This window comes from Schistocerca gregaria, chromosome 5, assembly GCF_023897955.1.
Source record: "Schistocerca gregaria isolate iqSchGreg1 chromosome 5, iqSchGreg1.2, whole genome shotgun sequence".
Lineage (NCBI taxonomy): Eukaryota > Metazoa > Arthropoda > Insecta > Orthoptera > Acrididae > Schistocerca > Schistocerca gregaria.
The window spans coordinates 426,915,164-426,987,252 of NC_064924.1; the positions used below are offsets into that span (position 1 = coordinate 426,915,164).

Genomic DNA, 72,089 nt, shown 5'->3' on the forward strand with positions numbered 1-72,089 from the left:
GCCTAGGGAAGGAATTCTCTAACCTAAAAAAACCACATGTGCACTCCACACGTACTCCACTACCCTTGCAGCCGCTTCCGGCGTGTAGTGCACCCCTCTCCTATTCAGGGGGACCCTGCATTTCTCCACCCGATAGCGGAGGTCGAGAAATTTGCACCACAGATCTCCGCAGAATTGTCTGTGCCTCTGGTTTAAGCCTTCTACGGTTTTTTCAATGGTTTACTCAATGTGAAACAACTTACTGAAGAGCGTAGCATACAAACATTTTCGAAAGAATGTACATCTTTCGATTACTGTTATTTCTTGTACAAATTAAGCAATAAATAAGTACCTACGGTTAACTATTCTAAATTTCAGTCTCCATTTTCCTCTTCTTCCTCCGATTCTGAATCAGGTCCCAAACTACTTTAAAACCTGATGCAATACTTCTTTTTACCCCTTTCAGTCATCAGTCTTCTTGTTTGTTGCGGCTAGGCCGAATTCTTCTGCTGTGTCAATCAATTCATATCAGAGTAGCTCTTGTAGCCTATGATCTCAATATCCAATCTCTGTCTTCTTCTACAATTTTTACCCTCAACAACTCCTTCTAGTATTATTCCCATATGTCTCAACACATGTTCTGTTATCATGTTCCTTCTACCTATCTGCTGTTATCCTGTTCCTTCTACCTGTCTGTGTTTTCAATAAGTTCCTTTCTTCTCCGAGTCTGAGTAGAGCGTTCTCGTTAATTACCTAAATTGTTACACAACAAATTAAAAAAATGGTTCAAATGGCTCTGAGCACTATGGTACTTAACTTCTTTCGTCATCAGTCCCTTAGAACTTAGAACTACTTAAACCTAACTAACCTAAGGACATTACTCATATACCGTAGCGATCGCGCGGTTCCAGGCTGTAGCGCCTAGAACCGCACGGCCACTCCGGCCGGCAACAAATAAAAACTTTTTACCGATAGTCTAGGGAATTGGCAGGCTAGTACTGGAACTGAAAATGAGAAGAGCAGTTATGTGATATTGCCATTTTGGTGGGAGTGTTGCAACTGCTACAATACCGTCTGGAAAGAGCTGCAGGTGCTCCGCGAGTCATCCTACCAGAGCAACAGACGGTTTACGTGCAGCTACTTCTCTGTACACCTGGACATTGTAACATAAAACTGACCCCCGCGTCGCTCACGTTAGGTAAAAAAAAACAGTAAGACGTAGCGTTAACACTTTCGCAGTTAATAGCTGAAACGTGCTAGCTTTGCAGTCGTAATTTACTGTGGTCGTAACGGCCACCGGAAGGTGTTTAATGGCAAACGCGAAAGCCAGTTGCACGAAAAGACTGGACTGCCGTATTCTCGCAATTAACTTCGGAGCAGGGGGGAGGGGGGGAGGTAGAGACCTGAGGAAGAGGCGATGTCCTGTCGCAGATGGAACTCACGCCATTATTACCCTCTGTACCTCACATCTCCATAATTCTTCTCCATTTGCCTCACAGTATCACAGGCTATATTAGCCCCTGAGCACGGAAGAAATAGTGCAAGTAGCGCGGTAAGTCGCCCTTTACAATTCCAGAGCTAATCTGAAAAAACAGGGATCCGATAGAGACGTGTACACATCGCACCAAACGGATTAACTTAGCCGTCGGTTGCTAGGTCGCCGCCGTTTACGACGTCGTCCATCAGGCGTCCCACGAGGTACTCCTACATATGAGATACTTGGCCTTGCAAAAAAGCCAGCAAGCAGCCTCTAGCCAGATGGACGGGAGCGATATAAAAGAGATAAATTTTCGCTGGAAGTTGCTGATAAAATTGTTTCCATTCACTTTGATTTGAAATCTCTCATTAGTTCTATGAACAAATACAAGGTTTCGCAGTGCGTAACCCATAACCTCACTTGTATCTAAATTTTTTTGTGGATCAATTTGGGCGACATAGCCTTAGCGCCAACACAGTGTAATCATTTGGGGTGTATACACCGAGTTGAAAGATGTCGCAGGACGGCGATATGCACGTATACAGAGTACGAAAGGTACAAAATGGCAGTGCATTATAAAATAGCAGTGCATTGGTAGGGCTTTCATTTATACGCAGGTGATTCATGTGAGAATGTTTCAGTGATGAATATGGCCGCATGACGGGAATTAACAGACTTTGAACGCGGAATGCTAGTTGGAGCTAGACGCATGGGACACTCCCTTACGTAAATCGTCCGGGTATTCAATATTCCGAGACCCACAATGTCAAGAGTGCCGTGCCGAGAATACCAAATTTCAGGCAGTAACTCTCACCACGGACAACGGCCTTTACTTAATGATTGAGAAGAGGGGCGTTTACGTAGAGTTGTCAGTGCTACAAGACAAACAACACTGCGTTAAATATCGGCAAAAATCAGTGTGCGACGTAACGACTAACGTATCCGTTAGAGCAGTGCGCCGAAATGTGGGGCTAACATACGCTAGTGCATATAGCGCAACATCGCCTGCAGCTCCTCTCCTGGGCTCGTGATCAAATCGGTTGTACCCTAGGTGACTGGAATACCGTCAGCTGGTCGGATGAATCTTGTTTTTAGTTGGTAAGAGCTGATGATAGGGCACTAGTGTGCAGCAGAACCCATGAAGCCATGGACCCAGGTTATCCACAAGGCACTGTGCAAGGCAAGGCACTGTGCAGGGGTCAGAACGAGATTTTCATTCTGCAGCGGAGTGTGCACTTATATGAAACTTCCTGGCAGATTAAAAACCGTGTGCCGGACCGAGACTCAAACTTGGGACCTTTGCCTTTCGCGGGAAAGTGCTCTACCAGTTGCCCGCGAAAGGCAAAGGTCCCGAGTTCGAGTCTCGGTACGGCATAAGGTTTTAATCTGGTTGAGGCTCCATAATTGTGTGGGCTGTGTTTACATGGAATGGACTGCATCCTGTTAGCTGGAAATGGTTATGTTCGACGACTTGTAGATTATTTGCAGCCATTAATGAGTTTCATTTTATGGATGACACAATGCGTTTTGTCACTGGGCCACAACTGTTCGCGACTGGTTTGAATAACATTCTGGACAATTCGAGCGAATGATCTGGCCACCCAGATCGCCCGACATGAATCCCATCGAAAATTTATGGGACATAATAAAGATTCCACTTTGTGCACTAAATCCTGCAGTGGAAACCCTTTCCCAATCATGCAGGGCTACAGATTCAAAAATGGTTCAAATGGCTCTGAGCACTATGGGACTTAACATCTGAGGTCATCAGTTCCCTAGAACTTAGAACAACTTAAATCTAACTAACCGAAGGACATCACACACATCCATGCCCGAGACAGGTTTCGAACCTGCGACCGTAGCGGTCGCGCGGTTCAAGACTGAAGAGCGTAGAACCGCTCGGCCACAGTGACCGGCTGGGCTATATAGGCAGCATGGCTCAGCAGTTCAGCAGCGGACTTCTAACGACTTCTTGAGTCCATGCCACGTCGAAGTGTTGTACTACATGCCAGGTGAAAGGAGGTTAGACACTATATTAGGCGGTATCACATGACTTCTGTTGCCTCAGTGTATAACATGCTGCAATGTGGAGTCTGCTGCATTTTTACGTTATTGAATTTTTAAATATTCCTAAAATGCAACCTCATTGCAATGAAATTTTAGTGGGAGAATCAGAAATATGCAAAATGTAATATTGATCATCAGAATTCCCGAGTCTTTACCTTGAACCAGTGTTATGAGGAACTCGCCAGTTTCGATAAGTTTTCTGGTACACATGCGTATAATATGCTCTCTGTTTCTTACGAGGTGCTTCGACGTTTTATTGACGCTGATTCGCAGATAAATTTTTAAATAAAATTAGAAACCTAAAATTTTCCCCTTCCGGTAATAACTCATTACTTCCTCTTTGTTTAACGGTGCCAACGATTACCACACAATAATACCACTGATCACAGCACATTTTTCTTTATGTACAACAGCCCCCACATTGTCCTTAGAGACGGGGTGAAACGTCCGAGAGTGTCATCAGCGTTAAAGGTTGTTAAGAACAGCTTCCCATTGCTTATTGCAAGGGAAAGTGTTCCTTTTGACCGCGAAATGTATCTCACTCAGCGCCCCATGGAAAGTGGTGGTTTCATTTACTGCCTTAATGCCATCCCATACGGTCTTCTCGTGTCGATTGTGATAGGTGGTGTGGCTGAGATGTTTTCCTCGTCCACACATAATAAAGCCGCGTGATTTTAACGCCGGATGTCGCGGTTCTGACCTCCATTGCAGAGACGTCAAAAGGTGCGGTGAAAGGTGGGTAAGAGGATATGTGGCAAACCTTGTCATCGTGTGGCACGTCCACTGCGGCGTAGCGCAGAATTATGGTGAAATTTGGTGCCAATGTCACAGTATAGCTCATATTAACGTGATCATTTAATACTATTGTACTGCGTACTGCTGCTGTACTATCCTACAGGATACACTGAAGCGCCAAAGAAACTGGTATAGGCATGCGCGTTCAAATACAAAGATACGTAAACGGGAAGAGTATGAGACTGCTGTTGGCAACGCCTATAAAAGACAACAAATGTCTCGCGCAGTTGTTTGATCGGTTAGTGCTTCTACAATGGCAGGTTATCAAGAGTTATGTGAGTCTCAACTTGGTGTTATAGTCAGCGTGCGAGCAATGGGACAGAGCATCGCCGAGGTAGCGATGAAGTGAAGATTTTCCCGGACGACCATTTCACGAATGTACAGTGAATATCAGGAATCCGGTAAAACATCAAATCTCTGACATCGCTGTGGCCGGAAAAAGATTCTACAAGAACGAGACCAAATACAACTGAAGAGAATCGTTCAACGTGGCAGAAGTGCAACCCTTCCGCTAACTGCTGCAGATTTCAGTGCTGTGGCATCAACAATTGTCATTCAGCGAAACATAAGCGATATGGGCTTTCGGAGCCGAAGGCCCAGTCGTGTACCCTTGATGACTGCACGACACAGAGTTTGGGCCCGTTAACACCGGCATTGGACTGGTGATGACTGGAAACGTGTTCCCTGGTCGGACGAGTCTCGTTTCAAATTGTGTCGACCAGATGGACGTTTACGGGTGTAGAGTCAACCTCACGAATCCAGGAACCCTGCATGTCAGCTGAGGTCTGTTCAAGCTGGTGGGGGCTCTGTAATGGTGTGGCTATCCAAATTTAGGTTTCCCTTTATTTCACTAAATCGCTGGAGGAAAATGCCCGGAAAGTTACTTCGAAATGGCACGGCCGATTTCCTTCCCCGTCCTTGACACAATCCGAGGTCGTGCTCCATCTCTAATAACTTCGATGTCGGCTGGACGTTAAACCCAATCTTCCTTCCTTTCTTCCTTCCGGATACATCCTACTATTATGTCGGATCTCCTTTTTACCGGCTTAGTGCAGCAACTCGACGTGGCATGGACTCAACTAGCCGCTAGAATTCCCCTGCGGAATTACTGGGCAAAGCTGCCTCAAAGGCCACCCACAACTGCGAAATTCTTCCGGGCAGGGTTTTGAGCATAAGCTGATCTCTCCATTATGCCTCATAAACGTTCGATGTGTGGCAAAATCATTCGCCCAAATTGTCCAGAATTTTTTTCAAACCAATAGCGAACAACTGTGGGCCGGTGACATGGTTCATTGTCATGCTTAGAAGTTTGGGAACATGAAATCCATGCATGGCTGCAAATGGCCTCCGCCAGTCAATGATCGGGTCAGTTGACCAGAGGATCCACTCCAAACCACGTAAACACAGCCCATATTATTATGGAGCCAACACGAGAGGCACGGTGCCTTCTTGGCAACTTCGGTTGATGGCTTCGTGGGGTCTGCACCACACTCGAACCCCATCATCAGCTCTTACCAAATGAAATGGGGACTCATCTGAACAAGCCACGGTTTTCCAGTCATACAGCGTCCAACCGATACGATCACGAACCCAAGAATGTCACTGCAGGCGATTTCGGCCTGTTAGCAAAGGCACGCGCGTCGATCGTCTACTGTCATATCCACTGATGCCAAATTTCGCCGCACTATCCAAACGGGTACGTTCGTCGTACGACCCACATTGGCTTCTACGCTTATTCACGCGGTGTTGCTTGCCCAGTAACACTGCCTACTTTACGCAAACGCCGCTGCTCTCGGTCGTTAAGTGAAAGCCGTCGCCCACTGCGTTGTCCATAGTGGGAGGTAATGCAACCGTTTCCACACGGCTACAAACATATGTTGCTGGTCTGACGAACTTAAGGCATATCTATTTCAACAGTATCAGTTACAATGTGTTGATCTTTCTTGGTAATAAAACTGCTGTGGAGGCTCCCGTCTTACAATAAGACAAGAACCTTTCCCAAACGGCTGCACGCATAAGTTGCTGATTTGACGAACTCTCAGGCACCATACTGCACTGGTACTAGAACTCCCAGTCTTAATCCCGTAGAAAATATCTAGGTCTCTTTCTAATAATGAGTGAATCTTAGCTGACTTCCTTCCTCGTCTACTACCTCTTTTGTTATTATGATCGTTAAAGCATCGTTTATTAGTGATTGCATACTAATGCATTCCTATATAAGTAGCATGTATTACTATATAAGTAGTCAGCTTTGAGAGATGAAGTAGTTAAGGCAGCAGACGACCAAGTAGGTAAAAAGACGAGGGCTAGTAGAAATCCTTGGGCAACAGAAGAAATATTGAATTTAATTGATGAAAGGAGAAAATATAAATATGCAGTAAATGAAGCAGGCACAAAGGAATACAAAAGTCTCAAAAGTGAGATTGACAGGAAGTGCAAAATGGCTAAGCAGGGATGGCTAGACAAAAAATGTAAGGATGAAGAGGCTTATCTCACTAGGGGTAAGATACATACTGCCTACAGGAAAATTAAAGAGACCTTTGTAGAAAAGAAAACCATTTGTATGAATATCAAGAGCTCATATGGAAATGCAGTTCTAAGCAAAGAAGGGAAAGCAGAAAGGTGAAAGGAGTATATAGAGGGTCTATACAAGGGTGATGTACTTGAGTACAACGTTTTGAAATGGAAGAGGATGTAGATGAAGATGAAATGGGAGATGCGATACTGCGTGAAGAGTTTGACAGAGCACTGACGGACCTGAGTGGAAACAAGGCCTCGGGAATAGACATCATTCCATTAGAACTACTGACGGCCTTGACAGAACCAGTCCTGACGAAAATCTACCATCTGGTGAGCAAGATGTATGAGACAGGCGAAATACCCCCAGACTTCAAGAAGAAAATAATAATTCCAATCCCAAAGAAAGCAGGTGCTGACAAATGTGAAAATTACCGAACTATCAGTTTAATAAGTCACGGATACAAAATACTAACGCGAATTCTTTACAGACGAATGGGAAAACTGGTAGAAGCCGACCTCGGGGAAGATCAGTTTGGATTCCGTAGAAATGTTGGAACACGTGAGGCATACTGACCCCACGACTTGTTTTAGAAGCTAGATTAAGGAAAGGCAAACCTACGTAGACTTAGGGAAAGCTTTTGACAATGTTGACTGGAAAACTCTCTTTCAAATTCTGAAGGTGGCAGGGGTAAAATAAAGGGAGCGAAAGACTATTTACAGTTTGTACAGAAACCAGATGGCAGTTATAAGAGTCGAGGGACATGAAAGGAAAGCAGTGGTTGGGAAGGGAGTGAGACAGGGTTGTAGCCTCTCCCCGATGTTATTCAATCTGTATATTGAGCAAGCAGTGAAGGAAACAAAAGGAAAATTCGGAGTATTTATTAAAATCCATGGAGAAGAAATAAAAACTTTGAGGTTCGCCGATGACATTGTAATTCTTTCAGAGACAGAAAAGGACTTAGAAGAGCAGTTGAACGGAATGGACAGTGTCATGAAAAGAGGATATAAGATGAACATCCACAAAATCAAAACGAGGATAATGGAATGTAGTCGAATTAAGTCGTGTGATGCTGAGGGAATCAGATTCGGAAATGAGGCACTTACAGTAGTAAAGGAGTTTTGCTATTTGGGGAGCAAAATAACTGATGATGGTCGAAATAGAGAGGATATAAAATGCAGACTAGTAATGGGAAGGAAAGCGTTTCTGGAGAAGAGAAATTTGTTAACATCAAGTATAGATTTAAATGTCAAAAAGTCGTTTCAGAAAGTATTTGTGTGGAGTGTAGCCATGTATGGAAGTGAAACATGGACGATAACTAGTTTGGACGAGAAGAGAATAGAAGCTTTCGAAATGTTTTGCTACAGAAGAATGCTGAAGATTAGATGGGTAGATCGTATAACTAACGAGGAGGTAATGAATAGGATTGGGGAGAAGAGAAGTTTGTGGCACAACTTGACTAGAAGAAGGGATCGGTTGGTAGGACATGTTCTGAGGCATCAAAGGATCACCACTTTAGTATTGGAGGGCAGCGTGGAGGATAAAAATCGTAGAGGGAGACCAATAGATGAATATACTAAACAGATTTAGAAGGATATAGGTTGCAGTAGGTACTGGGAGATGAAGAACCTTGCGCAGGATAGAGTAGCATGGAGAGCTGCATCAAACCTGTCTCAGGACTGAAGACCACAACAACATATAAGTAGCCATGATAGACACAAACGCACGATCATCAGGGCAGGGTTAAGACGAAAGGGAAAGCTGTGTGGTAGCATTTTGCACAGAGTATAATTTAATCATTGCAGAGACATGGATGAAGAATCAGAGAGTACGTGGCAATGGCCTGGACACACTAGCAAGCTTTCAAAACGAGTATAGGAGGGGCGTTCAATAAGTAATGCAACACATATTTTCCTCGGCCAGCTTTCGTTGAATAAAATGCGGAATTTGTTGAAGGACATAGAGGAACATTTCAGCCCGTATAGTTTATGGAGTATCGATGTGTGGTCACTATATGTAGACCTCAAAATGGTGTTCCAACCAGAGGGCTGTCATTGAGTTTCTTTCCTTTTCAGAAAACAAAGATATTCATAAGGGCTCACAGAATGTCTTCGGACACCTGGTAGTCAATAAAAACACGATGAGTCGTTGGGCGAGGAGCCTGTCATCATCGCAGCAACGTCGCGCAAACCTTTCCGATTCCCACGTGCTGGCAGGCTGGAAAGTGTGTAGAGTGTCAAAGAGAGCATTAGGCAAAGACTAAATGAACTGGGTCCATGAAATGGACCTGAGCATTGGAGAGAGGGGTGGACAAGTAACATTAATTTTGTGGAAGGGGAGGGATGGAGGAAATGAATCAAAATTCCTCATAAAATAATAAAATCGCGTTTTCAAGGTACAACCACATTGGGAGCCATTAGAACCCATAGTCATCTACCACTTTCAGATACAAGAAGAGCAGCAGCGAACGATAAAATAGTTTCTAGATTTGACGACAAAACACTCTTGGTGCTCTTGTATATGTTAAATATTCTGGATTTCTTCAGACGATAGTGAAATGAATGGCCTCTACTGTAAACAACGGTAATAGAAATGTTGATCATTTTGAGAAATATCGCAGTAAAGTTTCAATAAAATCTGATAAATAAGATATTGAAAGTACAACCATTGTGACTTTTTTTATCGAAATAAGTGATTATTTTCAAGTATTTCTAGAATAATGACTATTTTTTAAAATGGTGAATTCCATACAAAATCTGGCTGTTAAAAATACGTCAATGGGTAATTAAGATTGTTTAGTTGCAAACGGAGTGCATTTAAAACGAGTTGACATTAACGTACCACCGTTTACTTGCTGGACGAGTTTCTACATCTACATCTACATCAGTGCTGCAACCTCCCAACAGATAAATTCTTTCCGTAACCTCGCCATAAAATGGGTGACTAACCTCTCAATAAAAATGTGACTCACATATAAACTTTCAATAATTAACTGACTATGAATCTTAACTGGAAAATCTAGACGTCACCAATGCTGCGTCATGGCCCTGGAAAGTCATTCTGAATAAACTGAAGATTCTTACCTCAATTAGGTCGCCGGATAACGCGTACATATCTGCTCCTGTAAGAAATTTTCCTGGTACAGGCCAGTGCAATGCTGGCCACTAGATTTTGTTATGTATGAAAAACAACTGATTTTATTTACGATGATTGGCATGACTGTGGATAGGAGAAATTAGTAAAAGACTTTACATGCAGATGAATGACTTTCAAAAGTTATCTTTATAAGAAAAATTATTGAATTTTTTTTATATGTGACTTGGACATAACAATAGAACAAAATGAGTTGTTGCAAATTACATATGCTCACAGCAACAAATATTAATAATAATTTTTGCTTTTTCCTTATACTACATTTCTCAGGCACCGCCATCATTCTCCACGACTGGCATTGGTAATTTCATACAGGACACAAGTGCTCTCTGTTAGCTATACAACCCGACAACTGCTTTCTAAGAGCGACCTGACCCAACGGCCCTACTGTGAGCTACTACTTCTACTACTACTGGCGACATTGCTCTCTGGTCTGCGATTCTATTGTAGCTTACATATCGCAGGCAGCGCGTGAGCAATCCACCAAAGTTACATCTGCTCGAGTGCGCTAGCAATAAATTCCTTAGTCATGGCCTTCTCACACTGCTCCACAAATCACCTTATGGTGTGTGGTGGAGGGTACGCCTGGTGTTACTAATTGTTCCTCCCTTCCCTCTTCCAACCGCGAAAGACAAAAAAAATGGTTCAAATGGCTCTGAGCACTATGGGACTCAACTGCTGTGGTCATTAGTCCCCTAGAACTTAGAACTACTTAAACCTAACTAACCTAAGGACAACACACACATCCATGCCCGAGGCAGGATTCGAACCTGCGACCGTAGCAGTCGCACGGTTCCGGACTGCGCGCCTAGAACCGCGAGACCACCGCGGCCGGCCGCGAAAGACAGGCGGAATGAATGATTGTCGATAATCCTCTGGATTAACTCTAATTTCTCTAATTTTCACCTAACTGAAAGAAGGGTTCGATTGATAAGACGCACCTTGAGACTTGAAGGATAATTTAATTTGGTGATGGAGAGAGGCGTGAGGAGTAAAACCTATGGACGGAGAACAACGCTTCACTTTAGTAAGCGGGTTCTAAAGGAAGCAGGCTGCAACAGATACGCAGATAAGAAGTTGCTTGATCAGGACAGACAGTCTAGAGAGCTACAGCAAACCAGTCTTTGGACTGAAGACTTAAACAATGGTAAATTGTGTTGACGTACTACCTGTCTCGAAATAACTGGAGATGATCTGAATGTAGACAGGTATCGTGCAGCACCTTCACCAAATATATATTTTGAGGATACAGCATTGTTTTATTGCTGTGTACATTTCGTCGATTTATTATCCGCCTCCAGATTCGATTACCGGCAGGGTCGGAAATTTCCTCCCCTGACGGACTGGGTGCTGTGTTACCATCATCCTCACTTCATCCTCGCAGACATGCAAGTCACCAAAGTGGTGTCAACTAAATAGACTTCCACCAGGTGACCAGTCTACCCGACCGGAGGCCCTAGCCACATGTACATTTCATTCCGTCGCTTTATTATTTCATTATACACGTATTAGAAAAGGGGCACTTAATTTAGTCTGCTTCCTGGAATTTGAATGCGGTGGTAAAATCCCAGTAAGCGATATATATGCCTGTGACTGCGTCGCTCTTTTGTTCCGCAGCTACGTTTGCCCGGAATGGCGAGTACTGATCGACTGGTTTGGTATTCGGGCGGCGCGTGGGAAACGCCGCGATTCACCCGGAGTGGTGGTGCCTAAGTGAATTACTTTGTCACTTGGCAGTTGGCACCCTGAATGGTCTGCCAGACCTCCTCCTGGACTGCTGGAACGTTGCCCTGGCAACCGCTTCGTTGCTCACAGCGATAGAACACTCTGACCTTTCTATACTCTCACCACTTCATCAGACCTGAAGCAATCAAGCAACCACTCCTATAAGGGCGATCAAAAAGTTTCCGTTCGAAGGCAGAATAGGTATGCCAGTCGGCACTGAGGCAATTATAATAATAGGTTAAAGCTAATAGTTCGAAATAATTATTGCTTTAACATTACAGTAATCTCCATTTTCATACATTTTCATACATTCGATGCAAGGTCGCAACTCCTTTGCTTCTAATGCCAAACTAAAATAAGTTCAAATTCAGTATTCAGTTGAGGTTTTTGGCTCTGATGCTAGCTGTACAGTCAGCTTAACGAAGTATTATGAGATTCACGAACGTAAATGGAAGTCTCATCCGAGATCGACCGACGCCTTATGTAGAACGGAGAAAAGCACGAAATTTGATGCACCATTCTTCTCTTCTCATAGATGCTGATAACATTAGCACGATAGCACGCCAACAACCGACTAGCTTGGCCGCTTCTCAGATGCCCATTCCCAAGGGCAGGACCATAACAGTCCGCCCTGTGTCATTGTCACTTATGTCAGTGGAGTTCCTAATTTGTGGCCCATATTGCCCCTAGAATTAATTCCCAACCGTCTCAGCTTGGGTGATACACTTTCCTTGCTTCATCACGAGCCTACGAAGCCCTCAGGTGGCGTTCCATCTCGTGGTGGGCGCTGACCGTTACGTTTAGGACCATCAGTGTAGGTTTAAAAATAGAGAAAGATAATGTCATGTCATACGATCAACCATCAAACATGGCCACACAATCCCATTAGTGATATCACGTACGACTACCTATACAGTACGCATTTTGTTTGAGCCGCAGTGACGAGTGCTACGTTTGTTCACTATAATGCAAAACTGAAAAGTGTGTTCGTCGGATAAAACTACATACTTCGGGAAAGCGACACTTTGATTTAAGCGCCCACGAGATTGTCCATCAAATATCAAACGTTGTGACTTTTCATTACGTTCCATTGCTTCCAACAGTTGAAAGAAAAGTTTGATACAGCTTTATAATTTTGAAGAATTCGGTGTACTGTCACCCATGGGATATTGAGCTCCTCTAAGGTCACCCGAAGAAACTTGCTGAAAACTTTAAACCTGAACCTTCTGCTGACAAGGGTTAAAGCCTTTAAACGAGTATTGGAGTTTCAATAGAACCATTAGTAATTCGTTACAAATGTCGATTTCCTACTTATTCTTTCTTGCTGCAATCAGTTTCAGTTTTAGTACAAGTGAAATCATCAACTTCTGTAGATGACAGATCACATACACGAGACATGTTTTACAGTAACTACTATTTTTACACGTGACCCCTGCAGTGGAGCTGTCGGCTATCCCTTCATGCGTGCAGAGTACGTAGAACTATTTGCTCCCCACAAACGACGAAACTAAATTATTAGTTCGCGTTTTCGTTTGTTGCTGCTCATTATAATGTCTCAATTTATTTAAAATCCTACCAAGCATGAAATAACGTGAAGTTATTCATTGTCTACTTATAACAAATGTAATAGCTTCTTTAATTCCATCTTGTGCAAATTGAATGAGACTGCAGCTGGTCGAAGGCTTGAAGAAAATAGATACCAATAGCCATAATTTCATTTTATAATTTGGTTACCAGTTTCGGTGCCTTATTGACACCATCTTCAGGCCCTTATACATGTAGCTACATAAGACATCTCATCTTTTGTACTATTATAGGGACGACTATATGCGAATGGTTTCCGTAGATCTCTTCGTAGTAGTCGTGGACCTTTCACACGTGAGTTGTCGTTAAAGGTGTGAAGGGTCCGCGTCTACCGATAACAAGTCGACGCAAACCAGTTGGATATAGTGGCCCCTATAACAGCACAAAATATTAAATGACTAACCTACTTACATATATAGTATAGGCTTGAAGATGGTACCAACGGGACACCGAAACTGATAACTAAACAAAATTATTGAATAAAATTATGGCTGTTGGTAATATTTTTAAAATAGCATATAAGTGGACGAATTTCATCCGAAAATTAATGAAACTGAGAGAAAAAAGGCAATGAGTGATGAAACGGTAAAAAAAATAGGTAAGAGTGCTTAGTAATGTTCAATATAAAGTGGGCAATGCCCTATCATTATCGCAAACTTGGTGCAGAAAGTTGATGGCAAATTTCAAGAAAACAGGCGCATTACGATTACGTAATTATCTGATGGGTTTTCTCAATTTCCAAGAAATGTTCTTTATGAAACTGTTATAGAAACCTTAAAGTAACGAAAGTTGTTCTAACTTTGGGTTAACAAATAAGGCGGCCCATTTTTGTGAGAATGTAACTCAGAAATTAAATGTTCGTTATTAGTAACACGTTAGTATTATTTTGAAAAGTAGATTTAAATCACATAATTTCATGTAATAATAAAATTATTATGAAAATGAACTTATGATAGTTTTACGTAAAAACGACACTTACTTGTAGCTCTTCGTTAGTAGCGGCCCCTGCCCAACAATATTGGGCCATCTCCGAGATACAATTTTTGTTTATGCTTAAATTAAGCCAAATTATATATGGAGGCAGGGGTAGCCTTGCACGGAGTGATGCGATACAGTGAACTGTGTCTAGCTACATTACTCCTACTTGCCTAACAAAACACATTAAAAATGTACTGCAAACATTTACTGTCGAAAGCAGATTTTTGAGTCCACACATGGTTTTGATTGGTCCTTGTGCGAAAAGCATGTAATTACTATTATCTTATCGATGGTACATGTTCTCTGAACAAGTTGTTTTGTCCTCAAAGTCGCTTTTGCTCATTAATGTGCAGAAATAAGCAACACATGACTTTTACATGTATAAGGGGGCAGACAAATGAAAACTAGACATATGGAAAAAGGAGGCAAATTCTACTGTTTCTAAGAAATCTCCGTAACTGTTAATACATTTATCCCACTGTCAGACAAGACGGTCAATCTCTTCATGCAAGAATGTTTGCAGTTGCCTACGGAACCATAATTGTACCATCCTCATTCAAAGCAAATCGATGGCCATGAGTGTCTTTTCTCAGGGCTCCAAAAACATGGAAATTGCATAGGGAGGGACCGGGACTGTATGGAGAATGTGTAAAGGCTTCCCAAAGAAAGTTCTCAATTGAAGTGGAAACAACAGGCAAAGTAGCTCCAGGAGAGTCATAATAGTTGTAGGGAGTTGCGGTTACAACTCCACTTTTGATATCAAATTGATATTGATATTGATTAAATTTATCATTTAATCACCCCCGCCCACCTACGCCCACCCCCGCCTACGACTACACACATTTCTACTTATAACAAATGTAATAGCTTCTGTAATTCCATCAGGAATGAAAACTTCGACTATTTTGATGTGAGAACTACCGACGCCACGTGTTTTTCTCAGTCTGCACGTGTGCCCAACACCTTCCCCGCAGCCAACCAGCCCTATTTTGTCACAAATTTAGAATTTTGGCCGGAATTTAGAATTTTGGAGGGAATTTAGAATTTTTGTGGGAATTTTTTTGTCCTAGGGTTGTGCTGACGTCTCATCCCACACTCCACCCGACTATTGATGGGGAATTAAAATTGGTAGTACCCTTTCCGGGACACGACCCTGGTCCTCCTGGCAGGAAGCCAAATTGCACCCCCGTATCACAATTAAACCACCAGAGTCACTTGGAATTGACGGTAAATTAAAAATGGCAATGACCTTTCTGAGACTCGAAGCCTGATTCTACTGGATGGAAAGCCCAAGTGCACGCCCTAACACACAGGAACTGTCCAGATGCGGGAAGGGAAAGTTAGGTTAGTGAACTTTATTTGTTCTGGTCGGGAAACTGACGCAAAGATCGGTCCTAGTTATATAATTAATCAAAAGATCGGGCATAATTACATAACTATATGAATGACGCTACACAATGACGACATAAAATCGTAACACAGCTCAAAAACTGACGATACCGTACAACTGGTGTCATCATTCTGGGAAAAAATTTCGCAATACCCATACCTACAAGCTAGCAGGGAAAAGACAGAGCTGTAAGGTACTATCCATATTCTTTTTGGTGGGAAATACGTTCAACAGACGAGATGCTGTTGTTGGATAGAGAAAAGTTACATGAAAGCATACGGTATCTATTGCTGTTTGACAGCAGAATTCATTACGGATGCCTGCTCAAAAACCATCCTACAGCCCAGGTAATCGAGTCCAACACACGATACCACAAATGATAGAAAAAATGCGACACAGCTCTAATTACACTTCGAAATTGTTGCGAAAAAACCCGCACTCTTAAAGAAATCGTTCTAATGCAGCACATGTACTGGGGGAAATCGTCGTCCTAAATGACTGCAAAGCGGTCAGTAGTTGAACGTGCGTTCTCGTCAATAAGCGTCCACAAACAGCTGAAAATCGATGCCGTCTTCCTCCCGCCCTCCACCTCTCCCTCCCTCCACCTCTCTCTCCCTCCATCCACCTATGGGAGAGGTACAGGCTTCTCGAAATGGTCAGCTGCTCCGCCGAGTGTTTCAGTTTCTCGGCTCACTTGCTGCCCACCCTTTGCTGCCATCCTCTGCGGTCGCTGGCCGCACTCGTCTTTCCACCATCTGGCCGGCACCTTAGGGTGACGCTCCTATGCCAACACAATAAAGTGCAACTTGTTCGCCTAAAATATAGCGACACAGCCCCCACGCACACCCTCTAGGCAACGAGCGGCTGTGTCCGGCGAACACTCACAGGGACGAGCCTTTGCTGTTTTTCTGTCGACCCGCGTACGGCTGCAGGTCCCACCAAGCCCTCCACGGCATGCTTTCAGGTGGCAGCCCTAGACAACACAAAAGGGAAATTAAGTAGCATAACTCCGCCAATCCGCAAAACGCTCCAGATGGCTCTTTCAAAAGTTGGCTACATGCGAAACACGAAGCCCCTGCCGCCTAAAGCGAGCGCATCCTCACTGCGGCAGCTCTCTGAACCGTGATAAATGAATGCTATCCCGACTGATAGAGAGCCGCGGCCTGTTAGGGAATTCGCCCGCAGCAGCCTCTCGTTCTGCCATAGAAAACACTTTCATTTGATGTCAATGCATCTATAATCAAGCATGTATTTTTTTTTAAAGGAAAAAAGAAACATTTGCGACCATAATAGATGTCCTCCTTACGCGATAATAGGCACAGTCCATTTCCTTTCAGTTTTATGAGCAAAATCGGTATAGTTTTTACTTTCGACTGCAGTCGCATCTCATCATTTTGTGACGTCCAGCGAACTCTTCCACCACCGACTACAAATGAGCAGCAGAGACATACCCATCCTGCTTAAAATCAGGAAAAAACTTCGACTATTTTGATGTAAGAACTACCAATCACCGCAGAATGACCTCGTTATTCTGAAACTCTCATCATAGTAAAGAAAAAGCGAGAATTTAAACTCCAAAGAACAAAATCTGTATTATGCTGTTTCTTCCAGCTTGTTGAACAAATTAAACGACCTGAGAGAATCTCTTGCTCTCATTGTATGCAAATAAACTCTCATGCACTTGTGTATTACAAACATTTTGGACAATCTTTCACGCCATTGGCACACATGTCTGAAAAAATAAAACACATTAATTTAATGTTTGACAACAAGAAGCTATAATTCAAGAGAATGTATCTGTTTTGTACACTGTGACAGCTCCCCTTTTGCCATTGTGAAGCTATATCATACTAGCATTTACGAAACAAATCGTGAGAGCGTCTCTCACCCTGTGTATTTGAGAGATTGAAATTTCGTTAAAAGATATCGCCGCAACGAAAAAAAAGAAACGTTCGTCAAGAATCATTCCATGCTGCCCTAGCCTTCTCTTGCACTTGCCAGGTGGCACGTCGTTGATACCAATTTGATAGTCTAATTAATTAAATTGGTCATGAGAGTCAATGTATGGCTAGTAATTTTTTTTTTTTTTTTCAGCAGTCGGATTACACTCGCCAAGTAGGAAAACTGGGAATACAAGGAGGGAACGTGCTTTTCAAGGTGCGTTCCTTTTCTTCCTTCACAATATTCGTATTGACATTGTTCCAGTTGTTAAAGTCCAAATTAGCAGTGCGCCGGTAAAAAATGCTGCTACTCATTTAATTACGTTTGTGCAGCGCTCCACCTGAAACCCCTTTTATTTGCAACAGCAGTATTCCAGCAGAGCAAAAACTCCTCGTTTCTCTCTTGATAAGTAACCAGAAAGTCTTTACAGAGGGCAAATAATTTACGGTATAATTACCTGAAATAAGCAGTAAGTTATTTCTTCTATCAGACATATTGCTGCTGTTAGTAATAGCGTATTTCAATCATCACAAGAAAGGTAAAGCTATCATCAACTTGAAGGCTGGTTTGAGACCATAGTGCTTTGGTATGCGAGGCCCTATTGGACGCAGACTGCTTTTGCCTTCCTTCGATCTTTGAACTCGTATGACCTGCCAGTTACAGGGGAAACCACCAAAATTCTTATCAAGGGTTCGTAGTCTGGTACTACTCCACAGAGTCACCCAGACATAAGCAGCATGTCAGTCTACTGAGTAATTTACAAACCTCTAACGTTAGCCATGACGCTTTGAGATATGTACCCCAAACCATGTCAAAATATATTAGTGCTCGGCTGTAGAACTACTCAGTCAGCAGGCAGTCAAAATTTGGGACTGGGAAAGTACCGTAGGTCTATCTACATCGAAGTTTGTGAAAACTGCAACCACAAAAAGAATGGTCAAAACAATCAAAATCCAAATTCCGAACGACGTCTATCAGTGGTAAGAGAATGAACACAATTCAGAAAGAAGGGGATTTAAACCCCTCTCTGGCCATCCAGATTCAGTTTATGCAACGCTTCTCCATATTCGATTACAGTGAATGCCAGAATGCTTCATTTGAAAGGGACTCGACTGATGCACTTCCTCACCTCTGTCTAGTCTGAGCGCATGCTCCATCTTTAACGTCCTCCCACCAACAGCGCGTTAATCCCTAGTGATTCTTTTTCCCTTCCTTGGGAGGATTTGCAGTGAGCCAACAATAATTAACTCACGTTTCAAAGGGACAGCCTCGGCAACATCCAATCCTTCGTGATCGGAAAGTTGGTACCGGGTAACTTCGCAGGTATGTGATTGGTTCGATGAATGTGTGGCAAAGAGAAACCAGTACGCTATACCGGACGGCGAATGTTCCACAAAAATGATAGTAACACCAGATGTGTCCCCAGCAAACATAATAGGATCCCTGTGTCCTCAGTAGAGATAAACGATTTCGCAGATAGGACCAGCAACTATGTAATATTGTTCACTGACGATGCTGTTGTTCACAGAGAAGTATCTTCATTGGGTGGTCTTGAGAAAATGCTTGGACAAACTTTCCACATTGAGTAATGAATGGCAGTAAAATTTACAATGATAAGTATTGAACTGTATAAAAAACCGTGAATTACTTACAAGCTACAGCGTGCGCACACATTATTCAACATGTAAACTTCACTGCAGATATTTGGATCTAGGTCATGTGGCGCAGACGAATAGCGAAATGCTGCGTGACCCGCTAAAGTGTCGGAACTTCGAGGCTGTCGACGAATTCCAGAATGACTGTTTTCAGCTCACTTATGGTTTTGGGGTTATTGCTGTTCACTTTTTTTTAATATAGCCCCACAAAAAAAGAGTCGCATGTGTTCCGATCAGGAGAATATGGTGACCAATCGAGGCCCATGCCAGTGGTCTCTGGGTACCCCAGAGCCAGGATGTTGTCCCCAAAGTGTTTTCCTGGACATCGAACCTCTCCTGCTTTGATGGAGTCGATCTCCGCCTCGCATAGACCACATCTAGCTGATATCAGGGTCACTTTGGATAATGTTGATGAAATCATCTTCCAGAATTTTTATGTACCGCTCGGTACTCACCATGCCATCAAGGAATATCGCACCAATTACTCCGTGACTGAACGTTGCACACCACACAGTCACTCGTTGCGGGTGAAGAGATTTATCGATCGCGAAATGCGGATTCTATATTCCACAAAAGTGCCAATTTTGCTTACTAACGAATCTATCAAAATAAAAGTGAGCTTCGTGGCTAAACCAAACCACAGTGTGCATTCTAATTCCCATCATGCCCTGTGGCCACTTGTGCAGTTTGAACGTCCTAATGCAAACCGTTCAGAAATTATGAAGATTTTATTTCATATAATCGAATATTTGTCACGCTATAAGTGTGGATATTTGCCTGTAAGAAAGAGGAAGAATATGACAATATGCAATTACAAGAATAGTGGTGAAGTTCTTGAGAATGTCACATAGTATATTTACAGATAATACTAAGCAACGACATGAAACGACAGGGAATGCGACGATGACGTGAAATCAGTATTAAGGAAGGCGAATGGAAGACTAAAAGTTCTTTGAAAGAGAACACGGTAAATACAATGTAACTGTAGAGATAATCGCATACAAGGAGCTAATCTAACTTTATATTTCTCCAGAGTTTCGATCCTTTCGAACGAATTCAGAGCTGCGCTTGTACGATTGTAACAGGTAGGCAGCGGCCACATGAAAGATGAGAGAAATGCCTGGGAGACTTAACTACGAATCGTTGGAAGGAAGCTGACGTAGTTCGATAAAGATAATCCGTAGTCGAAGAAGACAGCACAAGGTTCACGTTGGCGCTGTCACTATCCTATATCTCATGTAGGGATCATGGACGAGAAATTAGAGCAACTCCAGTAGGCAACTACTGTAGACAGTAATTTTTCCCTCGTTCAGTATGCGAATGTCATTGCACGGAAAACAGCTAATGTTGGTAGGAATTAGTCTCCATCCCAGAGTGTACTGCGTCTTGTCCGCAGCTCGTGGTCATGCGGTAGCGTTCTCGCTTCCCGCGCCCGGGTTCCCGGGTTCGATTCCCGGCGGGGTCAGGGATTTTCTCTGCCTCGTGATGACTGGGTGTTGTGTGATGCACGTAGGTAGTTCTAAGTTCTAAGGGACTGATGACCATAGATGTTAAGTCCCATAGTGCTCAGAGCCATTTGAACCGTTTGTGCTGCGTCTTCAAGACTGTGGTAGAGGTAAATGTACGAGGAACGTTCAATAAATAATGCAGCACTTTTTTTTCTGAAAGCAGGTAGGTTTTATTCAGGATTCCAACACACGATATTATCACCCACTCTTTTCATTACAAACGCCTAACTTTCAAAACAATATCCGACAATTCCATGGCCTTATGCCACCTTACTGCGAGAATCTGTATGCCTGCATGGTACGACTATACTGGTCTACGTCGGAGCCAACGCCTTGCTGCATCAGTAACCTTTCCATCATCCTTGTGCCGCTTCCCCGCTTCATCATTCATTGAGCCAAACAGATGGAAGCTAGAGGGTGCGAGATCCGGGTTGTAGGGTAGGTGAGGAAGAACAGTCCAATGAAGGTTTGTGAGTTCCTCTTGAATGCGCAGACTTGTGTGAGGCCTCGCTTTGTAATGGAGGAGGAGGAGTTCGTTTGCACTTTTGTGATTACGAACACGCTGAGGTCGTTTCATTAATTTCCTGACGGTAGCACGGTAAACTTCAAAGCTGATTGTTGCTCCATGAGGGAGGGTGTCAAACAGAATAACCTCCCCTCATCCCCTCCCCCTCTAGAGTCCCAGTAGACCGTCGCCATAGCTTTACCGGCTGTTGGTGCGGCTTTGAACTTTTCTGCGTAAGAGAGGTTGTGTAGCGCTAATCCGTGGATCGAATTCATATTTCATCGCCCGCGATGACATTCCACAAAAAAACTGTCACGATCAGCCCAGTAACGCGCAGGCAATTCCGCACAGACGTTCCCTCTAGGCCCTTCAGTCCGGAAGCGCGATGCTGCTACGGTCGCAGGTTCGAATCCTGCCTCCGGCATGGATGAGTGTAATGTCCTTAGGTTAGTTAGGTTTAAGTACACTGCTGGCCATTAAAATTGCTGCATAAAGAAGAAATGCAGATGATAAACGGGTATTCATTGGACAAATATATTATACTAGAACTAACATGTGATTACATTTTCACGCAATTTGGGTGCATAGATCCTGAGAAATCAGTACGCCCTCTGGCCGTAATAACGGTCTTGATACGCCTGGGCATTGTGTCAAACAGAGCTTGGATGGCGTGTACAGATACAGCTGCCCATGCAGCTTCAACACGATACCACAGTTCATCAAGAGTAGTGACTGGCGTATTGTGACGAACCAGTTGCTCGGCCACCATTGACCAAACGTTTTCAAATGGTGAGAGATCTGGAGAATGTGCTGGCCAGGGCAGCAGTCGAACATTTTCCGTATCCAGAAAGGCCGGTACAGGACCTGAAAAATGCGGACGTGCATTATCCAAATCAAATTTAGGATTTCGCAGGGATCGACTGAAGGGTAGAGCCACGGGTCGTAACACATCTGAAATGTAACGTCCACTGTTCAAAGTGCCGTCAATGTGAACAAGAGGTGACCGAGACGTGTAACCAATGGCACCCCATACCATCACGCCGGGTGATACGCCAGTATGGCGATGACGAAAACACGCTTCCAATGTGCGTTCACCGCGATGTCGCCAAACAAGATACGACCATCATGATGCTGTAAACAGAACCTGGATTCATCAGAAAAAATGACGTTTTGCCATTCGTGCACCCAGCTTCCTCGTTGAGTACAACATCGCAGGCGCCGCTGTCTGTGATGCAGAGTCAAGGGTAACCGCAGCTATGGTCTCCGAGCTAATAGTCCATGCTGCTGCAAACGTCGTCGAACTGTTCGTGCAGATGGTTGTTGTCTTGCAAACGTTCCCATGTGTTGACGCAGGGATCGAGACGTGGCTGCACTATCAGTTACAGCCATGCAGATAAGATGCCTGTCATCTCTACTGCTAGTGATACAAGGCCTTTGGGATCCAGCACGGTGTTCCGTATTGAGCTCCTGAACCCACCGATTCCATATTCTGCTAATAGTCATCGGATCTCGACCTACGCGAGCAGCAATGTCGCGATACGATAAACCGCAATCACGATAGGCTACAATCCGACCTTTATCAAAGTCGGAAACGTGATGGTACACATTTCGCCTCCTCACACGAGGCATCACAACAACGTTCCACCAGGCAACGCTGGTCAACTGCTGTTTTTGCGGCCCGCCACGAATTCCTTTCCTGTGCTAACCTCTTCATCTCAGAGTAGCACTTGCAACCTACGTCCTCAATTATTTGCTTGACGTATTCCAATCTCTGTCTTCCTCTACAGTTTTTGCCCTCTACAGCTCCCTCTAGTACCATGGAAGTCATTCCCACATGTCTTAGCAGATGTCCTATCATCCTGTCCCTTCTCATTATCAGTGTTTTCCACATATTCCTTTCCTCTCCGATTCTGCGTAGAACCTCCTCATTCCTTACCTTATCACTCCACCTAATTTTCAACATTCGTCTATAGCACCACATCTCAAATGCTTCGATTCTCTTCTGTTCCGGTTTTCCCACATTCCATGTTTCACTACCATACAATGCTGTACTCCAGACGTACATCCTCAGAAATTTCTTCCTCAAATTAAGGCCGGTATTTGATATTAGTAGACTTCTCTTGGCCAGAAATGCCTTTTTTGCCATAGCGAGTCTGCTTTTGATGTCCTCCTTGCTCCGTCCGTCATTGGTTATTGTACTGCCTAGGTAGCAGAATTCCTTAACTTCATTGACTTCGTGACCATCATTCCTGATGTTAAGTTTCTCGCTGTTCTCATTTCTATTACTTCTCATTACCTTCGTCTTTCTCCGATTTACTCTCAAACCATACTGTGTACTCATTAGACTGTTCATTCCGTTCAGCACATCATTTAATTCTTCTTCACTTTCACTCAGTATAGCAATGTCATCAGCGAATCGTATCATTGATATCCTTTCACCTTGTATTTTAATTCCACTCCTGAACCTTTCTTTTATTTCCATCATTGCTTCCTCGATGTACAGATTGAAGAGTAGGGGCGAAAGGCTACAGCCCTGTCTTACACCCTTCTTAATACTAGAACTTCGTTCTTGATCGTCCACTCTTATTATTCCCTCTTGGTTGTTGTAGATATTGTATATGACCCGTCTCTCCCTGTAGCTTACCCCAAATTTTTTCAGAATCTCGAACACAACTTGCACCATTTTATATTGTCGAACGCTTTTTCCAGGTCGACAAATCCTATGAACGTGTCTTGATTTTTCTTTAGCCTTGCTTCCATTATTAGCCGTAACGTCAGAATTGCCTCTCTCGTGCCTTTACTTTTTCTAAAGCCAAACTGATCGTCACCTAGCGCATTCTCAATTTTCTTATCCATTCTTCTGTATATTATTCTTGTAAGCAGCTTCGATGCATGAGCTGTTAAGCTGATTGTGCGATAATTCTCGCACTTGTCAGCTCTTGCCGTCTTCGGAATTGTGCGGATTTTGCTTTTCCGAAAGTCAAATGGTATGTCGCCAGACTCATATATTCTACACACCAATGTGAATAGTCGTTTTGTTGCCACTTCCCCTAATGATTTTAGAAATTCTGATGGAATGTTATCTATCCCTTCTGCCTTATTTGACCGTAAGTCCTCCAAAGCTCTTTTAAATTCCGATTCTAATACTGGATCCCCTATCTCTTCTAAATCGACTGCTGTTTCTTCTTCTATCACATCAGACAAATCTTCACCCTCATAGAGGCTTTCAATGTATTCTTTCCACCTATCTGCTCTCTCCTCTGCATTTAACAGTGGAATTCCCGTTGCACTCTAAATGTTAGCACCGTTGCTTTTAATGTCACCAAAGGTTGGTTTGACTTTCCTGTAAGCTGAGTCTGTCCTTCCGAGAATCATATCTTTTTCGATGTCTTCACATTTTTCCTGCAGCCATTTCGTCTTAGCTTCCCTGCACTTCCTATTTATTATTAACTGCTGTTTATGTATGAGAAATCGGTTGGAAACTTTCCTCAAGTAGGTGTCGCCACCGGCTCCAACCTTGTGTGAATGCTCTGAAAAGCTAATCTTTTGCATATCACAGCATCTCCTTCCTGTCGGTTAAATTTCACGTCTGTAGCACGTCATCTTCGTGGTGTAGAATTTTAATGGCCAGTAGTGTAGTTCTAAGTCTAGAGGACTGATGGCCACAGATGTTAAGTCCCATAGTGCTTAAAGCCATTTGAACCATCTGAAGACGGTTCTTCGTTGCTCTTTGTGGTCTTCTGTTACAACGGCGAGAAAACCAGCAGGCAAACACATCTTTGAGTGGGACTGGTGGACGAGTGTCAGCACAGTTAACAGAGATGTTCAGATGATCAGCAAGGTGTTTAATTGCAGTCCTTCGACCACGTCGAATGGGAGTGTCTGTACGTTCTACATTGCAGGAGTCGCAGCTGTCTACGGCCGGCCGGCACGCGGGAAACTGGACAAGTTTGCGCCACACTGTTGCGCTGATGACAGACGCTTCTTCCAAAGGCTCACTGCCATGCCTCCATAGACATTCTGCAAGTGTCTGTGAATATTTTCTGTGCTCTGGTTTTCAGCCAAAACAAACTCTAAGACAGCTGTATGCTTGGAACCTATCTTTGTTACATATGCCATTTTGAAGGCTACGTGTTGCGCCGCCACTCATCGGAACTTCCAGAACTTATAGGGGCTGAAGTGGAAATATTCCACGGTGTCCCACAACAAATTACGCATATTTCCAACAGATATTGGCTGAGAAAATAAATGTATTGCACTACTTACTGAACAACCCTAGTTAAAATTGTATAGACCTCAATAAATTTAGAGCCATTAAAAGGTATCGAAACATGAAACCAAATAAATGATGACTAACTGAAACCCTCAGCTGCCGACAGGTGTTGTTGATATACCCAGCCATTGACCTCCGTCTGTGCGAATGCGCACAGGTTGCCCAAACTCTTACGGGAATCGCCAAAGCGTGCACGAGTAATGAGTGAATGGGCAAATGTCTATAAGGTACAGTACATAGGTAGAATTGTGGACAGTTGGGAATGTGGGTCTCACGGAAAGCGTGCAAGGGGTAAGTTCCTGCAGTCGCGCTATTTATCTGTGTCCTCGGTAGCTCAGATGGATAGAGCGTCTGCCACGTAAGCAGGAGATCCCGGGTTCGAGTCCCGGTCGGGGCACACATTTTCAGCTGTCTTCATCGAGGTATATCAACAACACCTATCGGCAGCTGAGGGTTTCACTTAGTCATCATTTATTCCAGGGAAAAGCTGCACGTTTATCTACAGTATCTGTTCTTTCTAGAACAATTACTGTCTTCATATATATATGAAACCAAATGTCGCATTGCTTCTTCCGCGTCAAATGGCGTGATATCAACAAATGAATGTCAGCCCCTGGTAGCTGAGTGGTCAGCGTGACGGAATGTCATACCTAACGGCCCGGGTTTGATTCCCGTCTGGATCGGAGATTTTCTCCGCTCAGAACCGGGTGCTGTATTGTCCTTACCATCATCACCTTCTCATCGACACGCAAGTCGCCGAAGTAGTGTCAGCTCGAAAGACTTGCACCAGACGAACAGTCTACCCGACGGAAGGCCCTAGCCATATGGCATTTCCATTTCCAACAAATGAATATACAACATTGTAGAGTCTATGTCTTAAAGAAGTACGATGCAATACGAAGGAACAGACAATGCGGTGACTACAGCCGCTATCAAAGAAATGAACAGTATTCGCAGTTGTGAATATGATCCACCTCTAGCTGTATGATCGAATGAAGACAATGTAAATGTCATGTTTGATATCTGAATATGTTTGTTTATTTGCATTACGAATAAACTGATCCGCTAAGTGGCAGAGCTTTGTTAGCAGAGCCAGACTTAGGCAACCTTTCTGGGTGGGTCATTTTCAGCACCTATTCCCTCACTAGCTCACGGTATTAACTAAGAGTTTCTTGTCAGTTATGGAGAGCTGGAAATGTCGGCTAGCGGAATCCTGCCTACAGATATTTCTATTACATTTACATTCATATTACCTACTTCAGCAGTTCACATGTCTTTGTTGCATGGTGGACACTATTAGGACCAGAGGAACCGAACAACGATAATGTGACTCGACACTACATAATCCAACCGTCCGCACCACCACACACTCGCTAGTATTTCCTTTTATAACTATGGCGACTTTTTATTTTTCGTTAATTCCGCTCGGAAACCGCCTACGACTTCTTACAATTGAAGCTTCATATATTCTTCAAAGTTATATGCAGCTCAGCAATTGCATTTTATAATCAGGTCACTTTCTTCTCCAGTTTTTTCAGCCCGAAGTGAAGCTGATACCTAGAAAATTGCCTCTTTATTTCTTCTTTTGTACTTTTATGTTTTGAGATGTTAAGAATTTTCTCTTCCTCTTCTCTGAATTCCTTGTATCGCACTAGTACTTTCTCTAATTAAAAAAGATTTACTTTTTGTTAATTTTTGAATTGTATTATTTCTTGATTCGAACTTTAATGGTCTTCATTTTGAGAATATATTGCTTGTACATATCCTTGCTAGATCTTGCTCAATTTCGGTGCATATGTCTTTCATGCAGTTATCGTTTGTCATAAAACACTTTAAAACATCCTGTGAGGTTTTTTAAGGCATACTCCTTTCAGTTTGTTTGATAATATTCTCTATTTTCCTATCTTGTTGTAATCTTTCCACCTATACGGAGCTATTACTTTCAACGTACTCTAAAATCAGTTTTGGGCATTGCAGCCGTTCTCTGTCCCTACAGTTTTCCCCTCTACTGTTCCGTCCGGCACAAAGTTTATCCTTCAACACAATTGCGGGTCCCACTAATACGTTGCCTCTTCTGGTTAGGGTATTCCATTTACTCCAATGTTCATCTAAGCTTTTTAAGACTAGTTCATTTGACACTTTATCTGTCCGTTTAGTTTTTACCATCGTTTAGTAGCATCACATTTCAAGTTCTTCTAGTTCCTTTTTCCTCAAATTACCAGCTATTCATGTTTCACTTCCACACTTTCCTCCACATGGACACTTTCATAAACTTATTTATCGTTTCAAGTGAATAACTGATATTAATAGAGCTCTTTCATTGGAGAAAGCTCTTAACAAATGGCTCTGAGCACTATGGGACTCAACTGCTGTGGTCATTAGTCCCCTAGAACTTAGAACTACTTAAACCTAACTAACCTAAGGACATCACAAACATCCATGCCCGAGGCAGGATTCGAACCTGCGACCGTAGCAGTCGCACGATTCCGGACTGCGCGCCTAGAACCGCGAGACCACCGCGGCCGGCAAAGCTCTTAACACGTGTGTTTAGTTATAAGAATGAGCTGTTTTCACGAGTAGTTAAGTAAAGGCCTAGTCTATTGAGCTACGCTGTATTATTTGAATATATATGCTACTGTATTCAATTAAAACGCTATCTGAACATAAACGATTAACAAACCATTTCCAGACACACTTATTTTTCATATAAGTGCGACGGTGATAAATAAACATAGCTGTGTGTTATGACATCAAAAAGTAGGTATTCACTCATCAAAAACGTGTCCAAAAGTTGTATAAGATGTGCATTTTCAGTTTATAGTCAAAAGCGGTACAGCGAGGTCTCTCGCATCTGCAATCGCTGATCAAAGGGAAAAGAATAGTTAATCAAATGCTTAATTCAAAGCAGTGAGATCATAACGTAAATTAAGAACAAAATCTCCACATACTGCCGAAAATAGGTTGCTGAGGACCCTAGCAGCCCAACAAAGATATAAACACGCTTCTGTGGGGACACAAAAAGATAAACTACAGAATTTGGCTCGACTAATTGAAGCTGACCATAGCATTAACATGCAACACATTGCAAAATGAACCACCGGCTTTAGAAATCCAAAACACTGTGGGCAAAAATGAAACTGCAATTGAACAGGCAACTTTTCAGCTATTGTCGGGTGAGCCATTCTGCTTCTGATATCCTCTTCATTTCGACCGTCCTGTGTAATCTTTGTTTCTACACTACTGGCGATTAAAACTGCAGCACCGTAAAGATGGCAGGCACCAAACGTCAGATTGGTATGACGTTTACTACATGTCTGGGTATGCTAGTGATTAGTGATTTCTGCACTCACACAACTTAGATAGAACTAACATGATATACGATGTATGTTCTTCATACAGCGATTACACAGAGGGTTTTTCGTTCAGAAATCGCTTTAAACGGTTGTTTCTTTGTGACAAAACATTGTTATGCGTGTAAGAACGAGAGACATCTACCTGCAGGTATAGCAATTCGACAGCGGTTTGTTGTTGTGGGCTGTACCTCCCCACGTAGGTCGGATTCCACAACTGTCACACGAATATTCACCCATGATCTCAGCGGCCCCATGTGATTGCCGCCAGAGAGAACACATGTGTTGTTCTGTCGGCCATGTAGGTTCCTGCAGCCATGTCAGCTACCCTGTCACGAAACACGAAATGGGTTTGTTTGCAGCAGGATAAGTAAAAGCAAGGTCAGTGCGGCGACGTCTGGAGCGTTATAGATTGTCAGTACGGCAACCACTGTTGCGGCTTTCTTAAATGTGTCAGCTGAGAGAAGCACGTCGGCAATGATGAGCTCAATAACAACACTGACAAACGTCCTCTTTCCTGACACGCTCCAGTTCAGCGTACATCATCATGATAGACGTATCCACGTGTGGAGGCTCCAAAGAAACGAACGTTGTCATTTTCATGCGAGCTTAGCATTTGGCGTGGTATGGTACCTTTGTGTGCTCAACTCTGTCACATCTGGCTCTCGTAACCGGTAGTTTGGACAGCAGGCATTACACTTCTGACGCGTTAAGGCCAGTGGCTTTGTCATGTTTGCGAGGTCACCGAGAAGTTACCATTCAACAAGATAATGTACATTGAAATTAGAAGTAAGTTAATACCTTCAGCTGCTGACGGGCGTTGATCTATATCAACGGGGAGAGGTGAAAATGTGTGCCCCGATCGGGACTCGAACCCGCGATCTCCTGCTTACATGGCAGACGCTCTATCCATCTGAGCCACCGAGGGCACGGAGAATAGCGCGACTGCAGGTACAATTTCGCTCACTCCTTCCGCAAGACCCACATTCTCACCTTGTATGTCCTCACACTACATTCGTTGTGTCTCACACCAACACACTCATTGCTCGTGGAAGACATTCTTATCAAGTTCCGTAAGTGTTCGGGGAATATATGTGCATCCGCACATAAGAAGGAAGTCATGGCCGGTATTACCAGAACTATAAACTTATATGGATATGGACCTGTCGCGCTGTCCTCTGTGCCCTCGTTGACTCAGATGGATAGAGCGTTTGCCATGTAAACAGGAGATCCCGGGTTCGAGCCCCGCTCGGGGCACACATTTTCACTTGTCCCCGTTGATCTATATCACTGCCCGTCAGCAGTTGAAGGTATTAACTTAATTCTAATTTCATTCTATACGGCTGCAGATCATCAATGGTGTCTGTTCTTTCGGACATATCCGTATAAATATAATGTACACTGAGGTGACGAATCTCATTGGCTATCTCCTATCGGGCCAGACCTCCTTTTGCTCGGCGTACTGCAGCAACTCGACGTAGCATGGACAAGTCGTTGGAAGTATCCTGCAGAAATTTTGAGTCATGCTGCCTCTATAGCCGTGAATAATTGCGAAGTCTTGCCGGTACAGGATCTCTCGGTTATGTCCTATGCACTGTCCTTTTATACGTTGTGTACACGATATTACTGCCACTATATATGTGCATTTTTCTATTCAATCACTTTTGTCACCTCGGTGTAAGACTACACGTTTCCTGTGCTGCCAGAAGTTACCTCGATGTACAGTGTCAGACTGTTGCCCTCGTCAGGGGATTCCCCATAGCTCACAGCCACTGATAACATCTCGACATGTATTGCTGAGAGAATGGCACGCCATCAGTCGCCAGCCACCATAACTGATTGAGTCAAAGCTCATCAGCACTGAAGCTGAAGCAGCGCTGAAGCAGCATGGAATCAAAATTCAGTTCGACTCGAGGCCCAGCCGAGTTCGACCTCTTGTGGACACCAGAAGTGGTAGCTCGGTGTACTAAATTTTGCACCCAGTACACCACGAAATCGTCTACCAATTTTATCACGTATTCTTCCTATAATAGTGCCGTGCCACGAAACCTTCGGCAAAGTTTTGGTATTTTTCAACTTTGTGCCTCTTTGGTTGAATCGCTGGCTGGGTGGAATCTCCTTGCGACAGAGGATTGACGTGCGAGTGTGGTCCGCAAGGCGGCATGTGATGGGCAGCGACGAGAGTCTTAAGTTAGCAGCGGCGCGAGGAAGGTGGCGACCTTGGCCCTGTGCTGGGAGCAGCCCCTGTATGTGCCGGAAAACTACTTGGCCGCACCAGAAGTGATAGCGCGGCCTAACTGTAGTTGAGAGCCGTTATTTAGATGCTGTACTTTGGAAAGGAGCTCACCTTTCGCTTGCAACAGCGCTTCGGTTGCACAATACTTGTGTAGCCCGAAGGAGATCGGCGGTTAAAGCAACGGTTGGAGGTATGTACAGCTGTCACTATACTGCCGCTGCATCCTGGTTGCATTTACATACGAGTACTGGATAACGCCACGTGAAGGTGAGTAACTTTATTATTGAGTTCTCGCCCATCTGTGTGTTTTAGTTGTTCGACTTGCAAAATTGTAATTGAGTCCGTCCTTGTGGGGCACCATTGGTTCCGCTATTTCGTGACTAGTCGTTTGTTTGTTTTTACTGGCCATGTTACGAGGTAGCCATTAATTTTTTTCTGGGGGGGGGGGGGGGGGCATTAGCTTTTATGCATGTGTGGAGCCAATGGTAACTGATTTACGTTTCAAGTCTCATCACGCTAATTGAAGTATGAGTGTAATGTATTGCCAGGAAGAGTGCACAAGACTGACGAGTGGAATAAAATAAGAATGAAACATTACGGATCCGTAAACCCACTCAGATAGCAACGGATGAATTATAATGCTGCAGATTTGTTCTTGAGTTAAGTAATTACCTTTTGTAGTTGAACATTTCATGTCATTTAATTTGGCGTTCATCTGGAAGTGTTTTGCAACTAAACTTGTTTTGAAATTGTTCGGTACTTCTGAACAATAAATGAGTAAATTTTTAACTGCGGCACGAAAAAAACTGGTGTGTACAAAACGTGCGACAAGGGATCCGGCTGCAGTTGTTTTTGTATATTACAAGTGCTTTGCTGAATTGGATTTATGTTAATATTGGTTTTAGGTTTGAGTTATTAACAGTTTGTTGTTGTAAATTTGTTTGAAGGTTACTACATGCATTTTTAAGATGGCATTGGGGATTTTAAAATTTTTACCACAAGTAGTTGTCGAGCTTGAGCTGGAACTTTTAATTTATGTTGCACTGAAGAACCAGAACTGGTACATCTGCCTAATATCGTGTAGGGTCCCCGCGAACGCGCAGAAGTGCCGCAACACGACGTGGCATGGACTCGATTAATGTCTGAAGTAGTGTTGGAGGGAACTGACACCATGAATATTGCAGGGCTGTCCATAAATCCGTAAGAATACGAGAGGGTGGAGATCTCTTCAGAACAGCACGTTGCAAGGCATGCCTGATATGCTCTATAATGTTCATGCCTGGAGATTTTGGTGGCCAGTGAAAGTGTTTAAACTCAGAATAGTGTTCCTGGTGCCACTCTGCAGCAAAACTGGACTTGCGGGATGTCCCATTGTCCTACTGGAATTCCCCAAGTTAGTCGGAATGCACAATGGACATGAATGGATGCAAGTGATCAGACGGGATGCCTACGTACGTATCACCTGTCAGAGTCGTATCTAGACGTATCAGGATCCTATATCACTTCAATTGCACACGCCCCACAGCATTACAGAGCCTCCACCAGCTTGAACAGTCCCCTGCTGACATGCAGCATTCATAGACTCATGAGATTATCTCCACCCCCGTACACGTCCATCCGCTTCATACAATTTGAAACGAGGCCCGTCCGACCAGGGAACATGTTTCCAGTCATCAACGGTCCAATATCGGAGTTGACGCGCCTATTCGAGGTGTAAAGCTTTGTGTGGTGCAGTCATCAAGGGTACACGAGTGGGCCTTCGGCTCCGAAAGACCATATCGATGATGTTTCGCTGAATGGTTCCGCACGCCGACACTTGTTGATGGCCTAGCATTGAAATCTGCAGAAATTTGCGGAAGGATTGCACTTCTGTCAAGTTGAACGATTCTCTTTAGTCGTCGTTGGTCCCGTTCTTGCATCATCTTTTTCCGACCGCAGCGATGTCGGAGATTTGATGTTTTACCGAATTCGTGATATTCACGATTCACTCGTGAAATGGTCGTACGCGAAAGTCCCACTTCATCGCTACCTCGGAGATGCTGTTTCGCATCGCTCGTGTGCCAACTATAACATCACGTTAAAATTCACTTAAATCTTAATAACCTGCCGTCGTAGCAGCAGTAATCGATCTAACAACTGCGCCATACACTTATTGTCTTATACAGCCGTTTCCGACCGCAGTGCTGTATTCTGCCTGTTTACATATCTCTGTACCTGAATACGCACGACTATACCAGTGTGGCCTAGCGGAGTGGCCGAGCGGTTCTAGGCGCTACAATCTGGAACTGCGCGACCGCTACGGTCGCAGATTCGAATCCTGCCTCGAGCATGGATGTGTGTGAAGTCCTTAGGTTAGTTCGGTTTAAGTAGTTCTAAGTTATAGGGAACTGATGACCTTAGACGTTAAGTCCCATAGTGCACAGAGCCATTATTTTTTTTTTTTAGATACCCGTTTGTTTGGCGCTTCAGTGTATAATTGCCTTGGCCTCAAATTTGTCACTATCGTATCATCGGTATTTTACCCTTGATATTGGATCAATGTAAATATTATCAATTAAGAGTAAGCCTTGTCATTGATACCCTATAAAACAAGAAAAAAAGTAAAAGCAGTAGGACAATATGTTTTTAATAACTGTTGAGTAAGAACTGTTTGTTAATAACTTTCTTTTGTTAAAGGATGTCTGAATTCACGTCAGCCCAGCTCCTTACCACTCCTGCGTATCTCCTAGGATACCATCTGCTATTTTCTATCCTTCCTGATGACGCAAATTTAATGTCCTTCACTGTAGACGCTGGGCCATAAGCAAACTATGAAAGATCTTACGGCGTATAGTCACAGATCAGATAAATAAGACGCATTTACTACGTGTCGCGCGAACTGCAAGCGGAGGACGTAAACTCGTGTCCACGAGTGCCCTCCTCAGAAGCTGCTCTGCTCTGGCGTTCTTTTGCTCTCCGCTCTCTTTATGTCTGCCGAGGCGCTGCGAAATAAATATCGAGAAATGGCCGCCTCTACATTTCCCCTCCGCAGCAGCAGGAGGAAGCAAAGCGGCCCCGAGAAGACGGCGTGGTTCCGCCCAAACTAACGGGCCACAGCCCCCAACAAGCCAGCGACCATTTCCTTTTCTTTCCTTCTCCAATCCCCTCACCTCCTTCACTTTCTTCCTTTGCTTGAGCACACGATCTGCGCCTTTTTCACCACTTGGCCCGCTCCGCCCTAATAAATGTAAAAATTTTAGGTGGAAGACATGCAACACGTACAAGTGAAGGTGTGACAATACTGTTTCTTGTCTATTACGGTTATTGCAAATATTTATTGTTCTCTTAACTGACTCACGGGCTGCAGTCGTGCTCCCAAAAAAAATTATTGTACACAACGACACAACAATTTATTAATAACTTTCTTGATCGCACTTTATCGTATAAATCGCAACACCAATGGTTTCGGGTTTATGGTTCATTAGATTTGTTAAGACAATGTAGAAAAATTTATCTAACAGCAACAGGGTCAAAAGTGGCTGAAGGCCAAGTCTCCAGAATAAATCTAACAATACATATTAAATACAACATGATGACAACCATAACATAGCACTAGGAGTATTCTGATATGAGGATCAACGTCAAATGCTGAGTACACGCAGTTACATGAATGAAAGCTACCAATGGGCTGAGGGCATTTGGTGCTTACGTCAACTGGAGTTAAAGCCATTAGAGGACGCTAGTACGGTAACATCGTTATTTTAAAATACGATATTTACGATTATTATTTACACGTGCAATGTGTATTATATCTTACGTTTTCTTGATGGTTATTGTATCATATCGTACAGTACATTTTACTGTTAGATACACGTTTTATCCATGTGTTTTACCTTTCAGATTTCAGGATGACAGAAAGCCGAAACCGGCAATATTGCGAATTATACAGCGTGATTCAGCTGACCCTACCTATGGTTTTCATGCAATCCATAACGCCTTCAAAAATTACGAGCGGAATTTTTATATATTATCTCGCTTACTACGAGCGAACTGTTAATCCTGCTGAAAAAAAGAACAGGGCCTTTTTTAGGAAACTTAGTGTAATTAAATGTTGTACTGGAATACATTTTGCCTAGAGGCCGTAGTTCTCTAATTAGCCAAATAAAACGTATAAAAGTGATCTTCAAATACGTTTTTCTTGAATAACTCGAAAACCATGGCCTTCAGTGAATACGTAACCCGGTACAAAGACTTATTAATTAAATGCTAAATATGATCGCGAACTCGTGTATAAACTTTATATCTTCAATTCAGGACATAACTACCTTGTTCTATCAAATTTTGCAACAAATCAGTAGTGTTCAAAATTAGCACCACTAAGTCATGTTAACCCGGATGAAATGCCGCAGTGGCATCTGCGGGAACGAACAGACTGGTTAACTTCCTAAACAAGGTAAAACTTAGCCACCCGATACCATCCAAAGATGCCGGACTCTAATTTTCTTGAACGAGTTAAAATGGGCGAATGAGATGGTGCGAACAATGGAACTGAAGAATTAGCAACGAATGGGAACATTACAGAGAAATACCAGCTGTAATCCCGACAACTCATTTGCATATCAACCAAAGAATACCAAGGGACTTTTATCCAACCATATCATTATGAAACTGAATCAACGACGCCGGCCTGAGTGGCCGTGCTGTTCTAGGCGCTTCCGTCTCGAACCGCGCGACCGTTACGGTCGCAGGTTCGAATCATTCCTCGGGCATGGATGTGTGTGATGTCCTTAGGTTAGTTAGGTTTAATTAGTTCTAAGTTCTAGGTGACTGATGACCTCAGAAGTTAAGTCGCGTAGTGCTCAGAGCCATTTTTGAATCAAACGACGGATTAATAAATATCTACATCGACTGCGACCGATTGATGCCTTTTTGTGCGAACCGAAGAGACGATGTAGGACCATACAAAATTACGATACCCCGAAAAGAAAACCACGGCACGTTGAACACTAAAACAATTGCGTGCAATGGAGTAGAAAGTCCTTACCATGTTGCCGCTCTCTCTCGAACAACGTAAAAAAAATGGTTCAAATGGCTGTGAGCACTATGGGACTTAGCTTCTGAGGTCATCAGTCCCCTAGAACTTAGAACTAGTTAAACCTAACTAACCTAAGGACATGACACACATCCATGCCCGAGGCAGGATTCAAACCTGCGACCGTAGCGGTGCGCGGTTCCAGACTGTAGTGCCTAGAACCGCTCGTCCACCCAGGCCGCCGGAAACAACGTATGTCAGAGCTTATAAACTTCGGTACATAATTCTCTACGAGTTGGGAGTGTCCATAATATCAGGCACTGGGAAATTTATATCCTGTGAGTAAGTCAAGATAAGTTCTTCTGTTGTAGAACATGAATGACCAGCAGTAAGAAACCACATGTGAATACGCCAATTCGAAGGATGGAGAACAACCAGCACGAAGAAAGATATCACTCAGAGAAGCAACCCTAACTATCCAAAATGACAGAAGACTAATGGAACTACCAAGCGTAATGCCTGCATACAGGACGTTTACTACAAATTTGTGAAAAATTATGCAAACTTATTTTATAAAAAGAACTTAATTTTTCTTCTGTAATGGAAGTAATATTGTTATTAGTGTATGTGTGTTCTTTTACATCGATAATAGTCAAAGTTACCTACTATTAATGCATGGGCACATGGTCATGTGACCAAACGTCAGTTATTTAACTACCAAGTGATCTAAAAATTTTAGGTACTATTACCGTGTTTGCGCATAATTTACATCAGCTCATAGAATAATCGCCGATCTGTTTCTTGTCGCTTTTTTCTACTTTCTTCAAATTTGACTTCACAGTTTGCAAAAACTAATTCAGTTTCATTAAAAATTCCGTAATTAAAAGAAAACATGATTCCACTTTGCTTTGACTGCAGTTAGAAACTCTTTCAAAACAGCTACTGTCGATCGGCATTTAATGAAATACAGGACTGTTTTAAATCAGGACATTGCTGGTGGGACTATTCTCGAGAATCAATAAAAACTGCTCATTTCAACTAAATTGATTTTATATGAAATTCACGTCACGTAGACAATTTAAATAGCTGTTTTGGTTCGACTGAAGAAAAAGGCAATAAGTTCAAGAAAAATTACGATGAATACCGAGCAGCAAACGGTGCAGTGCTTCACGGTGGCCAGCTTTAGTACGTTTTAATGAGAAAAAACATTACACTCCCGGGTAACAGAACAAAATAGTAGCGATACTACACACTTTGCTTTGTAAGTTGGTCAGTTTCTTATCTTTGGTTTTGTGGAAAACTATTGCTTTTCTTACGGGAGTATTGTATAACTCTTTCGACAGTGCGCAGAAGGAGAGTGAGAAGGTGACGCGTAATTCGCAGACTTGAACGGGCACTTTTAAGTATGCAGCAGGGCTTAAGTCAGAGTCGCTTTTTGCTACTCGAGGTCGAAGATTGCGACGATTTTTAAAAAAGCATTCGAAAAAACGCGACAGCATTGTGCACAGAAACAAAGGACTGTTTTGTTTTGTTTTTTGTTTTAGTTCACCTTTGAGCCTTGCGAAATCCGGTACAGGGGCAGGGGGATCACAGTTAGGTTTTAAACACAAACAAGCCGTAACATTCTCTCGCAGAAACAAACGAAATGTCGCCTTCCCTTCCACAATTCGATAACAATCTCCACCGAATCAGACAAAAGAGGCTAAAAACATGACCTTTCAGGTTTTAACAGGCCGTAACAGTATCCACTCAAACAAACGATGTGCCGCTTACCCTCACAGCTAGTGGATCTCATGACTGCTCTGCACTGAGTGGTTCACTTATTCTTGTAAAATGCGCACTGTGGTTATGCTTTTAAGAAGTGATGGATAATTTTGTTGTAAGGAAGAAAAGAGAACGATTCCCTAGTCCTAGCGAAATTAAAAATGAGCATAACAAAGATATAAGTATCTACATCACACTCCTCAAGCCACCTACTGGTGTGTGGCGGAGGGTACTTTCGGTACCACGTGCAAGCAATCATGCCATAGATGTTCGAGCTCACATGCTGTTTCTCTTCGTCGAAATGTCTTGGCACAAACTCGTCTAGGGGTTGAAACCGCACGTGTCGCATTACACGCCCTAAATTTTACACTTGTAACCCTTTGGTTAAATTCTCTGGCTGATGGCAAGTTTGCGAAGTACAAAGTTAACATCGCATATGACAGTAATAATGATATCGAGAACCGAATTAACGACCCATAAATGATGTAGGCCACACAGTTGCGATTTGGTTATTCAGAAAAGCAAACTAACAGCGAAAGTGGTCGTATTTAGAATTACTATTACACGCTAGTGCATATCCATCTGATACAGTTCGATCAATCACAATGTCATCGCGAAGTAGAAGTCTAATATTCCACCTCGTTATCTTCGCGAAAAGTTAGAGAGTTCACACGAGGCACGCGGCTGCTCACCACTCAGAGATTAAGTCCCGCGATACCACACAACGCGAAATTTACTAAGTCTTTTCGCTTCCTAGCTGCCTAAAGACCGATCGTCTGCTTTCGAGTCTGCATCTTAACTGAGCCCTTTGGCGTCTCCAGCCGAACTGTACACTTTGGTGTGTAGACCTGAACTGTCCCTCTGCCCGTCTCCGGCGGCTTTTCCCCCCGCGCCGTACCTCCTTGCTCAACTGACTAGGGCAGTTCCCTTTCTTGAAGCCGTCCATCTGATTGGCTACAGCTTATGCTTCATTATTTTACATTTTAACATATTGAAATGAGCAAAGCTTGACCACTTTCGAAATAAAGTAACAATAATATCCATTATATAATAAACGTTAGCCCCCCCCCCCCCCCCCCATGAACCATGGACCTTGCCGTTGGTGGGGAGGCTTGCGTGCCTCAGCGATACAGATGGCCGTACCGTAGGTGCAACCACAACGGAGGGGTATCTGTTGAGAGGCCAGACAAACGTTTGGTTCCTGAAGAGGGGCAGCAGCCTTTTCAGTAGTTGCAGGGGCAACAGTCTGGATGATTGACTGATCTGGCCTTGCAACATTAACCAAAACGGCCTTGCTGTGCTGGTACTGCGAACGGCTGAAAGCAAGGGGAAACTACAGCCGTAATTTTTCCCGAGGACATGCAGCTTTACTGTATGATTAAATGATGATGGCATCCTCTTGGGTAAAATATTCCAGAGGTAAAATAGTCCCCCATTCGGATCTCCGGGCGGGGACTACTCAGGAGGATGTCGTTATCAGGAGAAAGAAAACTGGCGTTCTACGGATCGGAGCGTGGAATGTCAGATCCCTTAATCGGGCAGGTAGGTTAGAAAATTTAAAAAGGGAAATGGATAGGTTAAAGTTAGATATAGTGGGAATTAGTGAAGTTCGGTGGCAGGAGGAACAAGACTTCTGGTCAGGTGACTACAGGGTTATAAACACAAAATCAAATAGGGGTAATGGAGGAGTATGTTTAATAATGAATAGGAAAATAGGAATGCGGGTAAGCTACTACAAACAGCATAGTGAACGCATTATTATGGCCAAGATAGATACGAAGCCCACACCTACTACAGTAGTACAAGTTTATGTGCCAACTAGCTCTGCAGATGACGAAGAAATTGAAGAAATGTACGATGAAATGAAAGAAATTATTCAGATAGTGAAGGGAGACGAAAATTTAATAGTAATGGGTGACTGGAATTCCAGTGTAGGAAAAGGGAGAGAAGGAAACATAGTAGGTGAATATGGATTGGGGCTAAGAAATGAAAGAGGAAGCCGCCTAGTAGAATTTTGTACAGAGCACAACTTAATCATAGGTAACACTTGGTTTAAGAATCATGAAAGAAGGTTGTATACGTGGAAGAACCCTGGAGATACTAAAAGGTATCAGATAGATTATATAATGGTAAGACAGAGATTTAGGAACCAGGTTTTAAGTTGTAAGACATTTCCAGGGGCAGATGTGGACTCTGACCACAATCTATTGGTTATGACCTGTAGATTAAAACTGAAGAAACTGCAAAAAGGTGGGAATTTAAGGAGATGGGACCTGGATAAACTGAAAGAACCAGAGGTTGTGCAGAGTTTCAGGGAGAGCATAAGGGAACAATTGACAAGAATAGGGGAAAGAAATACAGTAGAAGAAGAATGGGTAGCTCTGAGGGACGAAGTAGTGAAGGCAGCAGAGGATAATGTAGGTAAAAAGATGAGGGCTGCTAGAAACCCTTGGGTAACAGAAGAAATATTGAATTTAATTGATGAAAGGAGAAAATATAAAAATGCAGTAAATGAAGTAGGCAAAAAGTAATACAAACGTCTCAAAAATGAGATCGACAGGAAGTGCAAAATGGCTAAACAGGGATGGCTAGAGGACAAATGTAAGGATGTAGAAGCTTATCTCACTAGGGGTAAGATAGATACTGCCTACAGGAAAATTAAAGAGACCTTTGGAGAGAAGAGAACCACGTGTGTGAATATCAAGAGCTCAGATGGCAACCCAGTTCTAAGCAAAGAAGGGAAGGCAGAAAGGTGGAAGGAGTATATAGAAGGTTTATACAAGGGTGATGTACTTGAGGACAATATTATGGAATTGGAAGAGGATGTAGACGAAGACGAAATGGGAGATACGATACTGCGTGAAGAGTTTGACAGAGCACTGAAAGACCTGAGTCAAAACAAGGCCCCCGGAGTAGACAACATTCCATTGGAACTACTGACGGCCTTAGGAGAGCCAGTCATGACAAAACTCTACCAGCTGGTGAGCAAGATGTATGAGACAGGCGAAATACCCTCAGACTTCAAGAAGAATATAATAATTCCAATCCCAAAGATAGCAGGTGCTGACAGATGTGAAAATTACCGAACTATCAGTTTAATAAGTCACAGCTGCAAAATACTAACGCGAATTCTTTACAGACGAATGGAAAAACTGGTAGATGCGGACCTACGGGAGGATCAGTTTGGATTCCGTCGAAATGTTGGAACACGTGAGGCAATACTGACCTTACGACTTATCTTAGAAGAAAGATTAAGAAAAGGCAAACCTATGTTTCTAGCATTTGTAGACTTAGAGAAAGCTTTTGACAATGTTGACTGGAATACTCTTTTTCAAATTCTAAAGGTAGCAGGGGTAAAATACAGGGAGCGAAAGGCTATTTACAATTTGTACAGAAACCAGATGGCAGTCATAAGAGACGAGGGGCATGAAAGGGAAGCAGTGGTTGGGAAAGGAGTGAGACAGGGTTGTAGCCTCTCCCCGATGTTATTCAATCTGTATATGGAGCAAGCAGCAAAGGAAACAAAAGAAAAATTCGGAGTAAGAATTAAAATCCATGGAGAAGGAATGAAAACTTTGAGGTTCGCCAATGACACTGTAATTCTGTCAGAGACAGCAAAGGACCCTGAATAGCTGTTGAACCGAACGGCCACTGTCTTGAAAGGAGGATGTAAGATGAACATCAACAAAAGCAAAACGAGGATAATGGAATGTAGTCAAATTAAATCGGGTGATGCTGAGGGAATTAGATTAGGAAATGAGACACTTAAATTAGTAAAGGAGTTTTGCTATTTAGGAAGTAAAATAACTGATGATGGTCGAAGTAGAGAGGATATAAAATGTAGACTGGCAATGGCAAGGAAAGCGTTTCTGAAGAAGAGAAATTTTTTAACATCGAATATAGATTTAAGTGTCAGGAAGTCATTTCTGAAAATATTTGTTTGGAGTGTAGCCATGTATGGAAGTGAAACATGGACGATAACTAGTTTGGACAAGAAGAGAATAGAAGCTTTCGAAATGTGGTGCTACAGAAGAATCCTGAAGATAAGGTGGATAGATCACGTAACTAATGAGGAGGTATTGAATAGGATTGGGGAGAAGAGAAGTTTGTGGCACAACTTGACTAGAAGAAGGGATCGGTTGGTAGGACATGTTTTGAGGCATCAAGGGATCACAAATTTAGCATTGGAGGGCAGTGTGGAGGGTAAAAATCGTAGAGGGAGACCGAGAGATGAGTACACTAAGCAGATTCAGAAGGGTGTAGGTTGTAGTAGGTACTGGGAGATGAAGCAGCTTGCACAGGATAGAGTAGCATGGAGAGCTGCATCAAACCAGTCTCAGGACTGAAGACAACAACAACAATAAACGTTAAATACTTTTACATAAAACCAATACAATTTCCTTCTTAACTTTGAATGTCACGACCAGTGGCCTTGCACCAATACGCTTTCTGATAAATAAATACAGAACAAAAGTAACTATTATGCTCTAAATTTTGCAACAATTATTCTATTACCTAATGATTCAATAAGGTGTCATGCTGTCATCGTCCATTGTGTTTAGTGTGGAGAAAATGATGGTCTGATGCTTAACTTAAAATACTGATAATTTAAATTTACTATATTTTTTGAACAAATAAACGGCGATCGTTAAGATCGACCAAAGTGTTCAGATCTTCGCATTCAGGTCTTCGTTACAAAACAGGTTAATTTCACTTTAACAGTAAACCCTAAACTATTATAGATATAATCAATATTCAAGTTTTATTGGGATCACCATGAAATTTTATGGAGGGTGACAGACTAAAATTACTGCTGCTTCATTCCCTGCACTATTACAGAATTAAATAGTTCTCATAAATGTTTCCCCTTATGGCTGATCTTAGGTCCGCCATATTTAACACTGCTATGTCTCCTTGGCCACAAAAGCCTTCTACTGGGTTTCCCTATGATGTAGTTTCTCGTCTGTCTCACTCACTCACTATAGCGCTAAGGCCTCAATAGACAATAGACGCCTGTGAGTTTCCCCATCTCGTGGGGAATCTGCGCCCTTTGTGGCATCCAGTCCTGAACGACAGGGTTCGTTTCACAATTCCTGAAGGCTGACTCTTTCAGCCATATACTTAAATGAGAGCGAAGTGCTCGTTAACTCACACACTTCCACTTCATAACAGGTTGGCGTGCCATATATGTTATGAAGTAGCACCCAAATTTATAAGACACAAATTCATCATACAATAACATAAATATCCTAAGCATCACATCAATAGTGTAATTATTTGTGAGTGTGTTGTTGCAGCATACTTTAAATTTAAAGAAACTTATATCTAACATAAATTATGAATTGTGGCATATTAATTAAGGCCAAATAAAACTCTTCATTTATCAAAATCGACTGTCTATTGAAATGCCGCAGAAATATCAGCGCCACTGCTCTCACTTTCACACCTTTTCGTCACAACGACGTCTCCAGCGGCGCTCCACAGATTCGGAGCCGAATACCCTGCAGAAATTCTATATGGCTTTGCATCCCATCGCCAACGTTTATCGGGAACAAATCTGTTGAAATTAGAATCGGGTGTTGATACCAGAAAACAAACACTTTCCCAAACCACCCAGGATCTACACTGAACGCTTCCCCCAGTGGAATCGATACAAACAGATCTAAACTATACAGTAAAAATTGATTTACAGCGTTTGCAAGATGCTCGTAAATTCTTCACTGATTCTGACACGTTATTCAATTCCCACTAGAGACATGTATCTCGTGACAGATTCCCAATCGACTTCATCGGCGAATCTATATTTTATTTTCTTTTAATTTAAATATGAACAAATCTCACTCATCATTTATTTCTGTGCAGTGAAGCTGCGTACACAAACCGTTACTCCATAAAAAAATAAATTATTCCTCCAAATTTCTCCGACCTCCATGCACCCAAATTGGCGCGACCATAATTTATAATTTGTAATTTACAACTAACATAAAACCATCCAAAAACATAAGCCTAACACATACATACACATAAATAAATCCCTTATATGCCCCAAAAAACCTAATTTATATGGATATCGTGCACTGAATTTTGACTTGATACCATCCACCAAACAATCGAGTTCTCTGAAGTTCTAAATGTGCGTCTAAACTATCTCTTTATAATTCACAGACCTTGTGTCAAAAAATCCTTACAGAACAAAACAACGAACAAGCTACAATAAATACTGAAATAAAACATTGCAAATTACCCCGCGAAGCTTGTAACACATATAGTTCTCTTCATCCCAACCATGTGTAATTATGATCTGCGCAATCTGGTTGTTCCCCGTCAAAATATTCTTAAATTTTACTTTTCTTTTTTCACCCTCAATTTCAAAATCCAAGCACCTTCCCACGCAGCGAAGGGAAGTTTCGTATTTCCATAATAAATCTGTTCCCAGCACCACATCTTTTACAAGACCATTCTCTACAATCGCTGCTGTTAAAATTAGAGTTCCTGCAACTGCGTGCAGCTTCTTGCATTTTGCATTCCTATGACGTATCCGGCAAGAGACTAAAAGGGCCTAATAAGTGCCATTCATCGTTTTACCAGTCCTCTTTTGGGTAGACAATGTAACATTATTTTCTTGACAAAGGTACTTTTCGTTTCCCCGTTAATTTGGTATTTTTGGTTTCAAGATGCCTCTTAACTTGTTAGGCTTCAAGCTATCAGCATCTAAAATGGATGAAAGAATTACTCACTGCGTGTGTTCTTCACCATTGCTTGTAGTTTTCGTGAAGCCTAGCAATAAATAGTTCCCACCATACCTTTTGCTCTTCGTCTTTGTAGTATTTCCCTTCCCACGGTCAGCTGATTGACCATTGATGTCTTCGTGTCTGTCATTAACCAGGAAATGGTTCATACTGCAGTCAAGTATCCCTCGCAAAGTCTGAAACACTGCCAGGAGGCGTCCAGATGCATGAGCCAAAGCTTGCAATGCGCGCGATAGATAACGGTTAGTCACAGTGCAGCCGACAAATGGCGATTCAGCGAATCCGTCGACGGCCGACGTCGCCCAACTTGCCCTATCATTTCAGACAATGCTAAAAATATGACCATGGTTTCATTGCCGTAGGCAGCGTCCAGCTTAACACAGACGTCGGGCGAAATTCAATCCAGATCAATGGCATCTTCTTTGGTCGAAGGAAAAGACCAAGTAGTTGTTAGTTACTAAGAATTAAATGTAGCTTGACCGCCTTGTACTCCATTCGTGCACCCCGTGGGGGGTCGTGCCCCACAGTTTGAGAACTACCACTTTATAGTAGAAATTTGTTTGTTGTCGAGGCTGTTTGTATGTTGTGAGCCTGTGTTGTGTATTAGGAAGACTGAGTTAAATGTGCTCATCTTCTCTCGACCACTGAGCCTTCTCAACTCCCGCGTATGGTCTGCGGGTTATTAGATTCTCTGCTTCAATGTATGGAATGTTGAGATCGGCAGAAATTTTCTTTATTTGTTTCTGCTTCTACTCTGGACACCTCTTATATAATGATTCCCTTCACATTGAACACAAATGGGATTTGGGTTTGAGCCCTTCTCCGCTGACTGATTATCACCATAAGTTTCACAACGTTTCTGTGAACGACATACACTACTAATATTTGTATCTTAGACGACTGAAGCATTGTCTAACTGTTGCTACACATGGTAGGACATGGCAACTCATCCTGTATATGCTTACGCATTCCGGCAAGTTTTGAGAGTCATAGCTCAAAACATAGGTTTTGTACGGGAAGGATGATCAGTATTTCTCATTTAAAACAGCTTAGTCATCCTTGTGATGCTTAGATTTTTTACCGTTCATTTTGTGGCTTGTATTAATTCGTCATCAGTAATATTCAGCTCAACCTTACTGATTACACCGCGACGGGCTAATCTCTACTTACTGTTAAACAGCGACACGATTCTACCAAGTTGTTTGTAACTTCTTCGAAAGTTAGATCTATTCTAATTTTGTTTCTCTACAGAGGTTTGATGTTTGTTACGTTTCTTCGGCAGTCCAGTTTTGCCTGAAAAACCGTTTTTCCCAATGCCGTCGGGTGCATATCGGCATCATTGCCGCATTTCGTACGCACGAATTCTGTGTCTGTCACTCTGACTGTATCAGCACTATTGACCACAGTACGTGTTAAGGTCGTTTTTACATCGGCTCTGAAGGACTTTTATTACGAAAATCAGTATATCTTCTATCTGGCCCAATAGTGTGTTCCAAGTTGTTATAATACAATACCTTTAGAGTCAGCTCGTCAGTTTTATTCAGTAATTTCTTTGCTTTTGCCTGCCGCGTATTTTTCTTTGCAGATGTCTCATCAGATAAACGTTTGCTTCTCTACTTGCAGTCTGTGGCGGCGACATACATATTCGAGGGCTCGATGACTTCTTTCTGGTTAGTTGGAGGCACAGCTTCACTTACATATGCGTACTTTGTCTTACGCGTTGCCATTTTGTCCGTTTTCGGCTGCGAATTGATATGACCAGCTTCACCGTATTGTCCATTATCCATAATTTCAGTAGTCACTAACGGTTATGGAACGCCAACAGAACACTATTAGGCTCTGCAACAGGCGTTAAATATTGAAAACTTAGTACATAAAACTAGGATATAGCAGCTTTTTCTTTGCGTTGCTAGCTCAGAGAGCCAACTGATCTCTGTATAGCGTTCATGGAACGTAAAACTTAGCCTTGCCAGGCTCTGCTGCTGGCTGACAGCACCACTGCACCAGTGGTTTGCAGCTGTTGTCAGAGTGCAAATTTCCTGTGGTTCACATACCAGGATCCACCATTTCGCTAGATTCGATTACTTTGTAATACCGTATTTAGAATTAGCTTAACGTTTTTTAGGCGAATGCTCTGTCACTCAACATGTGACACCAGAACCATTGTTTTTACCCACGGCATGCGATCTTACAGAACGCCTGAGCTTCCCTCTCGCAACTGTCTTTTATCAGCGCAGGATATTCAACTTTCAGTCAATATGTAGTGCTTCATTTTAAAAACCTAACTATTCTGAGCCATCACTTTCTTCATCTTATTCATTAAGTGGAAAAAGTCAATAGTTCGTTTCTTATTTTAATAGCATAAACGATAATAATTTTTATAATAATTTTCAAAACATACAAATGTTTCGTATATTTAAATAAATGTTTCGATTTCATGCATGTTAAACCGGTTGCGTAAAGTGTAGGATGTTTGCATCGTTGACACGCTGCCCTTGTGAAGGGGACTGAACAACAATAGAGAGAAAAAGTCTGTTTTACGTAAGGCACATGTAATTTTTTTGATGCTACCGATGGCGTTTCGCACTATATTTGTAAAACAAGAAAATGACATCAACAAGTTTTTACTTTTGTTAACCTCTGTGGACATTTTTAAATAATTCTTTTTAACTCTTTAGTGGCTGTACGAAAAACTTCAGCTTCACTGAAAATGGAAATGTAAAACATTCTTGGATATTCTGAAGGTAACACGGCTAAAACGCAGTAAGTGAAACGCTATTTAGAACTTGAAATTTCATATGAGTGCAGTATTTGAACTGTTTATGAGGCATACGGGTTCATTACTATGCTATCTATTAGACAGCAGTACCGAGCGAGGCGGCGCAGTGGTTAGCACACTGGACTCGCTTTCGGGAGGACGACGGTTCAATCCCGTCTCCAGCCATCCTGATTTAGGTTTTCCGTGATTTCCCTAAATCGTTTCAGGCAAATGCCGGGATGGTTCCTTTGAAAGGGCACGACCGATTTCCTTCCTAACCCTTCCCTAACCTGAGATTTCGCTCCGTCTCTAATGACCTCGTTGTCGACGGGACCTTAAACACTAACCACCACCATCAGACAGCAGCAAGCAGTTAATAGTCTGTGGTGATTTCTATAGAGATTATCTAAAGGATTCTCATAGGAAAAATCATTGAGAAAACTTCATTTGGCGTCTAAAATTTGATCTCAGTAATTAATTTTGCAACACATGTGGATAAAGACAGTAGGACATAATGTTTTCTTTAATGATGCTCAAAGCAAGAAAATAGCTATGTACTCAGTAGCAAATTCTCTCTCTGATTACGATACATAGTTAGTGAGGATATATTAAGATAGTGCCTTACAGTATACATTCTTCTCACTGGAAGTCCTTTGGAATAATTAATGACACGAGGACAAACGTATTTAAGAACAGTTTACAAAAGATGAGTGGGATTAAGTTTATAGGAAACCAAATGCTGACGTAAAAATTAATTTATTAGATGATAAATTCATATCATTATTTGAAAATACCTTTCCATATAGAGTAATCAGAAAGGCTGAATGCGTTACTGGAGGGATTAACATATCTTCCGAAAGGAGAAAGGAAATGTGACTGTTGGCAAGAAATAGAAAAAAGATCCAACGGTAGATGCACACTACAGAAACCATGAAAAATTACTAAGGTTACTTATTTAGAATCAAGGAACTTGCAGATAATGTCAGGAATCACTGATTCAAACAATAGACTTAAATCTATACGGCATGTATTGAAACGAGAGAGAGGAAAACATGCCGCAGGACAGAATAATGTCACTATTGGTTTAAATGGAAGGACTATAAGTAATCATTCACAGGTATCATCTGTGTTTAATAATTATTAATTAAATGTAATAGAATATATAAGGATAAACAGTTCAAGAGAAATATCAAAGCAGTATGTTGAAATACCAACTCATACAAAATTCGATCATGTGGGTTCCTGAACCACTTTTCTTTCTGGAACCAGGAAAATTGTCTATTATCTCAAACATAAAAGCTCGCCTGGATTTAATAATGTTTCCAACCGAGTTCTACAAACTTGGTCCCATATAATAAGTTCTGTCTTTTCTGAACTACAGTAATTCATCACTAAATCAGGACATTCGTTCTAGAGAATTTGAAATACGCCGTCTTTAAATCCCTCTATCTTTAAACGCCTCTTTAAGAAAGGTGATAGATGACCTGTCAGTAACTACCGGCCTGTTTCTCTACTGACATGATTTTCCAAAACTTTTGAGAAAGTGACATATTCTAGAATACTACCCCACCTGAGCAGCAATAACATCCTCAGTAAACCACATTTTGTATTTCAGGGAAGTTGTTCAGCTGGGAACGCCATTTACACGTTCAAACACCAAATTTTAGAAACATTGAATAACTAGAAAACACTGTTTGGTATCCTATATAAACTGAAGTTCTGTGGAAATGACAGTTCAGCCAGTCAGTGGGTAATGCTACAACAAACCAAAAGAATACAGAAAGTTATGTATGAATGCATGGTTTCGCGGCGATATGCATTCATAAAATTTTCTCGGGCTTCTAGCCGCGTCAGGTAGTTAAAATCCCACGAGCTTTCGACCGAGTTCTCCTCAGTCGTTGTCAAGTAGTAAGAATAACTGCTGTGTCGCCGTGGCCGCGTCGTTATATAGCCGCACTGCTGGCTGGGACGTCACTAGAGCTCTCTTCCTCGCCATTTATGGTAATGTTCTCTGCCCGCGTCCGTCGCACCCGTTTTAACCTTGCGGTGGCCGGGTTCCAGACTGTTCTGGGCTCCAAACCGCAGTCCTTGTTATGAGTACATTATGAGGACGTTATGAGGTCGAAAGGATTTTGGGACAGCGTTATAAAAGAAGCTATTGAACTAAAAACCTCTGAAAACACCGTAAATAAGGACGGCGGTTTGCAGCTCAGCGCAGCCTGGGACCCGGCCATCGCGAGGTTGAAACGGGTACGACGGACGCGGGATGAAAACATTGCCATAAACGGCGAGGAAGAGAGCACTAGTGACGTCAAAGCCAGCAGTGCTGCTATATAACGACGCGGTCACGGCGACACAGCAGTCAGTCTTACCAGTTGTCAATGACTGAGGAGAGTTCGCTCGAAACCTCGTGGGATTTTAATCACCTGATGCGGCTAGAAGCCCGAGAAAATCTTATTAATTCATATCGCCGCGAAACCGTTCATTCAACTATGAAGTACCTCTGCGGGGAGGAAACGTGGCGCAGCATTAAACGCCTAGGGAAACTACATGTTAAGAAGGCTAACCTGTTAAGCTCTGTAGCCTTCCTGCTACGCTGTCGAGGTGAGAACACGATTCCACGATTTCCAATGATGAGCCATCACGTCAACACCTCGGCAGCCAGAAGAAGCTATCATCGTGCCAGCTCTTCCCTGTTGCGGGAAAGGTTACACTGCACTAGAAGGCAGCTGGATTTAAACCGTCGCGAGTTGCTGGCTATCCATCTGCAATTGACAGTACTCTCGCAAGTAGATTGGGAGTGGATCGACGCGGCCACCACAGCACAACAGGTGTCATCGCAAAAGAAGACCACAAAGGAACAGAAAGTAATGTTCATGCATCTATCTCAACAACAACACGTGCAGAACGAAAATCAACAGAACGAACTGTCATCAACATGACGGAGAAAGAGATCGACGAGGGTGCCATTTCGGCGCTTAAGTAAGGTCTTAACTTCGCACTAGCGCCTCGGAGCATCCCTATCTGTGATATTATAAGTGGGGTTGAACAAGCAATCCTCAAGGTTCCTAGTGAGAGTGCAGATGAAATTGGTCGCGAAGCGTGCCGTATCATTTCAAAATCTAAACCAGCGAGGTATAACTTGACTAGGACTGAACGCAATGGTCTTCACGCACTACGCAACGACCCCCTCATCGTGGTTCTGCCAGCTGACAAGGGCAATGCATCCGTCATTCTGAATACAGCTGTCTACGACGCCAAAATTCAGTTGATTCTTGAAGAGGATACATACCGGAAACTGCCATGGGACCCATCGTCAAGAATAATGAGGAAGACATCAGAGCTTCTAAAACAATCAACACAGGAAGAGGGCGTTATTAACAATCTGCTCCCTCAGGCGCCGAGACCTCCTACGCTTTATGGACTACCAAAAATCCACAGACCGGATTCTCCTCTTCGTCCCACTGTGAAAACCATTGCGTCGCCCACTTACAGATTGGCAAAACACCTGGCCAGCCTCCTTGCACCGCATGTCGGGCGTCGTGTGCATTACATCAACCGACGACGTTGTCAACAAAATTAAACAACTGTACTCAGTCAAGGACATATAATGGTTAGTTTTGATGTGGTCTCCCTGTTCCTGTCAAAGACTGTATAGAACTCCTCTCCCAGTTATTTGATAGCACAATTGTGGGACTGTTTAAGCACACGTTGACATCGCTGTACTTCCTACATGGCGGCCAGTATTTCGAGCAGTTGGACGGCGTGGCTCTGGGAAGCCCATTAGCTCTTTCCATAGCCAACCTTTTTATGGAAAAAATTTGAAGACATCGCCTTGGACACGCCTCCAGCTAAGCCAAGTTGCTTTTATCGTTACGTCGATGACAGTTTTATCATCTGGCCCCATGGTCGTGAAAACTGGGAGAATTCTTAGAACACCTAAACGGCATTCACGGCCACATCAAGTTTACAATGGAAGTCGAGACAGACGGTGCATTGCCCTTCCTTGACATCCTCGTTCGACGGAAAACCAATCGGCACCTCAGCCACAGTGTCTACAGGAAACCGACACTCTCAGATCGGTATCTGTACGCTCTCAGCCACCAACATCCGGCACAAAAACGTGGCGTTCTAAATACCCTCGTCCATCGTGCTAAAGTCGTCTCAGACGCTGAAAGTCTGCCACTAGAACTGTGCCACCTCCGAAAAGTCTTCTGGGAAAACGGGTACAGCCACGGACAGGTGTGACACACAAAAAACACACCAACAGAGGAGAGACACCACCGAAACAAAAGCAAGAAACTTGTGTTTTTGCCCTTCTGTGGTAAAGTGACGGGAAAGATTAGCCAGATCCTGAAGAGATATAACATGTCATCGGTGTTCAGGCCCCCAGCAAAAATTCGACAGCTCATGAGGCCTGTGAAGGGCGATCGAAGGCTTACAACGCCTGGAGTGTACAAGATAACCATGTCAGTGTGGATGTTACTACGTCGGCCAAACAGTGTGGAGCAACGCCGGGCGGAACACGGGAGATGCTTACGCCTACGCTATCCAGAAAGATCAGCCGTGGCAGAACTAGCCTTAGAAAATGGACACCGAATTCTATTCGATGAAACATCTGTCGTTATGAAGACGAAGGGATTTTGGGATAGCGTCATAGAAGAAGCTATTGAAATGAAAACCTCTGAAAACACCATCAACAAGGACGGCGGTTTGCAGCTCAACACAGCCTGGGACCCGGCCATCGCGGAGTTAAAACGAGTGCGACGAACGCGGGATGAAAACATTGCCATATATGGCGAGGAAGAGAGCACTGGTGACGTCACAGCCAGTAGTGTGGCTGTATAACGACGCGGCCACGGTGACACAGCAGTCATTCTTTCCACTTGACAATGACTGAGGAGAGCTCGGTCGAAAGCTCGTGGGATTTTAGCCACCTGATGTGGCTAGAAGCCCGAGTAAATTTTATTCATACAGAAAGTTATACTTAAGCAAAGCAGGCAAGACTCAATGTTAAGTCCACTGTTGTTTCTCACATATGTAAGTGATATTCAGTCTAATATATAACAAGTAGAATTAGTTTTTTTTATACACTCGTAATATAAGGAATCCAAACATACATATAGCAACGTAAGGATTAGTAAATAAGGGTAACTGGAGTATTGTTGAATGGTTTTCTGAGAATAGGCTTAGTCTCAGTGGCACATACCAGTGGTAAGTGTAACATATGGTGAGGAAATAATAGGTAGGAAGGAAACTTAAATTTTTAGGTGTCCATGATGATGAGAATTTAAGCTGGAAAGAAAAACAAAATTTGGCATTTCTAAAGCGACTTGCTTTAGCCATATTTCCGCCTTGATACACTGCAACTCTTAAGGAGACACAAACCAGTAAGTTGACATATTTTGCATTTTTTCATTCAGTGACGACATTTGGAATAATGTCCTGGGTTCATTCATCTTTAAGAAAAAATTTTTAATTGCTTAGAAACGTACTGTAACAGTAATATGTGTTGCTGACCTACGATCATCTTGTAGACATATATTTAAGCAGTTAGGCATTTTGCCTACTGCTTTACATTATGTTTATTTCCTCATGAACTTTGTTGTAAATAATCCACCACAGTCTAAATGGAACCATGACACATATAATTATAATACCAAATGAAAAATTACGTTTCTACTTAAGATTAAGGTTGTCTTTAGCTCAAAAAGGGGTGCACAGTACTGTCACGGAAATTTTTGATCATTTACTCAATGATTTAAAATATCTGACAGATAGGAAATTAAATTTGCAAAGAAACTGAACAGTTTCAGCTTCACAACTCTTTCTATTCGGCAGAACAATTTCTATTTATGTAATGTGTGCAAGATGGTGAGAAGGAATCAATAACTGAAATCTGTATTTTTAAAAAATTAAAAGTTGTAAATGCTCAGGATGTAGCCATATTTACACATAAATGTGTAATGCGAATGTAAAATGACTCGTTCCGTGTACAAATGATTCCTGGAAACTAACTGACCAGACTGTAATTAGAAGAATCGAAGGGCATGGTAGGGATACAGCAATTGAGAAGGGAGTAATTATCAATATGTGCATTCAGCAAGCAGTAAAGGATAGCGAGAAGAAATTTGGGAAAGGAATCAGTTTAGAGAGAAGGAATAAAAAATTAGAGGCTTGCCTATAACATTATAATTATGTCAGAGTCGGAAAGGAGTTTTAAGAGTTGTTAAACATAATGAATAGTGTATGTTACTGCAGCAGTTGAAACATTGTGGAACAAGGGGTGTACCTCACTTACTTTAAAAACAGACAGCAGAAGGACTTTCTCTGCAGCACTGAGAATGGCTATGACTTGTGGTAGAGATAAATGTGTTGGGGCCGCTAATGTTTCTTAGTTATATAAATGATATGCCTTCTAGTATTACAGGTGATCGTAAAATATTTCGGCTTCCTGAAAACACAGACTTTATAGCGAAGAACGTTGTGTGCTATACTGACACAGTATCAAATAATGTAGTTCAAGCTCTAAGTTCATGGCTTACGGAAAATAATTGATGTTAAATCACAGGGAGACTAAGTTTTTACAGTTTCTGAGACACAATTCAACAAGAATTGACTTCTTGATTAGACATTACGGGTAGAACAGTTTAGATTCGTAGACGTTCAGATAGGTAGTAAGCTGTTATGAAAAGCTCAAGTTCCGAATCTTGTACAAAAACTAAATTATGTTTTATTTACTGTTGTTGTTGTGGTCTTCAGTCCAGAGACTGGTTTGATGCAACTCTCCATGCTGTTCTATCCTGTGCAAGATTCTTCATCTCCCAGTACCTACTGCAACCTACATCCGTCTGAATCTGCTTAGTGTATTTATCTCTACGATTTTTACCCTCCACGCTGCCCTCCAATATTAAATTGGTGATCCCTTGATGTCTCAGAACATGTCCTACCAACCAATCCCCTCTTCTAGTTAAGATGTGCGACAAAATTCTCGCCTCCTCAGCTCTACTCAATGCCTCCTCATTAGTTATGTGATTTACCCATCTGTTCTTCAGCATTCTTCTGGAGTACCACATTTCGAAAGCTTCTATTCTCTTCTCGTCTAAAATATTTATCGTCCATGTTTCACTTCCATACATGGCTACACTCCATACAAAAACTTTCGGGAAAGACTTCCTGAAACTTAAACGATGTTAACAAATTTCTCTTCTTCAGAAACGCTTTCCTTGCCATTGCCAGTCTACTTTTTATATCCTCACTACTTCGATTATCATCAGTTATTTTGCTCCCCAAATAGCAAAACTCCTTTACTACTTTAAGTGTCTCATTGCCTAATCTAACCCCCTCAGTATCACCCTACTTAATTCGACTACATTCCATTATCCTCGTTCTGCTTTTGTTGATGTTCATCTCATATCCTCCTTTCAAGACAGTGGCCGTTCGGTTCAACAGCTATTCAGGGTCCTTTGCTGTCTCTGACAGAATTACAGTGTCATTGGCGAACCTCAAAGTTTTCATTCCTTCTCCATGGATTTTAATTCTTACTCCGAATTTTTCTTTTGTTTCCTTTGCTGCTTGCTCCATATACAGATTGAATGACTTCGGGGATAGGCTACAACCCTGTCTCACTCCCTTCCCAACCACTTCTTCACGTTCATCCCACTCGATTCTTATAACTGCCATCTGCTTTCTGTACAGATTGTAAATAGCGTTTCACTCCCTGTATTTTACCCCTGCCACCATCAGAATTTGAAGGAGACTATTCCATTTACCATTGTCAAAAGATTTCTCCTAGTCTCCAAATGCTAGAAACGTAGGTTTGCCTTTCCTTAATCTAACTTCTAAGATAGATGGACCTTGCCGAAGGTGGGGAGGCTTGCGTGCCTCAGCTACACAAATAGCCGTACCGTAGGTGCAACCACAACGGAGGGACATCTGTTGAGAGGCCAGCAGCAGCCTTTTCAGTAGTTGCAGGGGCAACAGTTTGGATGATTGACTGATCTAACCTTGTAACACTAACCAAAATGGCCTTGCTGTGCTGGTACTGCGAACGGCTGAAAGCAAGGGGAAACTACAGCCGTAATTATTCCCGGGGGTATGCAGCTTCACTGTATTATCTTTACTGTACTGCTTTATTTACTATTAATTCAAAAGTAGTCACCTTTGCTTATTTTCATTCGCTTGTGATGTATGGTACTATTTTTGGGTTCTCTCTTCTGATTCAAAAAGGGTACTTTTGGCTCAGAAACGGGCATTTTGAGCGATATGTGGTGCTTGTTCGCGAACCTCTTGTCGACGCTTGTTCAGTAGACTGGGAATTCTGACAATGGCTTCTAAATACTTATTTTATTTAGTGCCGTTTGTTGTTAACATATTGTTATTCCCAAGAGTTAGCAGTTAATACAAGACAGACAGCCACCCTGAATTTGGAACGTGCCTCCGTCACTCTTGTGCAGATAGGCATGCAGTATTATGGTGCATTCACTTTCAATAAGCTGCGACAAGAATTCAAAAATGTTGCTAATAATCCATGCACTTTCAAGTGTGGAAAAATTAAAAGAATTAAGTTAATATCTGTATTACATTGTTGATTATGTTTATTTAAACTTATGGCTTTTCATCTGCTTAGGATTCATATACGTCCCATTTTATGTGTTATTTTTCTTCTGGTCTAATTTCATGTGCTGACTCGTCCCATGACCATGGAGACTTGCTCCTCAATTCGGTCATATGGGACGTGACGTATAAAGCAAATTAAAAAACTGAAAAAATGTTTAAGATGAATATGAACGAAAGTAGCCGAGTTAAATTAGACGATGCCGAAAGAATTATATTTCGATAAAAAACAGTTAAAGATGTAAGTTAATTTTGCTGTTTGGTAAGCGAAATGAGTGATGATGGTCGATACAAAGAGAATACACAATGAAGACTGGCTGTAGCCAGAAAACCATTTCTGAACAAAATAAACACGTTAACATCGAATATAAATGTAAGTTCTAAGAGGTGCAGAGGTAAGTCCGTAGTAGTAAGCTCTACGAAAGTGAAACATAGATGCAAACAGTTCAGGAAAAAGAGTAGAGAGGCTTTTAAAAATTGGTGCCACTGAAGAATACTGAGGATTAGATGGGTACATCAAATATTATAACTAATGAGGAGGCACTGAATCGAATTGAGAAAAAAAGGACTTTATGACACATTATGGCTGAAATAATAGCATTACTTGATGGGACACATTCTTCAGCAAAAAGGAATCGTTGATTTGGTAACGGATGGATTTGTGGTAAGGTGATAATTGTGGTGGGAGAGTAAGTTATGATTATAATTAATAACAGGTTCGAATGGAGTAGGCTGTAGCTGTTAAGCAGAGGTGAAGAGACTATCGTAGAGAGCTGCTTCGAAGCAGTCTTGAGGTTGAAAAACAAAACAGTACCAACAACTGCAACCACAATGTTTCGAAGCCACTATGCAGAATAAACATTTTGTAGCTGCACTGTGAATTTTTTTCCCCTTATGTAACTTGGTAAACCGTGAAGATTTTGCCGGGCAGGATTTTGGGGAGTTAATGGGGTGCACCAGTGCAGCTGCCTAGAGCACTCGAGCGGATGAGATTGTGCAGAGACGGTTGGAGGGAAGGGGCGGGGGGGGGGGGGGGGGGGGGGACGTGGGGTCGTGGGAAGCAGCGATCAAAGGGAGCCGCCAGCCGGAAGGAAGGCAAGAAGGCAGCTGGGCAGACGCCACCTGTCCGCAAACAGCAGCGGGTCTGGAGCCTGCGTCCCAATGTAAACAGCGGGCAGGCGCCAGCGCAGATGATGAGGCTGAAGGCTCTACGCCGCGCCGTCACAAGTCCTCTTAATAGATGCACTGTATTAGCTGTAACCAATTTTATCCACCCCTTGTCTGTCAAACAATTGTAGCTCCCCTCCAGTTCAGTTGAGTGCTTGGATGTGCATTAACAACGTACGTTATTTCTGTGTACCAGAAAGGAAAACTTCGCGCTTGTGTTAAAATGGACATTTCACCTAATAAGCGGACAAAAGTAGTTGCTCTTAACGAACACATACCTACAACTATAAGAGAAATTGTCTCTGTTTTTTATGTGGAAAAATTTAGTATTTCGAGTTCGTATCTTAATAACGCTTCATTGTCTCCCAAGAGAACGGGTAGATGTGACCTAACACGAAGAACCATCCCCAGAACTGACAAAATTGTACTTAGAAGCAGTAGAATTCATCCTCATAAGACAGTTAAGGGCATTCAGAGACATGTATTGACTACTGGGGTTGAAAAGGGGTCTTCAACGGTATGGCGCAGGGTTGTGCACAGTGAACGAAAGGCAGGAAAGCCAATAAAGAAGCAGTTGTTTAGACCTGTCATGAAGAAAAACCTATTGACGTTGGTCAAAACATATAAATCTTGGACATCCAATAACTGGAAAAGTACAATTTTTCAGTGATGAGTCACATTTTATTGTTCGAGGTTACAAAACAAGAGTTCTCAGGAGAAACATTAATGAGGCAGTGAGAGTTGAGCATCTCAAAAGGACTATGTAATATCCTTTACTGCAAGTGACCGTCGGGCACTAGTTCCAGTTATGACATGATGAATGCAACCAAATACGTGAAAATACACTCCTGGAAATTGAAATAAGAACACCATGAATTCATTGTCCCAGGAAGGGGAAACTTTATTGACACATTCCTGGGGTCAGATACATCACATGATCATACTGACAGAACCACAGGCACATAGACACAGGCAACAGAGCATGCACAATGTCGGCACTAGTACAGTGTATATCCACCTTTCGCAGCAATGCAGGCTGCTATTCTCCCATGGAGACGATCGTAGAGATGCTGGATGTAGTCCTGTGGAACGGCTTGCCATGCCATTTCCACCTGGCACTTCAGTTGGACGAGCGTTCGTGCTGGACGTGCAGACCGCGTCAGACGACGCTTCATCCAGTCCCAAACATGCTCAATGGGGGACAGATCCGGAGATCTTGCTGGCCAGGGTAGTTGACTTACACCTTCTAGAGCACGTTGGGTGGCACGGGATACATGCGGACGTGCATTGTCCTGTTGGAACAGCAAGTTCCGTTGCCGGTCTAGGAATGGTAGAACGATGGGTTCGATGACGGTTTGGACGTACCGTGCACTATTCAGTATCCCCTCGACGATCACCAGAGGTGTACGGCCAGTGTAGGAGATCGCTCCCCACACCATGACGCCGGGTGTTGGCCCTGTGTGCCTCGGTCGTATGCAGTCCTGATTGTGGCGCTCACCTGCACGGCGCCAAACACGCATACGACCATCATTGGCACCAAGGCAGAAGCGACTCTCATCGCTGAAGACGACACGTCTCCATTCGTCCCTCCATTCACGCCTGTCGCGACACCACTGGAGGCGGGCTGCACGATGTTGGGGCGTGAGCGGAAGACGGTCTAACGGTGTGCGGGACCGTAGCCCAGCTTCATGGAGACAGTTGCGAATGGTCCTCGCCGATACCCCAGGAGCAACAGTGTCCCTAATTTGCTGGGAAGTGGCGGTGCGGTCCCCTACGGCACTGCGTAGGATCCTACGGTCTTGGCGTGCATCCGTGCGTCGCTGCGGTCCGGTCCCAGGTCGACGGGCACGTGCACCTTCCGCCGACCACTGGCGACAACATCGATGTACTGTGGAGACCTCACGCCCCACGTGTTGAGCAATTCGGCGGTACGTCCACCCGGCCTCCCGCATGCCCACTATACACCCTCGCTCAAAGTCCGACAACTGCACATACGGTTCACGTCCACGCTGTCGCGGCATGCTACCAGTGTTAAAGACTGCGATGGAGCTCCGTAAGCCACGGCAAACTGGCTGACACTGACGGCGGCGGTGCACAAATGCTGCGCAGCTAGCGACATTCGACGGCCAACACCGCGGTTCCTGGTGTGTCCGCTGTGCCGTGCGTGTGATCATTGCTTGTACAGTCCTCTCGCAGTGTCCGGAGCAAGTATGGTGGGTCTGACACACCGGTGTCAATGTGTTCTTTTTTCCATTTCCAGGAGTGTATTTTTGCACAGGCCTCTTCAGACGGTGCGGGAACATTTCAACATTATCTGGTCCTGTGTCACACTTCTGAAGCAAGTAAGACGTTCATAGAAGAAAATAACATTAATCTTCTACAGTGGCCTGGTATTCATCAGTCTTAAATCCCATCGAGAATTTGTGGAGTACTGTGAAACTGCGTTTTGGTAAAATGTACTATTTAACAAAAGCAAAAAGTGTAGTTGTAAAAGTATAATTCTATGACGAGCTATGAAACATTTGCTCTAACCCGCTCGAATCTATGCCACAATGTGTTCGGAACATCATTAAAGCAAAAAGAGGACGTATTATTTATTAATTTTCAATAAGCCACTAACTGTATCACACATACAGTAATAAAAGTGCACAGTTAAAGTTCTGTTGTCTTGTCTCAATCAATTTACACACTGCTATACATCCAGAACCAGTAAATATATCGAAGCACTGTTTTCTCTACATTACGACCGACGTTCAATAATTACAAACACAAACTGGTGTAGAAATGAAACTGTTCGTAGGAGTAGTTTTCTACTTTCATGACTCTAGGGTGGCATCACTAGGATGAGCTGATTACAGCTGACGGGTAAAAACTGTTCTGTGCATGATGTCAATATTGTACCTAACAATGGCGCGTCCGTTTGAAGTTTCCATATTCGTCGTTTGACGTCCAGTGATACGTTTCTTTTTTATCTATTTCGATCGTGAAAAACCGGCCAAAATCTTTCCTTGAATGATTTTATAGTACGGCGAAACTTGTATGAACTGAGAAAATTTTTATAAGAGGATAGACCGGAAACGATGGAACGTCAGGGACTGACGTGCAACGTCCTGGCCAGCCAGTCTGAAGTGTCAGCTCCTTCGCTTGAAACCCGCATTGACAACATCATTCGCGAAGACCAACATATTAAAATTGAACATATAGCAAACTAGTTTCAGTAAGTGTTGACACAGTTCATAACGTTATCACTAACAGGCTCAAGTACTGAAAAACAGCTGCAAAGTGGGCCCTGAAAAACTTAACGTATACAGCTGAAGAAAAAGGTCTTAGTTTGCAAACTCCCAAGAACGCTATATTCTAAACAATATTTTAACATGTGATGCAACTGTTCCAAGCGAGGAAACATTACTTGGGAAAAAGTTCGGAGACAATGAGGAACTTACAGAATTTTTGGCAAAGTGGATCAAACAATATGATGAAGACTTCTTTGTATCTGGTGTAAAAAAAACTAACTCATCATTGAGAAAAATGTATTAATATTGGTGGGAGTTATCTTGACAAGTAGTAAACATGTTTAAGAAAAATGTATTAATATTGGTGGGAGTTATCTTGACAAGTAGTAAACATGTTTAAAATCTTGAAGTAGTAAAGGTCTCATTTTGTAAAAACATTTATTTTCTCCATCAATTTGTTTTTTTAATTATTGAGTGTCACTCGTAGAACGAACACTGTAGCGAATTTTCTAACACAAGCAAGTAATGCTTTACGTTTTTAGCTAGCATATTATGACACCAACTGTTTTTAACTATGTACTTTTGCTGTGGTATTGGATAGATCATTTGAAGAGGACTTCAACGATACAACATTTGTGGAACTCGATCATATGTGAAAATACAACATCGTTGCCGACTACTGCCGCTCTGCTGGAAGGAAAGGTCACACAAATGTTTAAACCATGTGCAAGCAAGCACGTCGCCCAAGCAATAGTCCCCCATCAGATCACTGGATGGGGACTACTCAGGAGGACGTCGTTATCAGGAAAAACAAAACTGGCGTTCTACGAATCGGACCGCAGAATATCAGAGCCCTGAATCGGGTTGGTTGGTTAGAAAATTTAAAAAGGGAAATGGATAGACTGAAGTTAGATGTAGTGGGAATTAATTAAGTTCGGTGGCAGGAGAAACAGGACTTCTGGTCAGGTGAACATAGGGCCATAAATACTAAATCAAATAAGAGTAATACAGGAGTTGGTTCAATAATGAATAAAAATAGGAATGCCGATAAGCTACTACGAACAGCATTGTGAATGCATTATTGTAGCGAAGATAGACACGAAGCCCACGTCTGCCACACTAGTACAAGTTTATATGCCACAGATGGTGAATAGATTGAAGAAATGTATGATGAGATGAAAGAAAGTATTCAAATAGTTAAGGCAGACGAAAATTTAATAGTCATGTGAGACTGGAATTCGATAGTAGAAAACGAAGGGAAGGAAAACTAATAGGTGTAAGTGGACTGGGGCTAAGAAACAAAAGAGGAAGCCACCTGGTAGAATTCTGCATAGAGCATAACTTTATCCTTGCTAACACTTGGTTTAAGAATCTTGAAAGAAGAGACCTGGAGAGACCTGGAGACACTGGAAGGTTTCAGATTTATTATACAGTGATAATACAGACATTTAGGAAAACAGTTTTGAATTTCCGCTGCAGATGTGGACTCTAACCATAATTAGTTACGAAACTGTACATTAAGACTGAATAAATTGCAGGTGGTTAGGAATTTAACGAGATGGGACCCACATAAACTGAAAGAGCAAGAGGCTGTAGAGAGTTTCTGCAGGGGCATTAGGGAACTGCTGACAAGAACAGAGGAAAGTAATACAGTAGAAGAAGAATGGATGACTTTGAGAGATGAAAGGCATCAGAGGGTCAAGTAGGTAAAAAGACAAAGGTTGGTAAATAGTAGGGCAACGTGGACATCACGTATTCTGTATTGTTGCGAAATTTATTCAAGAGGGTGGATCCAAGATGGCGACGACAGACGTGGCAACATCGCAATGACGTCATGGCGGGAAGTTCAAATTTTGGTGAGAAGATAGGTCAATTGGCTACCTCCACTAACCTGGCCCCCTCCCCCCTCCCCTCCCCCATAAAATGGCGGGAAGTTAAAATTTTGTTGGAACAATGGTCAATTGGGCTTCCTTCAATAACCTGAGAAAATGGAGGGAAAAAAGATCACTCTGACTACCTCCACTAACCTAAGTCATCCAACCACCACCTCTTCCCTGGAATTGGCAGGGAAAGGACTCAGTCTGTGCTGGGCTGCTGGCTAGAATGGACGTAAGTCTTTATTTTGCAGGCAGTCTTTATTTAAACAATTTGAGGCAGTAGCTCCATCCAGTGTGTTCACCATGAGGTCTGGAGTCCAACTGACCTACTACACAGTAGTGCCACCAGAGGGCGCTATCGTCCCTTGGCGGTCGGGAGGGGGAAAATGGCGGGAAAAAAAGGACTCACTCTGTTATGGGCTGCTGGGAAGAGGAAGGAATGTACTTTATTTATTTTGGAACAATTTATTTAGGGATGGATTTCATGTAGTTCATGTATTACAATGATACAAAACTCTCTGATGCGCTTCGGGTCACAACATACAGACTACAGATCTGCAAACTACTCGTAAATTACGGAAATAATGCATATAAAAGGCTCTGCAAACACGCTCACTGACGAAATAATGCATTGAACAGGCCACAGACCTGGAAACTACTCGTAAATCACCGAAATAATACAGTACACTGATATGCAGACACTCATACAACTCGTAATTGTCAAAATAATGCATGTAAAAGGCTCTGCAAACATGCTCACAACGCTTACTCAACCGAAACCAATGCAGTGCACAAACACTCTTTGCTTTACAACTATCGTCAACTGCAATGTATCAGAGGTCCCAATGCGTGCATGTGGCGACACCGCCATGAGCCACCTCCGGATAGACGAACACATGGGCACGAGGCATTGCTCTCATGCCACTGTCGCCTACAGCCAGCCGGTGAGAGTCACGTCTGTTTTCGGATATTCAGTTAGAATTCTCTCAAGTGTTATACTGACATCACATATAACTCTCAGAACTGTTGTAAAAAGATGGGCTCGTTTCCCCTCAACACAAAGGCCTCACTGTTTCTGGCCCCTTGGTTGCTTGCTCTCTACAGCCATCTCCAGAGTCTGGGATTACAAGAACATACGCAATTTCACATGTTTTGTCAGAATATCATACCTTTTACGCGATACGTCTCGATATCAAGCACACAGCAATATCGCTTGCATAGCAGTATCGCTCGCACAGTATAATTCCAAAGATATAAACAGGAAATTATTTCTCTAGAAACCTGAAACTTTATCGAGGTGGAGTGTGCTGTAAGCCACTGAGTAAACGGAACCTTATCCTGTAGGAAACTGATATTTCCACATGTGAATCCTGATGTCGGTGATTTAACAGTTTCCAAATCATTCTCATAATTTCCAAATTCAACTAAGGCGTTTCTCATGTCTAGATAACCAGCAATCATGTCTTCCAACCGTCTTTCACCTGCAAAATGTACACACCACAATCGATGATCCCTCAACTGAATAAAGTAGCGAAATGTGCAGAAACAGTCAACCGGACAATTTACACGGCAGGGAATAATTTTCCAGCGCAAACACACGTCGATATTGAATCACCTCAAATTTCCACACGATCACTAATGCTGTCAAACACATACTATGTATTAGTTTGCCATATGGCAGTCTAGAGGACGACACGGTTAATTCAGCTCATTCCTGCGTCCCAACAGGCCTTTCGATTTGGACAGCTCCTGCTATTAGCCGGAAACGTGAATCATTACTGTCGCAGGCCACCGGCGCTGCAAGCCATACACCAGCAGACAGAATTATCCTAGGATACCAGTCACATACAAATTTGATTGCTACACTTACAATTAAACCTTACCATTGCAGTCTCAATTGGATGACATTCGACGCTGAGCACAGTATCAGAAATACACCCTGTTGATGGCTGTGTCCCTGGAAATAGAAATATCTATACCATTCTTAAGATTTGATACACCTTTCCCTTTGCTATCACAGTATTCCACGTCAGATCCATACCTTCCTTATGACAGGACATAGTCCTTTCCTTTGCACATGTCGGAATGCACACACATACTTTATAAGCCTGATGCTGGTGGTGAACCTATCATGCACTCCATACTACGAAGTATAATACTTCGCCAATAACTTATTGCTGCTGATACGAAACAAGACCGAGAGAAAATCGGTGATGGGTGGACTTGTCTCATAAGTTTTTCCTGTGAGTGGTACCACTGCGTCTTAGAATGAGAGGCACAATAGTCTTACAAACGACCAGGTGTTAGAAAAACACGATCGCAACGACCATATTACTATCACAATCGGTCTTCGCTCTACATGTGCACATATGTATACAGGGTAAAACCTATACTGGCTTTATGAATCGAGGTATGCCATTACCTCCAAAGGAAGAGCTTTTTTCCAGACAAATACCGCAACACTGAATATTGACGGTGATCGCCGGAATGTATATAATCATACCAACAGTGCGATTACACATCACCGACGCTGCAACCTCACAATTAATTACCGAATTTAGAAAGTGATTCGGCTAAGGAACGTTTTATGAAGCTGATATTTCCAATTCCTTCACGCTGCCTCTAGATATTTCTCCAGTATTTGTAACGCATTCTATCTCAATGTCACGTCACGGGTATGGTGATATATCGACTGGGTTATAGGTGATGGTTGAATGAGAAGGATCACAAAAAATGGTAGATGGTGTGCTGGTTGAGGTTGCAAGAAATGTACACTATGATTTGCAATCATGTCTTTCCAATCAACCACATACCTGCGTTGCATCTGATGGAGAAGTCCTTTAATGATTACAGCCACTAGTGAATCATATTTCTGGCACTCTCATATCTGAAAACGAGTCACCTTTTTTCGAACCTATCTGCCACAGTAAGATTTCACATAATCCCTAGGCCTTTTGCAACTACTGCCATTTCTGCACCTTTGCGGGTGTGATCGTTCCAAATTAAGTTGGAACTGAGCAGAAGTTGGAGAGAGCTGTATCTAACACCTTCTGCAACCCATGTAGAAACAGAGTGACTTGCGTTAGTGTGACAGGATCATGTTTTGACCATTCTGTGGAAATGGGAACAAGTTGTCGTAGCTCTGCCAACATGGTACGATGTGTAAGGTCAGCGTCTAATGCAACATGAGGTAGTAGAAAAGACAGTATGGGAACTGAGAAAAGGACAAGGATTTTGTTACTGCATTGTGGTGGGCCCCCAAACTACTTACAGGTACTGCTGTCCAAAGATGATCTGTGTCCCTCAGGGCCCATTCGCATCTATCACCCCAACATGCTGTCATCACTATTCTGTACGATCCAATCAAGAAAAATTACGAACTATGAAAGCTCCATTAACTTCATTCAATAGAGAACTCAATAAGATTTTTACTGCATCTCTCTCCTCCCATATATGAAAAGCAAATACCATCTATGTGTCGGCATTGAGCATAAATGGTGATCCTATTAAATATAAAGATTTGATCCATTAGACAGGCCCGTGTAAACTTGTGTCGCCTGTACTGTATGAGGATGGCTGTATCCCACAAACCATACTATAAGTCGCAAGAGACGCTCCTTGTGACTCTGTGCCATGGTTTGAAACTTTCTTCTTTTCTGCTGTCTGGAAAAATCACTTCATTCGGAGATAATACTGTTCCTCGATTTATAAAGCCAATATAGCTTTTAACATGGATACTCGTGTGCACCTGTAGGACCAAGACTGATTGTGCTAGTAATATGTTTTTGTTATTTTTTTTTAATCTGGCGGTTTCCTCTAATTTTTTTTCGAGTTCTCAGATAAAGGTCTTTGCAGGTGGGATAAGGTTCTAGTTACTCAGTGGCTCACAGCATGGTCCACCTCGCAAAATTTTCGGGTTTCTAGATTAATAATTTCCAGTCTATATCTTTGGAATTATACTGTGCAAGTGATACTGCTACGCAAGCGATATTGCTGTGTGCTTGATATCGAGAAGTATTGCGTAAATGGTATGATATTCTGACAAAACATGTAAAATGGCATATGTTCTTGTAATCCCAGAGTCTGTAAATGGGCGTAGAAAGCAAGCAAGCAAGCACGGCGGGGCGAGAAACAGTAACGAATTTGTGCCGAGGGGTATGAGCCCATCTTTGTACAACAGTTCTGAGAGTTACTTCGGTCTGTGAGAGCACTCTGGTCATGCATTGAGGACGGATGAATTTCGACAGTCGGTTGCGGTGGATGACGACCCGATCTTGTGGGAAAATATCTAGGGCTGTGAGGAGTACATACAATGCATATACTTATGCTGCCAGTGTTTGCGGAATATGTATGAGTGTCTGGCAGTCGATAGCTATATGAATGATGTAAAAGAGGCAATTTTTCATGGCGCAGGATACGAATTGTATGTTGTATTGTATTGTACTACATCGACACCATACACGGTGATACATTGCCGGGTTGGAGATGGGTTTCACGCTCTAACATTCAAGCTCACGTCCTCAGTGGCAGAGCAGTGTAATTGAGAAAGAGTCTTTCCGTATTTGACGATCTGTAGGCCACATTGCAGGGTTTAATTGTCAGTGCAATATGGCGAAATGTACAAAATAGTTTTGCCACTGAAAATCTCATCTGCAGAAAGAAAAAGGCGGACAGTGTTTCTGCACTGGCAATATTAGTAAATAGACGGGTAAATTCAGTAAGAGCCGATCATAATGCTCCGTTCTCTCACAAGACGTCCTTTGTGCTGGGATGTAGGAGCCTTTCCATAGTGGTGAGAACTTTTGCGTTTCAGAGATGTCTGGTGAAAGCATGAAGAATAACACGTGATGGACAGGGTGTCACGTTAGGACCATGAGGAAGAATGCAATTGGTGGTACTCTGGGCTATTTTCGTAAAAAGGTTGTTAGGACAAGAATTTCCATGCAGACAAGCTGAGACATTACCAAAGCTCCTACAAAAGCGACGGTTAACTATTTCTGTGACACTTCACAATTTCCAAGAGGTAGACATGGTATTTACATAGCCATGTGACCTCAGTATAACACTGAGAGCCTTTTAGGTGCACCTGTGATAATGAGTCACTATGCGAAAATTTCGTGGCGATGTGTCAGCCATGCTGCTCAGGTAAACGTGTACAGCTAGACACAGATTTCATGTCCCATTAGGATCACTGGGGAGAATGCACCCTGTGCTAATCTGGAAAGCATTGCAACACATTTCTATAGTGTGACCTGTGAGGTCAGTATAACATCTGCGAGGGTGAGTCGCCCAGCAGTTAAGTCTTCACTAGACCACAGGTAGAGAGGTGTCGCGCCAGCAATGGTGAACATGTGTGCATCCACAGGGTGACATGGCTCTTATTTACATAGACATCTGATGTCAGTATAACACTCGAAGAATTCTAACTGTATACCCGAAAATATATGTGACTTTCACCTGATGGCTGTAGGTGACAGTGGCATGAGAACAATGGCTCATGCCCCTGCATTTGTCTGTTCAGCGATGGCTCGTGGTCGCGTTGTCGCATGCTCACCTGGAGCCTCTGATATATAGTGGTTGATGATAGTTCGAAAGCATTTTTTCATGTGCAATGGGTGTTTGTGCACTGCACTAGTTTCGGCTGTTTAAGCGTTGTGAGCGTGTCTTCAGAGCCTTTTACATGCATTATTTTGACCATTTACGAGTTGTTCGCGTGTTTTCATATCAGTGTACTGTATTATTTAGGCAATTCACGAGTAGTTTGCATGTCGGTAGCCTGTTAAATGCATTATTTCGGCAGTAAGCATGTTTGCAGAGCCTGTTGCATGCATTATTTCGCTAATTTACGAGTAGTTTGCAGATCTGTAGGCTGTGTGTTGTGACACCAAGCGAATCAGAGCGAGTGTTTTGTATCATTGTAATAAATGAACTGTATGAAATCCATCTCTATATAAATTGTTCCAAAATAAACAAAGTACACTCCTTCCTCTTCCCAGCAGCCCATAACAGGCTGAGTCCTTTTCCCGCCATTTCCCCCCTCCGGACCAGCATCAGACGATAGTGCCCTCTGGTGACACTACTGTGTAGTTGATCAGTTGGACTCTAGACCTCATGGTGAACACACTGGATGGAGGTACTACCTCAAATTGTTTAAATAAAGGCTGCCTGCAAAGTAAAGACTTATTTATGTCCATTCTACCCAGCAGCCCAGCACAGGCTGAGTCCTTTCCCTGTCAATTCCAGGGAAGAGATGGCGATTGGACGACTTAGGTTAGTGAAGGTAGCCAAAGCGACCTTTTTCTCCCTCCATTTTCTCAGGTTAGTGTAGGAAGCCCAGTTGACCTTTGTTCCACCAAAATTTGAACTTCCCCCATTTTCTGGGGTAGGGGTAGGGGGGAGTTGATGGGAGGGGGTTAGGTTAATTGAGGTAGCCCAATTGATCTATCTTCCCGCCAAAATTTGACCTTCCCATCATGACGCCATTGCGACGTTGCCACATGTATCGTTGCCATCTTAGAACCGCTATCTCGGTCTGCGTGTTACCAAAACACGTTCGCACTTGTCGACGTTCACTTTTACACGAAGTTTCTCCAACTAAGGCTCATCTGTTCCAAGTGCCGTCGTATTTCTCCAGAGGCTTAATCAGTGTCACGTACATGGACCTCCAACACAGTGTGCTTTGCCTCTTAAGCATAGGGTGCAGCTGTGTGAGCCTTAAATGCGCTTTGTTGGCGACGTTTGTCTGTGGTCCCCCATATGAGTTTTCGATCCATCCAGACATCAGGATAACCGACTTTTTCACTGAAATCACTGAAACGTATTGGGCTTATGTGTAGTGGTACATCTCTCTTTAGAATTTATTTTTGTGCAGTTCTCTCGGTCTGCGTATTAACAGAACAGCTTCGCACTTGTCGACGTTTACTTTGACCCACAGTCTCTCCAACCAAGGCTCGTCTGCTCTAAGTGCTTTCATAGAAGTGAATTAATGTTTGATAGTTTCCAGTCTTGCGCTAGGATATCTGTCTCTTTCGCGCAGATGAGGTTAAAATATCGTTATTGTATAGAGCTGCACGTCTTCAAAAGACCAAACAACATGGAAACTACACTGAAGCTGTGTAGTGTAGTTGGAGGAGTCGCAGTTTTGATTCTTTTTCAGATGAGGGACGTCGGCTGCGACGAGAACCCAACGAGGTTTTCAACCCACACTATGAGGAGTTTGGAGTTTAGACAGGAAATGATTCTGTGACGTTTTGGGTATATTTTTTGTCCCATGACTTAGGTCCGCTTATCCGGTTGCCGTGAAAGTGAACTATAAATTTTTCCTAAAATACCCAATGATCAAATGTTGCCCTTTCTGCTACATCTTACCGAGTATGGCGTGACATTTCCCTATTTCAAGATAACAACAACCGAGTTCAGTGAGCTGCATGGGTATGTTCCTGGTCTGACGAACACTCCGTCACCCTATCGCACATCGAAAGGTCTGGTGAATCACCCAACTGTAATCCAACAAAAATTTGGTTTTTATGTAAGGGATCTAATCATCAAAGCCTCCAAATGAATATGGCATACCTGAATAAACGTGTAGACACCTTCCTCGTCGATGTTAGAGCTCTGTTACACGGTATTAGCGTGATGTGTCTAGGGAATGAGTAATCTTTTGTCTGATGTGCTTATGTGCACCGTGTGTTTATGCTTTGTCAGCAGATCACACAAAAACATATACAGAATGTAAATCGACCCTAACAAAAACTTATATACAGACGATGATGGACTGGAAAAAAGTTTTAAAAGGGAGAAGAAATACGTATGGAATTCCGCAAATTTTGGGTCTCCTCTTATTCTTTATAACCTGCTCAAAAATGCACCAGCCTCATGACTTGCATAGTTTGCTTTTTTTTAAATAGGCAACTGTTTTTCAATCCTCTTTTGACCATAGGAAATTTGTACCTCCGAACTGGATATAAAAGAAACCTGTAGTCTCGGCAAGTTTCAGTAAATCACTTCTGTGTTCTATTGCGAACAGCACTACAGGGTTTGGGCACACTGTTCAGCCAGTCTACAATACTCGAAGAGTTATTTCAGTCTTAGACCGTGCGCACATTATCGTCTTTGGGGCAAGAAGTGTTGTCAGCATGGTAAGTGCACCGTGGCGACTTTATTTGAACATTCAACCACTCTCGTGACACATAAAACATTGAAGATCTATCACATAGTGGTCGCTCACGATCAGCCTGTTGTCTATAAATTACGGCTCGTAGAAATTCCAAAGAGGTGCAAAGTAATTGTTCGCTGCTTTTACTCCAGGAAACTGAGGAGACTGCATTCAAACAGACAGTATACAACCTGCTTCTCACGATCAGTTTGGCTTCTATGCATCAGTTAGGAAGAAAGCTCCGACTCGACTAGCAATTTTGTGAGCGAAGATGTTGCGTGAGGGATCTCTTAGAACGAAACCTGCGTCAGTGGCGTCGTAGTGTCTACAACAAAGAGAGCGAATTTGTATGGCACCTGGTAATCGTCACAGAAGGGTGTGAAGACGTCACACGTCTGATTCACGCAGTCCCACACTTTCGGAGAGAGCTAATTCAATCATAGTCATGTTACGAGCCAGGTTTCGTGCACGAGTGTCGGGCGCTTCTCACAGCTTTCGAGGGTAGTATCTATCTAAACAGGCAGAGAACGCAGGCATCCTCTTAAGACGTTATCCATAACGATAACGGCCAGACCTTCCACCACCGTACCTGAACACGGAAAGTTAAAACGGAAATTTCGGGAGGTTTCCTCCAACGTATTCATCCGCGAGGGATTTGTCTATCAAAACGGTAACGCACGAACACAATGCGACTCCCCTGTAAACAACTTCCTCTAGGATGCATGAATCCACCAAACAGAATAGCAGCGGTGTGTGTTGATATTAATTCCTTGCGATCAGTTGAAACATAAACAGCGTAGTTTCAGCAACTCTCCTAACACTCGTGTTGACCTAAAGGGTCCGCTGTCCAAGTTGCGAACAGGTGTAACGGTCTTGTCACACTCGTTCTCTTATCCCACCCCCCCTCCCAAAATACACTTTAAGATAAATGTTTTAAAAAACAAGCACTACAAAGGATTTATAGAATGGGACGGAAATCAGTAGTTGTGATTTACATGTACAAAAACGCGAATGATTGCGATTTCAGAAAATTTCTATGATTTATTGAAGAGAAAGAGATTCACAAATTGATCAAGTCAGTAACGTGTTGGTACACCTCTGACCCCTATGCAAACAGTTATTCAGCTTGAAATTGATTTATAGAGTTGTTGGATGTTCTCCTGAGGGATACAGTGCCAGATTCTCTCCAGTTGGGGCATTACATCGTCAAAGTTCAAAGCTTGTTGGAAGCCCCGGCCCACAATTCTCCAAACGTTCCAAGTCTGTGAGAGCTCAGGCGTCCTGCTTGTCTTTGTCGGATCTCTCCCCAGTTGAGGTTTGGAGCGTTCTGGGCAGAGCCCTCCAACAAGCTCGGTATTTTGGCAGCGTAACGCGACAATTGGACAGAATTTGGGACGGTGCCGCGCGTGGTAGCCGCGCGGTCTCGGCCGCCTTGCCACAGTTCGCGCGGCTTCCCACGTCGAAGGTTCGAGTCCTCCCTCGGGCATGGGTGTGTGTGTTGTCCTTAGAGTAAGTTAGTTTAAGTTAGATTAAGTAGTGTGTAAGCCTAAGGACCGATGACCTCAGCAGTTTGGTCCCATAGGAACTAACCTCAAATTTCAAAAAAAAAAAAATGGCATGATGTC

General features: G+C 42.8%; 2 non-coding genes across 2 annotated transcripts; one reads left to right on the forward strand and one right to left on the reverse strand.

Moving 5' to 3' along the window:
• Window positions 1-25,871: 25,871 nt before the first annotated feature.
• On the forward strand, window positions 25,872-25,945 carry Trnat-cgu (transfer RNA threonine (anticodon CGU)). Its single transcript has one exon. It is a non-coding gene; the product is annotated as a tRNA-Thr (tRNA).
• Window positions 25,946-29,752: 3,807 nt separating this feature from the next.
• Trnat-ugu (transfer RNA threonine (anticodon UGU)) lies at window positions 29,753-29,827 on the reverse strand. Its single transcript has one exon. It is a non-coding gene; the product is annotated as a tRNA-Thr (tRNA).
• Between the last annotated feature and the right edge of the window lie 42,262 nt (window positions 29,828-72,089).